Source organism: Bombina bombina, chromosome 1 (genome assembly GCF_027579735.1).
Source record: "Bombina bombina isolate aBomBom1 chromosome 1, aBomBom1.pri, whole genome shotgun sequence".
NCBI lineage: Eukaryota > Metazoa > Chordata > Amphibia > Anura > Bombinatoridae > Bombina > Bombina bombina.
In genome coordinates this window covers 1,458,752,039-1,458,824,127 of record NC_069499.1, presented here as the reverse complement: position 1 = coordinate 1,458,824,127, position 72,089 = coordinate 1,458,752,039, and the positions used below count along the sequence as shown (strand labels likewise).

Here is a 72,089-nt window from a genome sequence, read left to right as displayed (position 1 = left end):
CTACAATCACACTGTTATGATCCCAAATAATAATAATTTTTGAAGATACCTGCTGTGGCTCGCTATGAAGGCCTAGGGGCCTGATACTTGAACTTGCACTTTGATCCTGTACATTTGCTTAGGACACGCTTGTGAGCTCCATAAATTTACTGTTCAATGTTACCATGTTTCCCATTACTGTGTGCCTAGCCTTCATTAGGTGCTGTATTTTATTATTGGGTTCTCTCTACTATGAAGTTTTGCTACCATGTGTATTTTTGTAAACTGTTTGTACTATAAGATATACTGTCAGATCTGGTAAGGGTGACGATCCTGCATTCATAATAATGTATGCCCTGAAACCATGCAGTTCCCACAACTTATTCATTCCTATATAAGCTCTGCCATTTAGCTAAATACCCTAAACTACAAGCCTGTCAGAAATTTCTGTATACCTGTGCCTGCTTTTGTATTATCACTTTAGATGACCATTACCCATATTGCAGTGCCCTATTTCAAGTAATAAGATTGCATTGTCACTTTGCTATTTTGTCTGAACTAGTGTTGGATAGAATGTTTAGGTAACCACCTATTTTTGCATGTGTAGGATATCTCTCTTACAGTTGTTTTACTGACTAATGTGAATTCATGGTTATTTAATTGTATTGTAAACGCAGGAGTTTCGCTCTGTTCTGATTGCGGTGCGAGTCTCCTACAGACATATTGTATTGCCTCTGCATATCAAAACCAAGCTAAATAACTATGACTTGAAGTGTGTTAAACTAGTTAATTCCTCTGTGTGAATTGTTGTTAAATCTCCATGATAATACTCTATTTTTCTCTTGGGTGCATCTATGACTGCTTAATGTGTTGGATATACTAACTAGCAACAGGAAAATATGACATTGCTGGACTGTTCTCTGCCCCCCCCCCCCCCCCCCATTTTTGTGCGGTTAGGGTTGAGTCTTCTCTCCTCCGCATACTTTTTTGACAGAGTGTAGTAGTCTCTGTCCAACCCGTAGAGCCATGACCCTGTTTTTCCCATGCATTTATGTAAAATGGCTCTCGGGGTTCCACTACAGGAAACTTAAGCTTGTTTATGTTTCCTACTCCCCTGTAAAGTATCCATGATAATAGTCTTATTTATGTCTATACTTATGTACCCGTTCAGTGTTGATAGCTAACTAGGTTTATATTTCTCTATCTTGATATTGTGTGTTCACTCCAGAATTTGTATTAACTTTGTGAATGCTGAAACTGCAACTGTCTACTATTATCTTCATTAACATGCCCTCAATTGTTTTGTTAGCCTTTTGGTCCCTTGATTGGACCTGTTTACCTGAGGACACTGCGAACTTACAAGATTTCAAAACTGAGGTGCCTAAATTGTCATGTCATGTCAGTTCAATGTGTATTGTGAAGTGTTATCTGTTGCTGAGACTGTTGTATATTTGCTATTTCAACCTCAATAAAAAAATAAATTACAAAAAAAAAATAAAAAAAAAATGATGCAATAATAACGTTTTTTGAAGGGACTAAATGAGTCATTGTGGCTTGTGTTAGGGTTTTTTAACCCACATGGTTAATTAAGAGACACTCAGGTGTTTTTCTAATAGGCCTCAAAACATCGAGTGAGGTGCGAGGGGCCTATTTTCACGCCTCAGTTGCGCAGTTTCTTTTCCTTAAAGGCATCCAACTGCTTCTCTAGAGGTTCCTGCTGTGTTTGAGGGCTGTAAAGGAGGTTTTTCCCCCACAAATCGTTCTGAAGGGCAGGTAGGCTCCACAGCAGAGCTGTGGCAAGGTGCTGGAAGTCTTTTTTACCGGTTTTGACGTTTTTTCAATCCGGTTTTACCATTAAGGGGTTAATTGTTTATTTGCATAGCTGTGCAAAGTTACTAAGGCTATAAGATACTACTGTAAAAATGTTGTTAAGTTTACTGCTTTTTACACTGTTTTGCAGAACTTGTGCAGCTTTTTTTCTCTTAAAGGCACAGTACCGTTTTATTTCTAAGTATTATTTACTTTGATTACAGTGTTTTCCAAGCTTGCTTGTTACATTACTAGCCTGTTTAACATGTCTGACACCAAGGAAAATTCTTGTTCAATATGTTTGGAAGCCATTGTGGATCCCCCTCTTAGAATGTGTCCCAATTGTACTGATATGTCTATAAATTATAAAGAACATATATTAGCACTTAAAGATAGGGCAATAGATGATTCTCAGTCAGGAGTAAAAGAGGTTTCACCATCTAGCTCTCCCCAAGTGTCACAACCAGTAACGCCCGCACAAGTGACGCCAAGTACCTCTAGTGCGTCACATTCATTTAATTTACAAGACATGGCCACAGTTTTGAATACAACTCTCACTGAGGTTTTATCCAAACTGCCTGGTTTACAAGGAAAGTGGGACAGCTCTGGATTAAGGAAAAATGCTGAGCCGTCTCACGCTTTAGTAGCCGTATCTGATATGCCCTCACAATGCTCTGAAGGGGCGAGGGATTTGTTATCTGAGGGAGAAATTTCTGATTCAGGAAAGACGCTTCCTCAGACAGATTCTGATATGATGGCCTTTAAATTTAAGCTTGAACACCTCCGCTTATTGCTTAGGGAGGTATTAGCAACTCTAGATGATTGTGACCCTATAGTGGTCCCAGAGAAATTGTGTAAAATGGATAGATTCTTAGAGGTTCCTGTTTACACTGATGTTTTTCCAGTCCCTAAGAGGATTGTGAATATTATTGCTAAGGAGTGGGATAGACCAGGTATTCCGTTCACTCCCCCTCCTGTTTTTAAGAAAATGTTTCCCATATCTGACACCATAAGGGACTCATGGCAGACAGTTCCTAAGGTGGAGGGAGCTATTTCTACTCTGTCTAAGCGTACAACTATACCTATTGAGGACAGTTGTGCTTTCAAAGATCCTATGGATAAAAAATTAAAGGGTCTCCTGAAGAAAATTTTTGTTCATCAAGGTTTTTCTCTCCAACCTATTGCATGCATTGTTCCTGTAACAACTGCAGCTTCTTTCTGGTTTGAGGCTCTAGAAGAGGCTCTTCAAATGGAGACTCCATTAGAGGAAATTATGGACAGAATTAAGGCCCTTAAGTTGGCTAATTCTTTTATTACAGATGCCGCTTTTCAACTGGCTAAATTAGCGGCAAAGAATTCAGGTTTTGCCATTTAAGCACGCAGGGCGTTATGGCTTAAGTCCTGGTCTGCTGATGTGTCATCTAAGTCTAAACTTTTGAACATTCCTTTCAAGGGTAAGACCCTATTCGGGCCTGAACTGAAAGAGATTATTTCAGACATCACTGGAGGGAAAGGTCATGCCCTCCCTCAGGATAGATCAAATAAGATGAGGACCAAACAAAATAATTTTCATTCCTTTCGGAACTTTAAGAGTGGTCCCACTTCAGCTTCCTCTGCTACAAAGCAAGAGGGGAATTTTGCCCAATCCAAGTCAGTCTGGAGACCTAACCAGGCTTGGAACAAGGGTAAACAGGCCAAGAAGCCTGCAGCTGCCTCTAAGAGAGCATGAAGGGATAGCCCCCGATCCGGGACCGGATCTAGTAGGGGCAGACTCTCTCTCTTCGCTCAGGCTTGGGCGAGAGATGTTCAGGATCCCTGGGCTTTAGAAATTGTGTCCCAGGGATATCTTCTGGAATTCAAGTGCTCCCTTCCAAGGGGGAGATTTCACATTTCTCGATTGTCTGTAAACCAGACAAAGAGAGAGGCCTTACGCTGTGTAGAAGACCTACATACCATGGGAGTGATCCGCCCAGTCCCAAAAGAGGACCAGGGGCTAGGGTTTTGTTCAAACCTGTTTGTGGTTCCCAAGAAAAAGTGAACTTTCAGACCAATCTTGGATTTTAAAAATTCTAAACAAGTTCCTCAAAGTTCCATCATTCAAGATGGAGACTATTCGGACTATTCTACCTCTGATCCAGGAGGGTCAATATATGACTACCGTGGACTTAAAGGATGCGTATCTACACATCCCTATTCACAGAGATCATCATCAATTCCTCAGATTCGCCTTTCTAAACAGGCATTACCAGTTTGTGGCCCTTCCCTTCGGGTTGGCCACGGCTCCCAGAATTTTCACAAAAGTGCTAGGGTCCCTTCTGGCGGTTCTACGACCACGGGGCATAGCAGTGGCGCTTTATCTAGATGACATCTTAATTCAGGCATCGACTTTCCAGCTAGCCAAGTCCCACACGGACATCGTGTTGGCTTTTCTGAGATCTCACGGGTGGAAGGTGAACATAAAAAAGAGTTCTCTATTCCCTCTTACAAGAGTTTCCTTCCTAGGGACTCTGATAGACTCGGTAGAAATGAAAATATTTCTGACGGAGGTCAGAAAGATAAAACTCTTAACCACTTGCCGAGCTCTTCATTCCATTCCTCGGCCATCAGTGGCTCAGTGTATGGAGGTAATCGGTCTCATGGTAGCGGCAATGGACATAGTTCCTTTTGCCCGCCTACACCTCAGACCACTACAGCTATGCATGCTCAAACAGTGGAATGGGGATTATGCAGATTTATCTCCTCAACTGCATCTGGACCAGGAGACCAGAGATTCTCTTCTCTGGTGGTTGTCTCAGGACCACCTGTGTCAGGGAATGTGTTTCCGCAGGCCAGAGTGGCTCATTGTAACGACAGATACCAGCCTGCTAGGCTGGGGTGCAGTCTGGAATTCCCTGAAAGCACAGGGCTTATGGTCTCAGGAGGAAGCTCTCCTTCTGATAAACATTCTGGAACTGAGAGCGATATTCAATGCACTTCAGGCGTGGCCTCAGATTGCTGCGGCCAAATTCATCAGGTTTCAGTCGGACAACATCACGACTGTTGCTTATATCAATCATCAAGGAGGAACAAGGAGTTCTCTAGCGATGATGGAGGTAACCAAAATAATCCGATGGGCAGAGGATCACTCTTGCCATCTCTCAGCAATCCACATCCCAGGAGTGGAGAATTGGGAGGCGGATTTTCTAAGTCAGACTTTTCATCTGGGGGAGTGGGAACTCCATCCGGAGGTATTTGCCCAGCTGATTCAGCTATGGGGCACACCAGAATTGGATCTGATGGCGTCTCGTCAGAATGCCAAACTTCCTTGCTACGGGTCCAGGTCCCAGGATCCCAAGGCGGTACTGATAGATGCTCTAGCAGTGCCTTGGTCCTTCAAACTGGCCTATGTATTTCCACCGTTTCCTCTCCTTCCACGTCTGGTTGCCAGAATCAAGCAGGAGAGCGCTTCGATGATTCTGATAGCACCTGCGTGGCCACGCAGGACTTGGTATGCAGATCTAGTGGACATGTCCTCGGTTCCACCGTGGACTCTGCCAATGAGGCGGGACCTTCTAACCCAAGGTCCGTTAATGCATCCAAACCTAATTTCTCTGCGTCTGACTGCTTGGAGATTGAACGCCTGATTCTATCAAAGCGTGGTTTCTCTGAGTCGGTCATTGATACCCTGATTCAGGCTAGAAAGCCTGTCACCAGGAAGATCTATCATAAGATTTGGTGCAAATATCTTTATTGGTGTGAATCCAAAGGTTACTCGTGGGGTAAGATTAGGATTCCTAGAATATTGTCTTTTCTCCAAGAAGGTTTGGAGAAGGGATTATCAGCTAGTTCCCTTAAGGGACAAATATCTGCTTTGTCTATTTTACTACACAAACGTCTGGCAGATGTTCCAGACGTTCAAGCATTTAGTCAGGCTTTGGTCAGAATCAAGCCTGTATTTAAACCTGTTGCTCCGCCATGGAGCCTAAACTTAGTTCTTAAAGTTCTTCAAGGGGTTCCGTTTGAACCTATGCATTTCATAGATATTAAGCTTCTATCTTGGAAAGTTTTGTTTTTAGTAGCTATCTCTTTGGCTCGAAGAGTTTCTGAGCTATCTGCTTTACATTGTGATTCCCCTTACCTGGTTTTCCATGCAGATAAGGTGGTTTTGGTGGTTTTGCGTACTAAACCTGGGTTTCTTTCTAAAGTTGTTTCTAATAAGAATATCTTCTCTGTGTCCTAATCCTTCATCAAAGAAGGAACGTCTGTTACACAATCTTGATGTGGTTCGTGCTTTAAAGTTCTACTTACAAGCAACTAAAGATTTCCGTCAAACATCTTCATTGTTTGTTGTTTATTCTGGTAAACGGAGAGGTCAAAAGGCTACGGCTACCTCTCTTTCCTTTTGGCTGAAAAGCATCATCCGTTTGGCCTATGAGACTGCTGGACAGCAGCCTCCTGAAAGGATTACTGCTCATTCTACTAGAGCAGTGGCTTCCACATAGGTTTTTAAAAATGAGGCTTCTGTTGAACAGATTTGTAAGGCGGCGACTTGGTCTTCGCTTCATACTTTTTCCAAATTTTACAAATTCGATACTTTTGCTTCTTCGGAGGCTATTTTTGGGAGAAAGGTTCTACAAGCAGTGGTGCCTTCCATTTAAGGTCCCTGTCTTGTCCCTCCCTTCATCCGTGTCCTAAAGCTTTGGTATTGGTATCCCACAAGTAAGGATGAATCCGTGGACTCGATACATCTTACAAGAGAAAACATAATTTATACTTACCTGATAAATTTATTTCTCTTGTGATGTATCGAGTCCACGGCCCGCCCTGTTTTTTTGAATAATAATTTTTTATTGAGGTTATTGGAAAAATTAACAATAGCAACTGAACAGACATGAATGTAATAATACATGAGTGTGATTACAAGCAAAATAAAATTGACAGTACTACCGCAAATACAAAAAAATACAAAAAAATACAAAAAATGCAAACCAATTAGGTACAAATGATCTCTACAAAAAGAGTAGTTGTCATCACAATAGAAGGTGTACTGAACATAAAAAAAAAAAAGTAAAGCTTCTTTTACATTAGGCAGTGTTGCTTTATGTGTGGATGTAAGAAGTCATAAGCTATGGTAGTTATTATATAATACAAGTGTCTGAACATGAAACCTCAGTTTTTGTATAATAGTAATAAAAGATTCCCTGCTTTGCTCTGATGGTCGCTTTTGGACCTAAAAAGTCTAATGAGGAGAGGTGAGGGAAATTGGCTATTGTATGGCCACTTATGGGCCTTAGTAGCGGTTATAGGTGGGGGAGGCAGCGGGCAAGAGCCGCTCTAGATTGGTATAAGGAGGGGGATAGGGGGGTAGGGGGCGTGTCCAGTTAGCAGTATATGACTGTTTAAGTATAGGCGAAAAGATAGTGGGCCATCGTAAGATGGCTACTTGAGACTCTAAGAATATTTTCTGCAATCAATTTCTCCTGAGACAGTTAAGGCCGCTTCTGGGATTTACTTATGAACAGACTAAAGGAAGGAAAGCATTTGAAGTGGTAACTCTTGGACCAGGGAGATATTGATGGGAGGTTAATTGCAAATATGACTGAGTAAAATATATAGTATAAAGTATACATAACTCTCCAACTAGGTGTTGATAGGCATTCAGTAAATATAGATTCACATACACACATTTATATATATACAAATACATATATATAACCACATATATATTAGTAATGATACATAGATCTTATTTCCAGACAAGAATAATGAATATACCATAAAAATATATCAGCGGGCTGGATATATCCATCTAGTCTAAAGCAGTATGACAAGGAGGTCTCTCTATGGGCATACTTTCAAGAACAAGGGTAAATAATAGCTCATATAATTCTCTTGCCTAGGCAAGTTGAAAATCATACCTGCCAGAAGCTTTATGTTACTAAGAAAACCAGGCACAAAACATAGTCATTAAGTAAGTTTGTGAACTCAGCTGCCCTGTGGTAGTTGGAGATGGTGTAGTTATGCAATCTAAGGTATGTTTGTGCCGAACAGTATAGTTGTAGCCTAGGAAGCTGAGATGCAACTAAGTCCTGTCATGTCTCAAAGAGATCTATATCAAGATCTCATCTACTGACCGCCTAATCGTTGTAATGTTGTGTGTGGCAGCTCTCTAGTATTCAGAAAGCTGACTATGCACACCTGCATGAAAATATATGGCAGCTTAACTCCTTATGTGGAAAAAGAGAATTAAATTAGAGAGTAGTAAGTGCTGGTGTGATAGCATAGGCTCTCTTATGAGGACTGTATACAGCTAGTGTCACGTACTATTATTAGATTTTCTTATCTTTATGTGTAGGGATATACTATCCTAAAGCATGCCGTCCTCCAGATTAGAGCTATTATTTTGACACTATGGTGTAGTGTAAGTTTGATTAAAGTTAATGTAAAAGCAAAAGTAATGGTTCATATGGTAATTCGCTAGTAATTGGTATATTCTTAACTACATATATTGTTATATCATTAGATAAAGACTTATAAGTGTCAGACAAAGTCTTCGTGAATAGTATCCTCAGGTGATACCCAGTTGTATTAGGACTTAGGCTGAATCTCGAATTGACGAGAAAAGAGTCTTAGGGGGTCAGTGGTATAGCTCAGTGAGGGGTTAATATCATAGCAAGTGACGGTATTACAGAAATAACTAAGAGCAACATAGTCTTGCAAAAGACATATTTTTCTAAATTAGGATAAGCCTCCTAGCATATTCTGGCATGGGCAAGTTCACCATGTAAAAAGGTATTACCTGTCAATTTATCTGAATAACCGTCTAACCGTGCTACATATTTCTCCTAAGGGAGTTTAGCTGAGAAATTGTTACTAGCGATATGTGGTCAATCTTCATTAGAGTGCAAGAGTATACCATTGTTGCCCTCTGTATGTTGACGTTATCTTTGTTCCTTATCACCAAAAGCAGGGATGCTCTAGGGAAGTAAAATATAACTATGGTGTATATAATAAGCACATTACAACAGAGACTTATATAAAATAAAAAAAAATAAAAAAAAACAGGAGCTAGGCAAACAAAATAAATGTGTAACAATAAAGCTAGATCTGACTAGTGAGACTGGCATTCTGGGACCTGTTTGGGCATAGTTAATTTCTATAAAAACATATTTTACACTATTAATAAAGGTTTGTAATGCTATGCCAAACTTAGTGTGGGTATTCTGGTAAAAGGCAATGAGAAACATCATATTGAAAGGAAATAAAACTAGTATACACAAAATAATGCAGGAGAGAAGATGCAAACCTATATCAGTATATCAAAGCAAGCAAAATTCCCTCTGTGCACAGAGTCCAGTACTTATAGGCTGAGAAGCTATGAGATACAGAACGCTTAACTGTCACCAAAACTCATATTAACGCCTGAGCTTAGTTTCCAAAGACTGTTGGCTATTAATAGTTTCATCCCACGAAACAAACTGAAGTACTGCATATCTCACCATGTTAGCGAATGTTAATGGACCTTACAATACAATTTGCTTAAAAGAGAAAAACAATTCAAACAAGTTAATAAACCTATGCAGAAACTTGACACAATACACAATATGCAGGTAGTTTACTATGTCGTGTGGGGGTCTACTCTAGCCTACTCCTGACCTAGAGACAGTCTGCATGTCACCATAACCATCCAAGGTGCTGTATGAAGTAAGATCAAAGTCTCGAAACTGCACCATAAGTAAGTAGCACAGTTCAGGGGAGAACGGCCTTTTAATTACCCGGTCTCTGTTCCTTACAGTACTCCGAGGCCAAAGAACCACAGGCTCCATAGCTCTTCTGTAGGCGACAACCGCATCTCCCAAATGCAGGCTCATAGATATGGGAGCAGGACAAGGCTTAACCCTGATGTGCAGTTTAAAAGATCTTGAATACTGCAGGAGCTGTTGATTACCGGAACGGAGGCGTCTCACCTTAACTTCTGTGTTCATCTGACTCATCGCCGGCAGGTTATCTGCATCTAGAGGTAAACTGTCTGTGCAGGACCGCGATTTAGGGTCGTCTTCAGCGCCTTTTGAGGCTTTAACGGGCTCCTCTGTCGCAGGTATAAAGAGCTGATCTATATGAGGCGCCTTCTCTTCCGGCTCTGTAGCGCTGACTCCATGGCTCATAAGATGGCTGTTTTCAGCACGTGGGGGCAAATTTCTGATAATGCTTGTAAGGTCGTTAAATTGCGCTGTAGCTTTGCGCTCCAACTCCTTCAGCAAAGTGAGGATATTTAAAGGAGGCTCCTCCATCCTGGGTATTTGTAGGAGCAGCTTAACCCGGCTAGCTGGAAAGAACCGGGGGGGGGGGGGGGTTAGAGATGATAGTGAAATGTCTCAGTCCTTTAAGTTGGGCCAGAACAGATCAGTTTGAGTCTTGCAAAAGTAGGCTTATAGAAATAATGGTATCAGTCGACTCCAAATCTTCTGCACAGTTAATATTGCAAAGTAGATTGCAGAGTGGACAGTTAGTTTAGGGATAATCGAAGAATTTTTGCAATTAGCGTTGGAGCTACAAGACTGAGCTTCCGATCATGGCCATGACTTGGACACGCCCCCCCCCCCCGCCCTGTTTTTTAAGACAGGCATATATATTTTTATTTTAAAACTTTCAGTCACCACTGCACCCTATAGTTTCTCCTTTTTCTTCCTAGCCTTCGGTCGAATGACTGGGGGGTGGAGCTAAGGGGGGAGCTTTGCCACTTCCTGTAGGGGAGGAGAATATCCCACAAGTAAGGATGAATCCATGGACTCGATACATCACAAGAGAAATAAATTTATCAGGTAAGTATAAATTATGTTTTTTTATGTGTTTTCGTATGATAACAAGAACATTACAGAGATACCAGGGCCACCCTAGCAAGCACAGGTCCCTAGGCAGAATGACAGTGCGGGCTTCTACCCAGAACAAAAATACTTTAAAGAAATAGGGCAATGCACTGTACCATACAAACACACAGATATAATACACACACAGAGATACTTATATACACATACATCCACACACTGAGACACAGGTACACAGGTGTACACACACATCACACACACAGCCCCCTCCACACACACACACAGCCCCACACACACAGCTTCCACACACACACAGCCCCCCCCACACACACAGCCCCCACGCACACACACAGCCCCCACGCACACACACAGCCCCCACACACACACAGCCCCACACACACACACAGCACCACATACACACACACAGCCCCCCCACACACACAGCCCCCACACACACACACAGCCCCCCCCTAGGCAGCCGCCTCACTTGCCTTGCCCTAAGGCAGACCCTGGCTATGAGGTATGTAGGGAATCTTCCCATAGGAATTTGATCTCTGGGAAAGAAATATGAGAGTTATATTTCAGGTAATCATGTTTTTCTAGATCCAAGAGATCATTTACTCTGTCTATCCACATTGATTTAGCTGCATTGAGGCAGATTTCTTAATCTGCAGTTAATGTTAGGGAGGTCGTTGAGAAATGCAACTCTTGAAGTTAATATTATGTCTTGTGACAAGATTTTATGAAAGTGTGATGTTATTGTTTCCCAGAATGGGGTGATTTTATGGCAATGCCACCAAATATGTATCAGTGAGTCGAGATCTCCACAGTCTCTCCAGCAAAGCCGGGAAGCTTCTGGATATATAGAGTGTAGACAGGTGGGAGTTATATACCACCTCATAAGTACTTTATAGTTTAATTCTAGGATTTGTGGCGATGTTGAAGATTTGCGCGTGATGCAGAAATCCCCCCCCCCCCCCCACTCTGATTTATCAATATCTTGGTGTAAGTCATGTTGCCATTTGGCTGTATAATCTGGTAGTGAGAGGGAATCTGAAGCTTGTAGGAGTTTACAAGCTATTGAGAATTGGGTGTTGGACTGACTTACAATTTAGACACAGTGGGGCCTATCTATCAAGCTCCAAATGGAGCTTGATGCCCCGTGTTTCTGGCGAGCCCGCTGCTCCATAACCTGTCCGCCTGCTCTAAGCGGACAGACATCGCCGGAAATCAACCCGATCGAGTAAGATCGGCTTGATTGACACCCCCTGCTGGCGGCCCATTGGCCGCGAGTCTGCAGGGGGCGGCGTTGCACCAGCAGCTCTTGTGAGCTGCTGGTGCAATGCTGAATACAGCGAGTGTATTGCTCGCCGTATTCAGTGAGGTCTGGCGGACCTGATCCGCACTGTCAGATCAGGTCCACCAGACTTTCTTAAATAGGGGCCAGTGTCTCAAATGGTGTTGGGGTTCTTAGTAATTTGTCGCTATGTACACAAGACAAAATGTAATGTGAAATTTGTGCGTATTTCAGCCAATTCCCAGACCTTCCTTCACATAAAGAAATGAACTTGTCTATGTTTACTAATTTCACGCTTTCAATCAATTTGGCTAATGGTAGTGTGTGGTCCCATTCACTTGTTCTGCTAAATGTATTGTCCAGTCCTCCCACCGATTCTGCATTTAATGGGATAAGGAAGAGGGGCGATCAAGTATGGGTTATATTGTTTTTTTCCGGAAACCACAGTATCCCAAGTGTGGAAAAAGTGTCTGTGCATGTCTAAAGTTGTACATTTGGGTGGTCTCAGGTCTCTGGGAACCCAACACACTGCACCAATATTTGGGATTTGGAGTAAGTGGGAATCTAAGGATACCCATGCTTTCGTATCGATCGATCTGTGCCAGTCTAGGGTAACTACGACATAATATTCTTTTATATTTGGAATTCCCAACCCGATTCTGTATTTTTATATAGTGTGCCTTTGTTTATAAGTGGTTTGTGTTTACCCCAAATGAAAGTGTTGATGACAGATTCTAGTTGAGAGTAACTCCTGTGTTTTAATTGTGTTTTAACTCCTGTGTTTTAATTGTTAATGCATCACAAGCGCTAACTAATTATTTATTTAATGTTAAGGATTATGCTGTCTACCTAATAAGATCTAGCTTATCGTGGACATAGTACCACCCTGTTACCTGTTACAACTTTAACTTCAGCATAACAACTCAGGCTATTAGGAACATTTTTAATTGCCATTGTGACTATCTTATTTATAATTATAAGATTCCTAAGCCTGTTATCATAATTTAACATACGGCTACACAATAGTATCGGTTACAGACATCTGCTTGCAGTATCAAGCGATTATCAACTCACTAGAATTAGATACATGTGTATCAATTAGCTGGAACATTACTTTGCGTTAACCTTGCTTTAAACACACACCAACCTCAATAAAACATTTAGAGTGTACACCAAGCCAATTATTAACCATAGGCAAGATATGCTTCATATAGGATGTGAGACACTCGTATTATAATTGAGTTATATTATTCTATGCCAGCTTATCTCGTATTACTTCCAGAGTCGTATATTCACAGAACCTCTATTTGTCCACTTAGCCTAGATATCCTCACTTTGCAATATCACTTAATTTGAGCTCTGCATACAGTGCATTCAATCAGTCCCTCCTATAAGTGTTTTTAATATCTATTTCTTTCATGTAATTGGCAAGAGTCCATGAGCTAGTGACGTATGGGATATACAATCCTACCAGGAGGGGCAAAGTTTCCCAAACCTCAAAATGCCTGTAAATACACCCCTCACCACACCCACAATTCAGTTTTACAAACTTTGCCTCCTATGGAGGTGGTGAAGTAAGTTTGTGCTACGATTTCTACTTTGACATGCGATTCTCTGCATTTTGAATCCCGATTCCTCTCAGAGTACAGCGAATGTCAGAGGGACGTGGAGAGTATCACCTATTGAATGGAATGATTTTCCTAACGGGGGTCTTTTTCATAGGTTCTCTGTTATCGGTCATAGAGATACATCTCCTACCTCCCTTTTCAGATCGACGATATACTCTCATATACCATTACCTCTACTGATAACTAGTTTCAGTACTGGTTTGGCTATCTTCTATATGTGGATGGGTGTCTTTTGGGTATGTTTTTATTACTTAAGACACCTCAGCTATGGTTTGGCACTTTATGCATTTATATAAAGTTCTAAATATATGTATTGTACTTATATTTGCCATGAGTCAGGTTCATGTATTTCCTTTTGCAGATTGTCAGTTTCATATTTGGGGAAAGTTAATATGAAAAAAAAAATTTCTTACCTGGGGTTTAGTCTTTTTTTCAAATGACTATTTTGTTTCAAATTGCGGGCTGACTTAGGCTCGCAAGTGCGCCAAATGCTACACTTTATTGCGTCATTCTTGGCGCAAGGATTTTTTGGCGCAAAAGGCACGACCGTTGATGCAAGTTCATCATTTACGGCATCGTAATTGACGCAGAGGTTTCACACAGGGTTGCGTCGTTAGTGACGCGAGTGTGTCATTTCCGGACATGGTTGGTGCCAAAAAATGTTTAAGTTACGTTGTGCATCATACTTGCCGCCAAATGTTTTCATTATTTATTTGCCCCATTGCTGTTTGCATCTTGCCTTTTTCTATATCAGAGGGCTATGCTATTTGCATCTTTTCCCATTCCTGAAACTGTCAGGAATGGGAAAAAATTTTGCTTTATATGTTGTTTTTTCTTTTACATTCTGCAAGATGTCTCAATCTGATCCTGCCTCAGAAGTATCTGTTGGAACTTTGCTGCCTGACATCGGTTCTACCAAAGCTAAGTGCATTTGTTGTAAAATTGTGGAGATTATATCTCCTAATGTCATTTGTATTAGTTGCCATGATAAACTTTTACATGCAGATAGTGTGTCCATCAGTAATAGTACATTGCCTGTTGCAGTTCCTTCAACTTCTAATGTACATGATATACCTGTGTACAAGGACAGGGTAGCACCGCTAACTTTTCCTGTACCTGTAAAAATGGTGAACATTATTAAAAACGAGTGGGATAGAATTGGATCTTCCTTTTCCCCTTCATCTGCCTTTAAAAAATGATTCCTGGTCCCGAACTCTCAGCTGGAGTTGTGAGGTTCTGTCCCTAAGGTGGATGGCGCTATCTCCATGTTAGCTATGTGTACTACTATCCCTCTTGAGGATAGCTCATCTTTCAGAGATCCGATGGATAAGAAGATGGAAAATTTTCACAGGAAAACGTTTCAGCATGCAGGATATTTATTTCAACTGGCAGTGGCTGTTGCCTCAGTTGCTGGAGCTGCGGCCTACTGGTGCTACTCCTAGCGGATTTGATTGAGGTGGAGGGTCCAAGAAAGAATTCATGCTTTGAGAATTGCTAATTCTTTTATCTGTGATGCAAACTTGCAGATTATTTGCCGGAATGCTAAAATCTCTGGTTTCTCAGTACAGATGAAGTCCTGGTAAAAAGAAAAAAACAAATCTAAGGGAAAAATTTCTTATTTTCGTTCGGAAAAGTCCCAACGTCAGCAGTCCTCCTTTAAGCCCGAGCAAACCAAGAGCATTTGGAAGCAGGCTCAATCCTGGAATAAATCCAAGCAGAACAAGAAGCCCGCCGAGAAAAAGTCGGCATAAAGGGGCGGCCCCTGATCCGGCGCTGGATCGTGTAGGGGGCAGACTGTCGCTGTTTTTCCTGGAGGTTATAGCACAGGGATACAAGATAGGTTTCAAATCTCATCCACCCAAGGACAGATTTCTCTTCTCAAGTCTGTCTTCAAAACTAGAAAAGAGGAAAGCCTTTCTGGGGTGCATGCGGGATCTGTCCTCCTTAGGGGTCATTGTCCCGGTTCCTATCGCAGAAAGAGGTTTGGGATACTACTCAAACCTGTTTGTGATCCCAAAGAAGGAGGGAACTTTCCACCCGATTCTGGACCTAAAGTGCTTAAACAAATTTCTAGATGTCCACTCGTTCAAGATGGAGACAATAGGGTCCATCCTTCCTCTAGTTACCACTAGATCCTTCAGATCTAGTGACCACTATAGATCTGAAGGATGCCTACCTTCACGTTCCAATCCACAGGGACCACTTTCAGTTCCTAAGTTTTGCGTTCCTGGATCAGCACTTCCAGTTCATTGCACTTCCGTTACTGCTCCAAAAATACAAAGTTTCTAGGGGCTCTCCTGGCCGTCACCAGAACCCAAGGTATAGCAGTAGCTCCCTACTTGGACAACATTCTGGTTCAAGCACCATCTCTTCTCTCCCTTCTTTGATCACATGGATGGAAGATAAACTTAGAGAAGAGTTCTCTTATTCCAAACACCAGGGTAGAATTCCTGGGTACTATAATAGATTCAATATCCTCATTCCTAACCGACCAGAGAGGTTGCAAGCTAGCTTCGGCATGTCTTGCCCTCCGGACCTCATTAAGGCCATCTGTGGCTCAGTGTATGGAGGTAATTGGTCTCATGGTGTCCAGCATGGACATAATTCCCTTTGCCAGGTTCCGTTCGCGAATATAGTGAGGATGTCATCTTCTCCTCCATGGAGCCTCCTTATCTGGTGTTATATTCAGATTAGGCTGTCCTACATACTAAGTTAGGGTTTCTCCCTAAAGTCGTGTCAGACCGCAACATCAATCAAGAGATTGTGGTCCCTTCTTTGTGTCCTAATCCTTCTTCTTCGAAGGAATGTTTACTTCATAATTTGGACGTGGTTCGTGCCTTGAAGTTTTATTTTCAGGCTTCCAAGGATTTTAGACAAACTTCTTCCTTTGTTTGTCATATTCTGGGAAGCGTAAGGGTCACAAGGTCTCTTCGACTTCCCTATCTTTTTGGTTGAGGAGTCTTATCTGCTCAGCCTATGAGACAGCAGGACATATACCTCTTCAGAGAATTACGGCTCATTCTACTAGAGCAGTGGCTTCCTCTTGGGCCTTTAAGAACGAGGCCTCTATGGATCAGATTTGTAAGGCGGCTACCTGGTCCTGATGTTTTTGCTTCTGTTTTTGTCTCTCCCGTTATCATTCAGTGTCCTTTAGAGCTTGGGTATACGTTTCCCAACAGTAAGGAATGAAGCTGTGGACTCTCCTTATAGTAAGAATGCTTACCAGATAATTTCATTTCCTTCTGTATAAGGAGAGTCCATGGCCCCCACCCCCACCCGTGTTGCCCCCTAAATTTATATTTCTTTTCTGGCACCTTTTATACCCTGATATTTCTCCTACTGTTCCTGTGTTGCCCCATAAATTTATATTTCTTTTCTGGCACCTTTTATACCCTGATATTTCTCCTACTGTTCCTTGTTCCCTCGGCAGAATGACTGGGGGATAGGGGAAGTGGGAGAGGTATTTAAGCCTTTGGGTAGGGTGTTTTTGCAACCAGACCAAAAACGAACTCCGGATTAGGTAAAAGAACCGTTTCTTTATTCTCCACATAAAAAGTCAAACATAGGCATAAAAACAAGGGCACAGTACAAGGGTAGACTCAGACTCAGGGTGTTTTTGCCTCCTCTTGGTGGCCAGGTTCAGTATTTCCCAACAGTAAGGAATGAAGTCGTGGACTCTCCTTATACAGAAGGAAATTAAAGGGACCAATATGTAGCAGAGTTAGCCTCGAGAAGTCAGCAGAGTGTCACATTCTGAAAATAAGAAATTGCTCAATTGTCAGAGATAAATTGCATGAAAAGAGGGCAAAATAAATAATGAAAGTACATGGCAAAGTGTTTTCAATACACATAACTAAAGATTTTATATCTAAATCACAAGGTCTTTACCTTGGCTCATTTCTGAATCCTCCTGCTGGCCCTATTCTGACTAGTGCTCTAAGTATTTCTGTAACCTGCAAAAGCATTTACCTGACTAGTGGCCAGGATGGTTAGGAAGGGAGATGCTTGTTACAGGGACTTGGGTGCCTGACAGTATAAATGGGTCAAGAAACTATAGACAATGCACAGCCATTGACCTGAGCTGTTACCCACCAGAGACAGTTATTGGGTGAACATACAGCCCAGCTGAAGAATATGGATGTGAAACATCATCACAGCTCTCCTGCAGGGCCTAGAACAGAGGCCGTCAACTTCCTCTGCAGATCCAGCCCCAACAGCAGTATCAAGACCTGAATAAAAAAAAAATCCCCTGGGTAACCTCATCCACTTCCTACATTGCCCCTCCTAGAAAAGTTTGATGATAACCTAGCGGAATGCCAAGGATTCCTCAACCAATGTAGATTCCGAATGTACTCTGCGACATCATCCCATGCATCAGTCCAGAATTCCGTTTGTGACCATAATAAAATTGTATGCATGTTGTTGACTACTTTTCTACCTGCTGCTTTTGTACCTAATACCCTGATCTCGAACCTGACCTTGGCTACACGTAACTACTTTTTCTTTGGGGTGTTTTTCCTTGCTGAATCTGCTGTATCCCTTTGCTGGATATCCTCAGCCAGTTCTATTCTGACTAGTGCTCTAAGTATTTCTGTAAACTGCGAAAGCCTTCACTTGAAGCCGACTATTGGCTGGGACAGTTAGAAAGGGAGACATTTGTTACAGGGACTTAGGTGCCTGACATCATAGTCCCCTGTTTCCCCCCAAAATCAGATATGTGCCCAAAACAGACCTCAGATCAGATACTATGGGCCAATTATCTAAAGCTCTCTGAGCCAGTGAGATTCTATAAGAATGCTCGCCAGCCCTTCTATTTTGGTGGAATTATATAAAGCCACTTTTTACCCGGAAAACTGCTGCCATATAGTACTGCAGACACATGCACACTCCTGAGCTTACATCCCCGCTTTTCAACAAAGGATAACAAGAAAACGAAGAAAATTTGATAATGGAAAAAAATTGGAAAGTTGTTTAAAATTGTATATTCTATCTGAATCATGAAAGACAATTTTTGAGTTTTATGTTCCTTTAAAAGAAATTCTGAATTAAAATCCTGTAGATTTTTAATTTATAATATTAACCTATTTCTGCTAAATAGAAGGGCCCTGGGTGAGTAGCTGTGGTGTTATTTCGTTTGTGCTGGTTTATTACAGTAACTCTTCCTGATCTGTACAAGTAGTAGGACATTTAGGAACATTTTGTATGGATAACTTTTGAAATAGACAAATAACCAAATGAAAGATTTTTTTTAACAGACAAATTTAAATGTGGCCAAAAAACCCCACATACACCTTATATACTGTACACACTAGTTCTTTAGAGTTTAATAACTTTTCTTCATTGTCAGATAAACAATTATTCTTTTTTCCCATTTTGAAGCCCAACTGCTGACCTCCCAACTGTCCCTATTTTAGAGGGACAGTCCTTGATTCTGAGATCTGTCCCTCTGAAAAATAGTGGGAAAAACACCCCACTCTTACGCTAACCCAAACACATATTCTCAAGTGCGCTAACCCGACATAAAAATATGAATATTTCACATTCCAATGTTCCTCACATAGAAGAATATGTTCTATTTATTCATAAATACATATTTCTACTTATATCTGATGGTATTTTGGTACAATATATATCTATACATCTATATGATTATATATAGGTATAGATATCTACAGATATATATATATATATATACAGTATATATATATACATATGAATATCTATTCACTATCTATGCACTTATATATATATATATATATATATATATATATATATATATATATATATATATATATATATATATGTTTGTATATTTATACACATATATTTATGTGTTTACTTTATTGAAAAGCACAGTCCTTATAACCTTTATCAGTGTAATGTGTAAAGATTCAGGACTGGTTTAATATATCATGCAGTTCTTAAAGAGAGAGTCTTTCATGGATGCTAACAGTTTGGTTATTATTTGTTTGGTGTATTATAGGTATCAAGTTGGATACTGTAGCTTTTTTTTCTTTATTTGAAAGTCTCTTGTATGTCTCAAATTGTGACTATGTGGCCCATTTAACAAGCTCCATAGGGAGCTTGTGGGCCCGTGTTTCTGGCGAGTCTTCAGACTCGCCAGAAACACAAGTTATGGAGCTGCGGTCTAAAGACCGCTGCTCCATAACCCTGTCCGCCTGCTCTGAGCAGGCGGACATGAATCGCCAGAAATCAACCAGATCGAGTACGATCGGGTTGATTGACACCCCCTGCTGGTGGCCGATTGGCCACGAGTCTGCAGGGGGCGGCGTTGCACCAGCAGCTCTTGTGAGCTGCTGGTGCAATGCTGAATACGGAGAGCTTATTGCTCTCCGCATTCAGCGAGGTCTTGCGGACCTGATCCGCAGTGTCGGATCAGGTCCGCAAGACCTTTCATAAATAGGGGCCTATGTATCCTCGCTAGCATTGCGTTATAGGGCTATGTCACACCCTCCGATTGCACGATATTTATAGAGAAAATAAACTCACCGTGTCCGGTGTGTAACAATGTTGTCCGTATGCAGACCCTGGTTCAGGTATCTCAGTACTCTCTTGTGGTGATCTGCTGCTGTGTTGAAACTGGGCACCTTAATGCAATAGGTTATGGGTACCTCAAAAAGCAGTCCTACAATAGCAGGGGGAATGTACCACTCAACAACATACGGCAATCTGTGATTGTGAGTGATTATAACACTAGCTGGCAACGGATGTAGCCCCATACAATCCGCTAGAAAAATTTGAATAAACCACAGAGATCCTCACCTGTGGTGATTAAATAATCAGCTGTCCAATGGGCCGAAGTGGTGAAAATAAAAAATAACTTTTATTAGTTTATATACCCATATAAATACATAAATACATATATATATATACACATATAAATACATAAATACATATGTATATATACACATATAAATACATAAATACATATATATATATACACATATAAATACATAAATACATATATATACACATATAAATACATAAATACATATATATATATATACACATATAAATACATAAATACATATGTATATATACACATATAAATACATAAATACATATGTATATATACCCATATAAATACATAAATACATATATATATATATACACATATAAATACATAAATACATATGTATATATACACATATAAATACATAAATACATATATATATATACACATATAAATACATAAATACATATATATATATACACATATAAATACATAAATACATATATATACACATATAAATACATAAATACATATATATATATATATATACACACATATAAATACATATATATATATACACATATAAATACATAAATACATATATATATATATATATACACATATAAATACATAAATACATATATATATATATATACATATATAAATACATAAATACATATATATATATACACATATAAATACATAAATACATATATATATATATACCCATATAAATACATAAATACATATGTATATATACACATATAAATACATAAATACATATGTATATATACACATATAAATACATAAATACATATGTATATATACACATATATATAGATATTTAGACATGTGTATGTATGTATCTCTGTGTTAAAGCCCTTTGCAGACCTTTTTTTCCCTAAAACCTGAGATCTCATATCTTTGAGCATTTATAACTTTTTAGTGCAATATTTTTTTTAAATAATTTCTATTAGTGTTAGTGGAACTGTACTTTGTAATGTATTTTTTATGTGTTTTGTGACACTTTTTAACCAGATTGCGATAATCATTCTAGTGTAAATCAAGGTTGCACTCTTTACTTTCAACTTGTTATACGAGCGCAATTAAAATTGCGTGCAAAAAACAAACAAACAGGTATCGCTTGCACGCAAATGATAACGCTCCACTCGTAATTTGGCCCAAAAGTGTTTTATGTCCCTTCAAAGACACCTGGGCATACAAAATTAGTGGTACTGCTCTTTATCATAGCCTAATTACATATTTTAGGCGTTCCATCCTTTTTTTTGTTGAAGTTTTAAAAAAAGTTACAATCTCTTAATAAGTGTAATTTTATGCTAATTTAATTAAGTGAATTTGGATAGTGAAAGTGAAAGGGCTCTGAAGATCTAGCTACAAATCAGCCTTGGCTTCACAAAAATAATTATCCATATTTTTAGACAGTAGTACCTTTCTTCAGGTATATTGCTTCACTATACTTGGACAGAATTCAGCAAACCATTTATTACAATGTTCTCAGTGACTCAAAGCCTGCTAATAATTTTAGTGAAATGAAACTTTTAACTTACCCACAGAGAATGGGGCGGGCAAGAGGTTCCTACTTTGTGCCATGATTGGATGAACAAATTGAGAACTGTAGTATAAAAAGGGTATTATATGTGCAACAGTTAGTGGGCTGAGGAACAAAAGTGCCTTGTACATTAATGCATCAGTTCTCTGAACATTTTATATCTCCAGCTATTTTTTTTATATACAATATTCCGCAGTTTGATTCATCTCAAGAGGTTGCAACAGCAAGAGATGAATATGCTAAGAGGGATCTGCACACTTTTGCTGCTTTGTGGAACAGTCTCTGGTGAGTACATTTTACAGTCAACAATGGAATAGTCACTTTCTACTTCCTAGAAAAGCGATGTAAGTCCTAGGGCTAACATTATCTTTAAAAAGGACATTTACGCTAATGCTGACTAGTCTTGTATAATGTTATACTGTTGTATATTGCAATATGTTCATGTCACTGTTATCACTATGTACTTTGTAGCCTACTCAGGCATCTGTGATGGTATCTGATCATCCTTTATAAATAAAGAAATTAAATTTGTTTCAAAAAAAGGAAATTTATGCAATACAATTTTTTTATCATACATATGAAATCTCACTTTTTTAAAAACATGCTCTTGATTGATTGACTTTTGTTAACATTGACTGTTTTGCTCTTGAAACTAACAAGAAGTGTATGTATATATGAATATATATATATATATATATATATATATATATATATATATATGATAGATAGACAGATAGATAGATAGATAGATAGATAGATAGATAGATAGATAGATAGATAGATAGATAGATATACAAATATGGGATATAATCTCACTACTACAGATCTATTGGTGGACAGTGGCACACACTACATATTTGTTAGAGCATGTTATTTTTGCATTTCTGTCCCTAACTAACTAAAGGATCAGTCAAAATCCTATTAAAAAGTTTAATGATTTTTTTCTGCAGAATTTTTGTAGATAAATAATTTTATAAGCTTTTCTAAATGATTGTGACCCCCTATGTGTTTAACCACAGCAAAGGGTTGAAAAACACATAGTTCAAATGTAACAGTTAATAGGATTGCTCCCAAGCAAAAATTAGTAGTGAGACAATCACCAGAGGCTTCCTGCTAATGTAAAAGACCTTCCCTGCTTGGGAGTTGCAATGCTTGTGCACGAGTTGGAATTTACCCATCTGTGATGGTTAAACACATATGTATTTATCACAAACCTTCAGAAAAGCTTGTCAAATGATTTATCTCCAAAAATCCCCATAGACATTAATGGTAGAGATATCATTAAATAGCTATTTCAGGATAGCTATAATTAGTAATGCAAAACTACATGCTATTACTAACTAGAACACACCAGTTTTGAAATATAATTGAATCTATCCACTATAAATACAAAAAATATTTGAATGTTTAATCCAAGCAATACATGGTAAGAAGCGATCTTAAAAGCTGTGATTTGGTTTCATGTTGACTCAATCATTATTTTACTACACAATTAAAGGGACAGTCTAGGACAAAATAAACTTTCATGATTCAGATAGAGCATGTCATTTTAAACAATTTTCCAATTTACTTTTATCACCAATTTTGCTTTGTTCTCTTGGTATTCTTAGTTGAAAACTAAACCTAGGAGGTTCATATGCTAATTTCTTAGACCTTGAAGCCCACCTCTTTCAGATTGCATTTTAACAGTTTTTCACCACTAGAGGGTGTTAGTTCACATATTTCATATAGATAACACTGTGCTCGTGCACGTGAAGTAATCTGGGAGCTGGCACTGATTGGCTAGACTGCAAGTCTGTCAAAAGAACTGAAAAAAGGGGCAGTTTGCAGAAGATAATCACAGAGGTTAAAAGTATATTATTATAACTGTGTTAGTATGTGTTAGTTCACATATTTCATATAGATAACACTGTGCTCGTGCACGTGAAGTAATCTGGGAGCTGGCACTGATTGGCTAGACTGCAAGTCTGTCAAAAGAACTGAAAAAAGGGGCAGTTTGCAGAAGATAATCACAGAGGTTAAAAGTATATTATTATAACTGTGTTGGTTATGCAAAACTGGGAAATGGGTAATAAAGGGATTATCTATCTTTTAAAACAATAAAAATTCTGGTGTAGACTGTCCCTTTAATAATATGCATTCATAATCTTATCATCTCCATATAACAGTCGATTGTAATTTGTTACTTAAAGCAAGGAGTTACATTTTTTGAATGAAAAATGCTAAGTTAAATGGACAGTCTACTCCAGAATATTTATTGTTTAAAAAGATAGATAATCCCTTTTTTACCCATTCTCCAGTTTTGCATAACCAACACAGTTATATTAATATTGTTTTTACCTCTGTGAATAGCTTATATCTAAGCCTTTGCAGACTGCCCCCTTATTTCAGTTCTTTTGACAGACTTGAATTTTAGTCATTCAGTGCCCTCTCATAAGAAACTTCACGGGAATAAGCTTAATGTTATCTATATGACACACATGAACTAACTCCCTCTAGCTGTGAAAAACTGTCAAATGCATTCAGATAAGAGGTGGTCTTCAAGAGCTTAGAAATTAGCATACAAATTGCTTTTTTAATATGTATTTAAATATTAAAAGCAAGGCCACCCTTAGCATTTGTGGAGCCCCTCAGCCCATTGCCCTTATTCCCCTCCCCCTGTATGCCCAACCCCCCGTGTATGGCTGCCCATCCTTGTCCCAACATTCAGTATTACCTAAATAAATATTACACCTTCTGATTCCATAAACCCTTTTTCATAAACTAAATACAGGATCTACTTTGCACCCCAAAGGGCGGGTGCCCCTCTTGTCCTCCCAAAGGGCAGGCCCGATTAACAGTTCATTAAAGCTGCACTCTTTCTGCTCCAGATGAAGATATAGCCAGTGATTGTGGAGTATATGTGTATGCATGCTTCTCATTTACTCACCATATCTATCCTGGTTACCATTTTACCTTTTATCAGGTATGAAACACATAGTAAAATAAACTAAGTTAAAAATAAAATGTTAACAAAAACAGAGCAATTCATTTTTATGGTAGAATCACCCTTTAGTTGCACAGCAACAGCATCAGGATAAAATCGAAAGGGATGCCAGGGAAACCCCCAATATAGCATATAATACAGTAGGGAAGCAGAGGGTATATAGTCAGACAGTTCCAGTCAAACCAGCACAGAGAAATACAGTACAAAATGAATAGCAGGTGTGTAGTAACTAACAGAAATACAGTACAAAATGAATAGCAGGTGTGCAGTAGCAAACAGAAATACAGTACAAAATGAATAGCAAGTGTGCAGTAACAAACAGAAATACAGTACAAAATGAATAACAGGTGTGCAGTAACTAACAGAAATACAGTACAAAATGAATAGCAGGTTTGCAGTAACTAACAGAAATACAGTACAAAATGAATAGCAGGTGTGTAGTAACAAACAGAAAAACAGTACAAAATGAATAGCAGGTTTGCAGTAACTAACAGAAATACAGTACAAAATGAATAGCAGGTGTGTAGTAACAAACAGAAAAACAGTACAAAATGAATAGCAGGTTTGCAGTAACTAACAGAAATACAGTACAAAATGAATAGCAGGTGTGTAGTAACAAACAGAAATACAGTACAAAATGAATAGCAGGTGTGCAGTAACAAACAGAAATACAGTACAAAATTAATAGCAGGTGTGCAGTAACTAACAGAAATACAGTACAAAATGAATAGCAGGTTTGCAGTAACTAACAGAAATACAGTACAAAATGAATAGCAGGTTTGCAGTAACTAACAGAAATACAGTACAAAATGAATAGCAGGTTTGCAGTAACTAACAGAAATACAGTACAAAATGAATAGCAGGTGTGCAGTAGCAAACAGAAATACAGTACAAAATGAATAACAGGTGTGCAGTAACTAACAGAAATACAGTACAAAATGAAGAGCAGGTTTGCAGTAACTAACAGAAATACAGTACAAAATGAATAGCAGGTGTGTAGTAACAAACAGAAATACAGTACAAAATGAATAGCAGGTTTGCAGTAACTAACAGAAATACAGTACAAAATGAATAGCAGGTTTGCAGTAACTAACAGAAATACAGTACAAAATGAATAGCAGGTTTGAAGTAACTAACAGAAATACAGTACAAAATGAATAGCAGGTTTGCAGTAACTAACAGAAATACAGTACAAAATGAATAGCAGGTGTGTAGTAACAAACAGAAATACAGTACAAAATGAATAGCAGGTTTGCAGTAACTAACAGAAATACAGTACAAAATGAATAGCAGGTGTGCAGTAGCAAACAGAAATACAGTACAAAATGAATAACAGGTGTGCAGTAACTAACAGAAATACAGTACAAAATGAAGAGCAGGTTTGCAGTAACTAACAGAAATACAGTACAAAATGAATAGCAGGTGTGTAGTAACAAACAGAAATACAGTACAAAATGAATAGCAGGTTTGCAGTAACTAACAGAAATACAGTACAAAATGAATAGCAGGTTTGCAGTAACTAACAGAAATACAGTACAAAATGAATAGCAGGTTTGAAGTAACTAACAGAAATACAGTACAAAATGAATAGCAGGTTTGCAGTAACTAACAGAAATACAGTACAAAATGAATAGCAGGTGTGTAGTAACAAACAGAAATACAGTACAAAATGAATAGCAGGTTTGCAGTAACTAACAGAAATACAGTACAAAATGAATAGCAGGTTTGAAGTAACTAACAGAAATACAGTACAAAATGAATAGCAGGTTTGCAGTAACTAACAGAAATACAGTACAAAATGAATAGCAGGTGTGTAGTAACTAACAGAAATACAGTACAAAACGAATAGCAGGTTTGCAGTAACTAACAGAAATACAGTACAAAATGAATAGCAGGTTTGCAGTAACTAACAGAAATACAGTACACAATGAATAGCAGGTGTGTAGTAACTAACAGAAATACAGTACAAAACGAATAGCAGGTGTGCAGTAACAAACAGAAATACAGTACACAATGAATAGCAGGTGTGCAGTAACAAACAGAAATACAGTACAAAATGAATAGCAGGTGTGCAGTAACAAACAGAAATACAGTACAAAATGAATAGCAGGTGTGCAGTAACAAACAGAAATACAGTACACAATGAATAGCAGGTGTGCAGTAACAAACAGAAATACAGTACACAATGAATAGCAGGTGTGCAGTAACAAACAGAAATACAGTACACAATGAATAGCAGGTGTGCAGTAACAAACAGAAATACAGTACACAATGAATAGCAGGTGTGCAGTAACAAACAGAAACACAGTACAAAATGAATAGCAGGTGTGCAGTAACAAACAAGGTCAAACTGTAGAAGACAGATAGAGCCTACAGTTTCAAACAACTTTCTAATTGACTTCTATTATCAAATTTGCTTAATTCTCTTGGCATCATTTGTTGAAAAGCAGGTAGGTTAGCTCAGGAGCGTACACATGTCTGGAGCACTATATGGCAGAAGTTTTGCAAGAATGTTATCAATTTGCAAGAGCACTATATGGCAGCACTATTTCCTACCATGGTATCTCTTTAACAAAGAATACAATGGGAACAAAGCAAATTTGATAAGAGAAGTAAATTAAAAACTGTTTTTAAATTGTATGCTCTGTCTGAATCACACAAAAAAATGTTTGGGTTTCATATTCCCATACTTTATTAAAGGCACAGCATGCCCTAATCTAAGAAGTAAAGCAGGGATTTGTCTAGCACCATCTCTGTTATAACATGACATATCTGCTGAACCAATGACAAGAGGAATATGTGTATTGCCACCAATCACTAGCTAGCTCCCAGTAATGCATTGCTACCCTTGAACCTACCTATATATGCTTTTCAACAAAGGTGAACAAAAAAATGTACATGGAATACTAAAAGTAAAATGAAAAGTCTCTTACAATTGTATGTTCTCTCGAAATCATGAAAGTTTAATTTTGACTTTGATGTTTTAATTAAACACTATCCTTCCCATATACTGACCTCAGAACTTTTCTTGTCCGCTGAAGCTCTTCGTGATGGAGACGTGAGACTGGTTGATGGAAACAGCACCTTTGAAGGTCGAGTGGAAGTTTATTACAGAGGAACCTGGGGAACAATTTGCGATGATGAATGGGATATTAAGGATGCTTCTGTAGTCTGCAAATCTTTAGGGTTTTTTGGTGCCAGTGAGGCCAAAAAGGGAGGCGCGTTTCCAGCAGGTAATGATGGTCCAGTCCCACCCCCTTGTATAACTCAGAGGTCAGTATCTTGTGTCTCACTCTGTGTCATCTCTCAGGGATTGGCTCCATTCTGTTGGATGACGTTAGCTGCACTGGGAATGAGAGTTCTCTGGGAGATTGTAAGTTCAAAGGCTGGGGAACAAGTGACTGCAAACACACTGAAGATGCTGGGGTTGTTTGTGTCCCAAGTGATAATGGTAAGTGCTGAGCCCCCTCCCCCCAATCACTGGTGTTTTTATTCTCAAAGACAGGCAATGCACTCTTATATGTTCTCCCAATGATCAATTTTACCTACTGAGATGTAATTAAGAGCTAGATTACAAGTGGAGCGCTAATTTATTGTGTGCCCCGCAAATAACCAGCCATTACCGCAAGCTCGCAGTGGCAAATAGCGCTCATAAAATTAACCAGAGATCAGATCTCTGGTTAATTTTATAAGGCCTAGATTTGGAGTTCGGCGGTAAAAGGGCTGTTAACGCTCCGCGGGCTTTTTTCTGGCCGCACCATAAAATTAACTCTGGTATCGAGAGTTCAAACAAATGCTGCGTTAGGCTCCAAAAAAGGAGCGTAGAGCATTTTTACCGCAAATGCAACTCTCGATACCAGAGTTGCTTACGGACGCGGCCGGCCTCAAAAACGTGCTCGTGCACGATTCCCCCATAGGAAACAATGGGGCTGTTTGAGCTGAAAAAAAACCTAACACCTGCAAAAAAGCAGCGTTCAGCTCCTAACGCAGCCCCATTGTTTGCTATGGGGAAACACTTCCTACGTCTGCACCTAACACTCTAACATGTACCCCGAGTCTAAACACCCCTAACCTTACACTTATTAACCCCTAATCTGCCGCCCCCGCTATCGCTGACCCCTGCATATTTTTTTAAACCCCTAATCTGCCGCTCCGTAAACCGCCGCCACCTACGTTATCCCTATGTACCCCTAATCTGCTACCCCTAACACCGCCGACCCCTATATTATATTTATTAACCCCTAACCTGCCCCCCACAACGTCGCCGACACCTGCCTACACTTATTAACCCCTAATCTGCCGAGCGGACCTGAGCGCTACTATAATAAAGTTATTAACCCCTAATCCGCCTCACTAACCCTATCATAAATAGTATTAACCCCTAATCTGCCCTCCCTAACATCGCCGACACCTAACTTCAATTATTAACCCCTAATCTTCCGATCGGAGCTCACCGCTATTCTAATAAATGGATTAACCCCTAAAGCTAAGTCTAACCCTAACACTAACACCCCCCTAAGTTAAATATAATATTTATCTAACGAAATAAATTAACTCTTATTAAATAACTTATTTCTATTTAAAGCTAAATACTTACCTGTAAAATAAACCCTAATATAGCTACAATATAAATTATAATTATATTATAGCTATTTTAGGATTAATATTTATTTTACAGGCAACTTTGTAATTATTTTAACCAGGTACAATAGCTATTAAATAGTTAAGAACTATTTAATAGTTACCTAGTTAAAATAATAACAAATTTACCTGTAAAATAAATCCTAACCTAAGTTATAATTAAACCTAACACTACCCTATCAATAAAATAATTAAATAAACTACCTACAATTACCTACAATTAACCTAACACTACACTATCAATAAATTAATTTAACACAATTCCTACAAATAAATACAATTAAATAAACTAGCTAAAGTACAAAAAATAAAAAAGAACTAAGTTACAGAAAATAAAAAAATATTTACAAACATAAGAAAAATATTACAACAATTTTAAACTAATTACACCTACTCTAAGCCCCCTAATAAAATAACAAAGCCCCCCAAAATAAAAAATTCCCTACCCTATTCTAAATTAAAAAAGTTACAAGCTCTTTTACCTTACCAGCCCTGAACAGGGCCCTTTGCGGGGCATGCCCCAAGAAGTTCAGCTCTTTTGCCTGTAAAAAAAAACATACAATACCCCCCCCCCCCAACATTACAACCCACCACCCACATACCCCTAATCTAACCCAAACCCCCCTTAAATAAACCTAACACTAAGCCCCTGAAGATCTTCCTACCTTGTCTTCACCATACCAGGTTCACCGATCCGTCCTGGCTCCAACATCTTCATCCAACCCAAGCGGGGGTTGGCGATCCATAATCCGGTCCAGAAGAGGCTCCAAAGTCTTCCTCCTATCCGGCAAGAAGAGGACATCCGGACCGGCAAACATCTTCTCCAAGCGGCATCTTCGATCTTCTTCCATCCGGAGCGAAGCGGCAGGATCCTGAAGACATCCAGCGCGGAACATCCATCCGGACCGACGACTGAACGACGAATGACTGTTCCTTTAAGGGACGTCATCCAAGATGGCGTCCCTCGAATTCCGATTGGCTGATAGGATTCTATCAGCCAATCGGAATTAAGGTAGGAATTTTCTGATTGGCTGATGGAATCAGCCAATCAGAATCTAGTTCAATCCGATTGGCCGATCCAATCAGCCAATCAGATTGAGCTCGCATTCTATTGGCTGATCGGAACAGCCAATAGAATGCGAGCTCAATCTGATTGGCTGATTGGATCAGCCAATCGGATTGAACTTGATTCTGATTGGCTGATTCCATCAGCCAATCAGAAAATTCCTACCTTAATTCCGATTGGCTGATAGAATCCTATCAGCCAATCGGAATTCGAGGGACGCCATCTTGGATGACGTCCCTTAAAGGAACAGTCATTCGTCGTTCAGTCGTCGGTCCGGATGGATGTTCCGCGCTGGATGTCTTCAGGATCCTGCTGCTTCGCTCCGGATGGAAGAAGATCGAAGATGCCGCTTGGAGAAGATGTTTGCCGGTCCGGATGTCCTCTTCTTGCCGGATAGGAGGAAGACTTTGGAGCCTCTTCTGGACCGGATTATGGATCGCCAACCCCCGCTTGGGTTGGATGAAGATCTTGGAGCCAGGACGGATCGGTGAACCTGGTATGGTGAAGACAAGGTAGGAAGATCTTCAGGGGCTTAGTGTTAGGTTTATTTAAGGGGGGTTTGGGTTAGATTAGGGGTATGTGGGTGGTGGGTTGTAATGTTGGGGGGGGGGTATTGTATGTTTTTTTTTACAGGCAAAAGAGCTGAACTTCTTGGGGCATGCCCCGCAAAGGGCCCTGTTCAGGGCTGGTAAGGTAAAAGAGCTTGTAACTTTTTTAATTTAGAATAGGGTAGGGAATTTTTTATTTTGGGGGGCTTTGTTATTTTATTAGGGGGCTTAGAGTAGGTGTAATTAGTTTAAAATTGTTGTAATATTTTTCTTATGTTTGTAAATATTTTTTTATTTTCTGTAACTTAGTTCTTTTTTATTTTTTGTACTTTAGCTAGTTTATTTAATTGTATTTATTTGTAGGAATTGTGTTTAATTAATTTATTGATAGTGTAGTGTTAGGTTAATTGTAGGTAATTGTAGGTAGTTTATTTAATTATTTTATTGATAGGGTAGTGTTAGGTTTAATTATAACTTAGGTTAGGATTTATTTTACAGGTAAATTTGTTATTATTTTAACTAGGTAACTATTAAATAGTTCTTAACTATTTAATAGCTATTGTACCTGGTTAAAATAATTACAAAGTTGCCTGTAAAATAAATATTAATCCTAAAATAGCTATAATATAATTATAATTTATATTGTAGCTATATTAGGATTTATTTTACAGGTAAGTATTTAGCTTTAAATAGGAATAATTTATTTAATAAGAGTTAATTTATTTCGTTAGATTTAAATTATATTTAACTTAGGGGGGTGTTAGTGTTAGGGTTAGACTTAGCTTTAGGGGTTAATCCATTTATTAGAATAGCGGTGAGCTCCGCTCGGCAGATTAGGGGTTAATAAGTGTAGGCAGGTGTCGGCGACGTTGAGGGGGGCAGATTAGGGGTTAATAAATATAATATAGGGGTCGGCGATGTTAGGGGCAGCAGATTAGGGGTACATAAGGATAACGTAGGTGGCGGCGATTTGCGGTCGGAAGATTAGGGGTTAATTATTTTAAGTAGCTGGCGGCGACGTTGTGGGGGGCAAGTTAGGGGTTAATAAATGTAATACAGGGGTCGGCGGGGTTAGGGGCAGCAGATTAGGGGTACATAAATATAACGTAGGTGGCGGTCGGCAGATTAGGGGTTAAAAATTTTAATCGAGTGGCGGCGGTGTGGGGGGACCTCGGTTTAGGGGTACATAGGTAGTTTATGGGTGTTAGTGTACTTTAGGGTACAGTAGTTAAGAGCTTTATGAACCGGCGTTAGCCAGAAAGCTCTTAACTCCTGCTATTTTCAGGCGGCTGGAATCTTGTCGTTAGAGCTCTAACGCTCACTTCGGAAACGACTCTAAATACCGGCGTTAGAAAGATCCCATTGAAAAGATAGGCTACGCAAATGGCGTAGGGGGATCTGCGGTATGGAAAAGTCGCGGCTGAAAAGTGAGCGTTAGACCCTTTAATAACTGACTCCAAATACCAGCGGGCGGCCAAAACCAGCGTTAGGAGCCTCTAACGCTGGTTTTGACGGCTACCGCCGAACTCCAAATCTAGGCCTTAATGTTCTCCAATTGCCCCCAAACTTAAAGGGACATGAAACCCAATTTTTTTTCTTTCATGATTCAGATAGAGAATACAATTTTTTAACAACTTTCTAATTTACTTCTATTATCTAATTTGTTTCATTCTCTTGGTATCATTTGTTGGAGGAGCAGCAATGCGCTAATGGTTTCTAATTGAACTCATGGGTGAGCCAATCACAATCGATATATATGCAGCTACCAATCAACAGCTACAACCTAGGTTCTCTGCTGCTCCTGAGCTTTGCTAGATAAAGCTTTCAGCAAAGGATAACAAGAGAAAGAAGCAAATTAAATAATAGAAGTAAATTGGAAAGTTGTTTAAAATTTTATTCTCTATCTGAATCATGAAAGAAAAAAATTGGGTTTCATTTCCCTTTAAGTGTCAGTTTTCTTTTGTTTTTCTTTTTTTCTTTAAATGTAGATTTTTTTTTTTATTAGTTTTCTAACTGCACGTAGCAGTTTTTGGGGGCTTAAAATGAAGGTAAAGTTAACTATATCTCACAATATACTAACACTTGTCACCCAAATTGAATATGAGTTTCATTCATCACTTTTTGAAATTGTAATTATAAAAACAGTTATTATCGTTTTTACTCACAGTTTTTAGATAGTGAAATTCAACCCGTAATATTTTTTTTTCTTCTTCTATGGTCACGTTTTATTTTGAGCCTATTGAAATGCTGGCAGTTAGGTGGCCGTCAAACGACGTCATCCGCCTCTCATGTGATATGCGCATGCGTTAATTATTTGCCGTTGTTCAGTGCGATACAAGCGCGCTCCTACTTTGCAGAAAAAAAATTACGCCTGCGCATTGGACACCGGTAAGCATATCGCATGCGCATTGCTGAGAGTATATTACACATATGCGCACATTGCAGTCTATGGGAACTGTGTGTTCCCTGTAATGTAAATATACATCTATATTTTTATACACATATTAACACATAAATATATATTTACAAATTGCTGCCATCGCTGTGCGACTTACCCCTTTCACTGTGCGATATTCAGATGCCGTATCTCACGGCATGAGAAGGAGGCTCCCATTGTAGCCTATGGAAGTGCGCTCTCGTGAGCACAATGCTTCCCAGCAATGCGAACGAGAGTTTGCGTTCGCATTGCTCTCAACTTGTAATACCAGCATTAGTGTGTGCTGGTATTACTCAGTGGATCGCAAAATTTGCTTTCACGAGAGCGATATTTAGCGCTCCACTTGTATTCTGGCCCTAGATTGTTTGCAAATACCTCCTTCACTTTTATTTTATCATTTGAAATAGCTGATTTTGTATCCCCACCCATATTAAACATTTCTGAACTTACATTTTGGTTAGAAAATAAAACAAAAAAACATGTAAATGAGAAGGTTAAGATAAAATAATGCTCCTAGTGACAGAAAGGTACTAAAATATTAATTTTCTATTGTTCTTTCTAAGTATTGGCGAATACAGTGGTGAAAAACTGTCAAATGCAGAGGCGGCCTTCAAGGTCTAAGAAATTAGCATATGAACCTCTTAGATTTAGCTTTCAACTAAGAATACCAAGAGAACAAAGCAAAATTGGTAATAAAAGTAAATTGGAAAGTTGTTTAAAATGACATGCTCTATCTGAATCATGAAAACATTTTTTGGACTTGACTGTCCCTTTAAAGAGAAACCAGTTTTACAGTGTACTGTACCTTTATGGAGCAAATAAAGGCCTGGTAGATGTCTGGCTTAGGTAAATGGATTTTGTGTAGAAGCCACCTAACTGGGTGAAAATACGTATGAGAGATGGTCAGAATCCATAATGTGGATACATTCTGCTGTAACTGGTAACACATGAAAATACTGGCAAGATTTTGATTTGCTGCAGTAGGGACATCTTTAAAGGGCCTTAATAGTCAAAAACCATGTTCTTATTTGTTAGAGTATGTAATGTTAAAGGACCATTTAATTAGGGTGACCATATTGTCGCTTTAAAAAGGGACACTTATGACAAACACATATGTCAGGGCTCTTTTCAGGGCTGCTAAAAGAAATGTTTTGTATAAGAACCCTGACATATGTATTTTTCATATGTGTCCCTTTTTAAAGAGGCAATATGGTCAGCCTACATTTAATGCAGTAGAATTGTATAATTAACAGGTGCATAATAAAAAGACAATGATTTAATACCTACTCTGAATTTCAAATAAGCAGTAGATTTCTTTCTGACAAATTTATTTCCCCCCCCCCATTTTCCGGCCCCTGTATCATGTGACAGATATCAGCCAATCACAGACTAGTATACGTATACCCTGTGGAGCTTGTGCATATACTCAGTAGGAGCTTGTTCCCTAGAAAGTGTGAATATAAAAAGATAAAAGTGCTGCTCTATCGGAATCATAAAAGTTTATTTTGACTTTAGTGTCCTTTTAAGACTATCAACCCTACACTATGCTTGTTTCTTTTTTATGTGTATTCGTATGTGAACAGATTTAAAAAACTAAACCAAACTCTTCTAAAATATTTTTAGTTATTTGTCTTTCTTTGCCCATTTACCCCTATTGCTGCAATGTTATTATAATTTCTCTGCATCTTTACTATGTTTACCAGAATTTTGCCTTTTTTGACCTTTTTCTTAGCCCTCATATCTTTTAATATAGTCTGTTGTTGCTGTTGTAAGTAGCTACATTTCTCTTTCATTCTTGCAAGTTATATATTTGTTCCAATTAGTAAGAAAAGATTAATTAAGATATTTTTATAAGCATTTGACAATTAAGCATTTGACAATTGTTTTGTTAATTGCCCATCCCTATGCATTAATTTAATTTTTAATTGTATTAACAATGCTATGACTTTCCCCCCTCATAACTGCCTTGCACATTTCCCAATAGAATCCACCATATTACTATATTCTACATTATTTAATTCCTACTCTCTCCATTAGTTTAAAAGATGATCCTTACTTTTTTGATTGTTGATGAGGAAACTAGAAAAATAATTTGGTTGATAACTATCTATTTGCTATCTGTTTCCCAAAAATGAATGCTTCTTAACTGCTGAAGGCTCGCACGGTAACAGCTGCATTGGCGCCGATTGACCGCTTGGTAAATCAGCCCCTCAGTATCCATATGATATTTTATCTTGGCATGACGGACATACTTCTATAGGCACTTGAGTACAACAACATCTGCAAATTGTATGATTTCTCACTCGCACTGGCGTGATTGTCACAAAAAGTACAGGCATTATTAAAATCAGGTTTTTACAAGAGATTGTATAATTTCGACTTATAGTTAATTATTGTAATCTATTTCCATTTGCACCACTGCTAACCCATCTAAATGCATCTTTTAAGTTATGTGGGTGGCCAGATTGTGCACTGTTTCACTATATGGGCATTTGACAACTTTCACGAGGACATCCTTTTAAACTATATTTATTTCTAGTGTTTGTTTAAGACCCGGGTCCGTTTTGGCGTGAACTGTATGCAACATGGCATATACGAGCTTCTATGCAAAGACATATATATATATATATATATATATAAAAATATTTTTAATTTTTTTAACAGTATTTTCACTTCTTTTAAACTAATTTGTGACACTGCTTCCTTGCTGCTGAGTATCATTCTAAGATACCCTTAAATGAGTTTGTGGAATCATGAAAGGCATTTTATAGGGGTGAGCTTCTATGCACGCTTAGTCCAAACTTAATCTGGAACAAACATTCATGACCCTGAGTTCAATTATATATGCACTGAACCAATCTACATGCATCTCTTTATAACGGAAATGTCAGAGCTATTTTAATATTGTCAGCTATTATTAATTCTGAATTATCATATCTTTGTAATTTCGTCCGATCACAATCTATCAGCTATGGCACTGGTCTTGATGGAAATGGATTGCAATAGGTTCGTATGGAAGTCATGATAGAGCAATCCTGTTTTAGAACCTGGTTATTAAGATGCCAGTACTGTTAGTGGCAAACACAACAGTGCAAGTGTGACTTAGAATAAAATATTAGCTGGGATCAAGTCCTACAAAAAAAAGTATGGGAACTCACCAAGACTTCCACCACCCTTACAATTAATATTGTTTTATACACACACACACACACCATATTTATATGTATATGATATATACACTCTGATTAATGAAAGCAAATTAAAACCAATGAAGGGCTGACTGCCTTTGGGCCTGAGACTGGAAACCCATGGTTACATTTTTACATGGCAGGGGTGAAATTTGTATTTGTAATTTAGGATTCAACTGATACTGAATACTGATAAGCCAGACACACACTTTTTAGAACACAAGAATTCTCAGTAGCGGACCTACTCAACTTAGGGCCCTGGTGCACATTTTTGGGGGGCCCCAATGGTAACTCGGAAGTAAGCAATTTCAGTAATATACATGCTTCTCTGCATAATGATTTTAGGATAGATAGATGGACCTGCAGCCTGCACTAATAAAAGGCACCCATGCATTAGGATTGCACACATTCTGCACATGCCTATGTATAGACTGGCTGATAGGGGACCCCTAGCACTTGGGCCCTAGTGCCACCGCCCTTGCTGCACCAATGGTAGTTCTGCCTCTGCATGAAGGGGCATTTGTATAAAGATGATGTTGAATAATCCAAAAAACAAAGAGCCTTAGATGTGTAAGGCTCTGTAAGGTAAACATCTGATATGGTTTGTGTGTGTGCTCACTCTGCAGTAAGAAACAATGATAATGTGATTTTAAGTAAAATTATGGGGCAAGGCATCTGAGTGTCAATTTCTTTTACCATTAACACGTATACCAAGTAAATGTGAAGCAAGTAACACTGGCAGAGGAATCAGGAGGCATGAGGGCACAGTAACATTGAAAGCAAAACAGGTCACCTTGCACTTTGGGATGAAACTGGTAAGGTTGAATCTGCAGCAAATACATTTTCTTGCACTGGTCAGCATTCTGCAGAGAATCTGGCCTGCTGACTATAAATTGATAGACATACAGACACCAACATAGATAAAAAAAGACTGCACATACTATTGGTGTATAAAATAAAGTAATTGGGCTTATCCTACGATAAGATGTTTCACAAACACAATTGCAAGGACTATTTTTCCTTGTGTGTACACATTTATTTCCCTTGCAAAACTCAAGAGCAAGTCATACAGAAATGTAAGCACCATGTGTTCCACACAGTGCGGGGTGATCACACAACAGGACCGCTGACAGGCTTGCATTTAGTGTATTGTAGGAAGAGTTACTGCCCATTACCAGACTGTGCTACAGCTCCTCCCACCAGCAGCGGCAGTGTTTACTAAAGCATTTCTGTTCTCTGTCCAGGGGGAACTTAATTCCACCTGCAAAAATATTGCAGGAACTCCGTTCCTATGCGTTCCTGCTGGACTTGACCCCTGAATATTAGTATTGCTAAGGCACTCAGCATGCTAAGGCACTTTGGCTGAGCTCTGTAGCAAGCTAAGGGTTGCAGGTTTGATCCTACACCATACATACATGGCATTCATATGGTTAATTAGTGTTGGGGATGGATTCAGATTACAATAGGTTAATGTCACACATGTAAATGAGTATTTCTCTTGCATAGTGAACAAACAGGTTACCTGAGCAGAGTTTTACTATAACCTGAAGGATAGGAAAATTAAACTTGCATAATTTAGAGCAATTCATTTTAAGACACTTTTAATTTTACTTATGTTTTCAAATGTGCTTTCTTCTCTTGATATCCCTTGTTGAAAAATAATACGCACATATCCTACACTAGTGGGAGCTGCTACTGATAAGTGCCTGCACACTTTGTCTCTTGTGATTGGCTAACTAGATGTGTTCAGCTAGCTGCCAGTAGTGCAATGCCGTTCCTTCAGAAAAGGAGGACAAGAGAATGAAGCAAATATGATAATAGAAGTAAATTAGAAAGTTGATTAAAATTGTATGTTCTATCTAAATCATGAAAGAACATTTTGGGGATTCATGTTGGTGACGCACTTTTTAGACCATTTCGTGACACAGTAATTCAGTTGTACCAGCAAACAGGAGGTTAAACTAACTTGTTTTAAGAGATACGGACACAGACATGAATGATATAATAACGGAATGTATTTACAAGTATCAGTATGTAAGTATGTGCAAGAATTTAAAAAAAAGTTTAATAACACAAATAACTACTTACCATTTTAATGGGATGTATGAGGTTGAACACAGTTTCTGAATATTTGGTGGAATATTAGATAAAGACACTCGCATTTCATCATCAAGCATTTTTAAGCTTCCACTTCCTATCCATGTATCAAGAGCAGGAGCAGCAATGCACTACTGGGAGCTAGCTGCTGACTGGTAGCTGCACATGCATGCCTTTTGCCATTGGCTCACCCAGTATGTTCAGCTAGCTGCCAGTAGTGCATTACTGCCTTCAACAAAGGATACCAAAGAGAATGAAGCAAATTAATAACAGCAGTAAATTGGAAACTTGCTTTAAGGGACACTGAACCCAAATTTTTTCTTTTGTGAGTCAGATAGAGCATGCAATTTTAAGCAACTTTCTAATTTACTCCCATGATCAAATTTTCTTTGTTCTCTTGCTATCTTTATTTGAAAAAGAAGGCATCTAAGCTAAGGAGCCAGTCAATTTTTGGTTCAGACCCTAGACAGCACTTGTTTATTGGTGGGTGAATTTATCCACCAATCAGCAAGAACAACCCAGGTCGTTCACCAAAAATGGGCCGGCATCTAAACTTACTATCTTGCTTTTCAAATAAAGAAACCAAGAGAATGAAGAAAAATTGATAATAGGAGTAAATTAGAAAGTTGCTTAAAAATGCATGCTCTATCTGAAACACAAAAGAAAAAAAATGGGTTCAGTGTCCCTTTAAAAGTATGTATTCTATCTGAATCATGAAAGAAAAATATTTGGGTTCATGTCCCTTTAAAATGGAACACAGCTTTAAATAAACCATCATCTTCAAATAAGCTTTAACTGCCTTAAACTGTTAAATATGGCATTCCCTGTTAGACACAAGATACGTTTCCTCTATAACTATTGCTATTGGCAGTGTGTATGAAAGTTAAGTATTATGCCCTCTTAACAGCAGTTCTTGGGATTTATAGATGTCAGCTTCTTCTGAGCTGCGCCAAAAGGTTAAGAAGATCTGTGACCCACTAGACATTAATCACATGTCAACCAAGTGATATGTGTAGCAGGCAGACGGAAAGTCGGAAAACAAATAAAATGGAATTTTTTAAAAAAAAAGTTTGTGCTGGAGCTGGGGTCCCCGATCAATCTCTGCAACTTTGTGCGACACACCTATACACTGCCGCCGACACACTAATGGGTCGCGGCACACAGTTTGGAAAGCACTGCTTTAGGAGGTTGTGAATGGGTTATTTTATCAGTCAGATTTGGGCGACTGCCCAGTTCCTAATTTGAAAACAGGTACTTTACACATGTAAAGGCCTTTTTGGGAGTATTCTGTTGAAAAGGCTGTCACGTCTGCAGGCTTTTAACAAACAAAATTGATTTTGCATTGTGATCACCTGAGGAGCTTGATGACCAATTCAGGCAAAACGCCAAAAGCCATTTTGGGAGCAAACCGCCTATGGATTGTATTAGACCCCTGTGTTTGTAGATTGGTCTACAATTCCAAATTTTGTCAGGCCCTATATATTACAAAGGGTCAGGTTTTGACATTTTAGAGATATCTGCAATATTATGAATCTTCCTTTATCATCTATTTCTTGTGTTAATGTATTATAATCCAAATTTCTCCTGAATAATATAGGACCCCCTAGTTTTTCTGGTATAAGTGTACTGATTCTTTAACACATCCTATTTTAAAATGATTTGCATCAATGTTTCCAAAAATTGTCTTTTGTAGAAAATAAATATCTGCATTAAAGTGAAGGTAAACTTTGATGAATGAAAGCCCAGTTTTTAAAAATACTATTAAAAACATTGGCACTTTTATTCATCAAACTTTAGAAAGCAGCCGTTTTGTTGAAAAACGTACCTTTCTTCTTTTCACAGCCAGAGCAGCTTCCCCCACCCGGAGATCCTCTCTTCACACGTCAGCAATGACTAATCCGGCTTCCTCCAATCACGGTTTTCCCCCCATGATTGGAGGAATCCAGATTAGTCATTGCTGCCGTGTGAAAAAAGGATCTCCGTGTGGGGGAAGCTGCTCTGGCTGTGAAAAGAAGAAAGATGAGTTTTTAAACAAAACTGCTGCTTTTTAAACTTTGATGAATGAAAGTGCCCCTCTTTTTAATAGTATTTTTAAAAACTGGGCTCTCATTCATCAACGTTTACCTTCACTTAATCATTTTTTTTCCATCTAAAGAAGAGGAGAGTTCATTCATTACTTGTGGGAATTAAGAACCTGGCCACCAGGAGGAGGCAAAGACAGTAGAGAGAGAGTAGCCGCAGCTAAGGCGTCCTCGGCGTGAACCGGAAATAGATTCCTCAGAGGAGAGATGACGCTGAAGGACCCCAGGTAACTCACGGAGAGCCGTAGCCAAAACCGGTGGATGAGACCGGGGGAAATGGCAGCAAAAAAAGTGTAGATGGCAGGCACTACAGAACAGACCCACAAAAAATGAGGTAAAAAATATATCCTTTATTGAAGACGTGAACAATAGTAAAAAGGCGGACTGACAGACAGGGTGGACAGAGGTCTTACGCGTTTCGCGCCCCCTAGTGGCGCTTACTCATAGGGGAGGCAAAGACACCCCAGCCAAAGGCTTAAATACCTCCCCCACTCCCCTCATCCCCCAGTCATTCTTTGCCTTTCGTCACAGGAGGTTGGCAGAGAAGTGTAGGAGGATTCATAGTAGTCTTTTATGGAGGGTAGTACTCTTCCGAATGGGACTGGAGTTTTAAGTAATCCTGTCAGCCTCTCAGTGAGAGCTGGGGTGAAAGTTAGAGTCTGGAGATGCAGGGAGAGTCTTTCTGCGAAACCATCCCGACTAATTTTAACAGCTCCATAAGCAATCAGCATTGATGAGATTCGCTGCCTGCTTTCTACACTTGAGAGGCCGTGTTCCTGTTCCATGGCATAGATTCTGGTTAGATTTTTCATTTTTTTATATACATAATGATAACTCAGAAGACAGGGTCACAGTGTGATTCCTTTTATCTTTATAGAAGGGTTAATATCCCTGGTAGGAGGATTATTGAACAGCGGGGGTTTATACATAATATTGTTTATTGTGTCATTGCTGCTATATGTGTATATGAGGCTCTGGCAATGGGTGGACTTTAGTTTCATACCGGGAGTATTTGCACGGCAGATTTGGCGCCTTTTGTCTCTAGTGCAGGGGCGGTCCTACAAGGCATTCCTTCTGATCGGGTGTGGCCTAATCGACTTCCTTGCTTGACCGGCGGTGCAGGAGACATAACGGTTTCTGTGGTCTGGGTCATAGGAGGTGTTGAGTGCCCCAGCCATTGGAGGTTATAAATGTGCCATTTTTTATATTTTATAATAGTCCGTAATAAAGCCGTAAGCTATGGAGGACTCTGACGCGTTAGAGGGTACTCCCTCTTTAATCAAGTCTAGTAATTGTGTTTATTGTGAGGAGGTTCCGGTAGATCTGCCTGCTCAACTATGTTCCACATGGCTTGATAAAGTCACAACATCTAGAAAGAAAAGGATGTCTACTACTGCTGAGCCGTCCACCTCTGAGGGTTCCCCGTCCTGTGAGATACGTTCCCTACATTCATCTCCGAGTACACATGCAGCGCCCCAGGGCATGACTATTTCTCCTACGGGAGAGATCCATTGGCTGTCAGATTTTGCAGATCAACTGCAAACGGCGGTCTCTAAAGTTATTAGTGCCTTACCACGTTCTGCCAAGTGCAAGCGTAAAGTAAAATATGGCGATCTGGCCCAAGGGTCATATACTCTAATGGATATTTCAGAAAGATTATCCACTGATGAGGACGACGCTGACTCTTCCGAGGACGTTCCTTCTGGGTCAGAGTCTATGTCATCTAAAGCTCTGACTGCGGAGGAGCCTGACTTTAGGTTTAGGATGGAAAATTTACGCTTTTTGCTGAAGCAGGTGCTTGCTACCCTCAAGGTTCTGGAACCGAAACTACCGGAGGAACCTTTGATTGCTAAGCTTGATAAAGTATATGAGGACAGGGTGGTGCCTCAGACCTTCCCGGATCCTGTTAAAATGGCTAACATTATTAAGAATGAATGGGAGAGATTAGGTTCTTCCTTTTCCCCTTCTTCCATTAAGAAACTGTTCCCCGTCCCGGACTCTCAGCTATGGGGGACTGTCCCTAATTGGATGGTAATATCTCTATGCTCGCGAAGTGGACGATGATTCCTCTTGAGGATAGTTCGCTGTTTAAAGAGCCCATGGATAAAAAGTTAGAAAATATGTTAAGGAAGATGTTTCAACACACAGTGTTTGTTTTTAAGCCAGCAGCTTCGGTAGCCATGGTGGCCAAAGCTGCAACATATTTGTGCAAATCTCTGTCTGTCATGGTCGAGAGGGAGACTCCCCTCGACGAGATACAGGATAGAATTAAGTCCTTAAGGGTCGCTAATTCTTTTATTTGTGATGTCAATATGCAAATTATTCAGGATGAAACATAAACAAGGGGCGCCAACATAGTGTGAATCGTACAAAACAGGTGAGATAAAACAGAGTGCAAAATATTACTCACAAAAGAAGTGGCACCTTAAGCAAATAAGGTGCTAGCAGGCAGGCTGACGTTCAAAACCAGCAGTCAGTACGCTGGGGGTCTCAACTGTGAGACCCGTGGAATCCACATGGAATGGTGAACAGTAGCAGTGATAGTCCTTCCGAAGCCAACAACCAGATGTGTGCTCAGGAGGCAGGAGTGTTCTCCCCAAAGTCTGCTCTCGGTGTGAATCCAGGCAGGTTGTCTTTATTTCTATTTGCAACGCGTTTTTTGTAGCTGTTTTACCACACATAATTTTTTACTTTTTTATGTTGTTTATATGTATTTATATGTCTGATTCATTATAACTTCCACAAATGGATTGTTAACAAATACACTTTATTTTATTAGATATTAGATTGTAAATGTGTGCTCAGGAGGCAGGAGTGTTCTCCCCAAAGTCTGCTCTCGGTGTGAATCCAGGCAGGTTGTCTTTATTTCTATTTGTAACGCGTTTTTTGTAGCTGTTTTACCACACATAATTTTTTACTTTTTTATGTTGTTTATATGTATTTATATGTCTGATTCATTATAACTTCCACAAATGGATTGTTAACAAATACACTTTATTTTATTAGATATTAGATTGTAAATGTTATATAGAGATGACCTCTATCATTATTTCCGGGTCACTTTTAGGTTTAAATAGGACACAATACCATACCTTATTATGCCTGATGAAACGGTCCTGTGCTGACAGAGAAACGTGTTGCAAATAGAAATAAAGACAACCTGCCTTTTAAACCTCGACCCGTTTTTTTCTGGGGCACCTTTTATCTGTTTTTCCGTTCAGGACTTTGACCAAGTATCTGTGCGCTGACACAGCTAGGTTCCCGATACGGATTCACACCGAGAGCAGACTTTGGGGAGAACACTCCTGCCTCCTGAGCACACACCTGGTTGTTGGCTTTGGAAGGACTATCACTGCTACTGTTCACCATTCCATCTGGATTCCATGGGTCTCACGGTTGAGACACCCACCATACTGACTGCTGGTTTTGAACGTCAGCCTGCCTGCTAGCACCTTATTCGCTTAAGGTGCCACTTCTTTTGTGAGTAGTATTTTGCACTCTGTTTTATCTCACCTGTTTTGTACGATTCACACTATGTTGGCGCCCCTTGTTTATGTTTCATCCTAGACACCTGACCCATCACACCGTGGACACAAGCGGAGCTTGCCGAGTTTTCAAGTATCATCAACATTTATTTGTCCTTAACTTTGGACATTTTTGTTTGGACACTATTTGTTTGGACACTGTCACAGACAGAATTTTGTGTCATTTACCCTTTTTTGTATTCCTTCATTGCGAATATAACTCACATTTATTATTTTTCAATTACACATTTGTATGCAAATTTTAACACAATCACTTGGCACATTTTACAAGACTATTTTAACATTTGATCTTTAGATCCTCCTATTATTCTTAATTACACATATTTTCATTTACTCTTGTGTTTCACTATATATACATCTCTCCACAATAGTTGTACAAGATATCTCGGTTATTTTACCATTTAGTGCCCTTTTTAATCCTAGATTTTATTATTAATCATTTATTAATATTTTGTGTCTCAAATAGCGCATCCTCACAGTTTTTCCTTGGGGAATTACTTTTTATCATGCAAATTATTCACCTGAATGCTAAGGTATCAGGTTTTTCAGTACTAGCCCGCAGGGCTCTGTGGCTAAAGTCATGGTCTGCTGGCATGACCTTTAAGTCCAGACTGCTATCCCTTCCCTTTCAGGGAAAGATCGTGTTCGGTCCATATCCATGGTTACGGCAGGCAAGGGTGCTTTCCTACCGCAGGATTAGAAGGTTAAGCCCAAGGGAGCTACTTTTTGTCCCTTTCGTGCAGACAAGGCCCAACGCCTGCAGCCCGCCATGAAAGCGGATAAGTCTAAGGGTACTTGGAAGCCAGCTCAGTCTTGGAATAAGTCCAAGCAGAACAATAAGCCCCCCGAAACAAAGTTGGCATTAAGGGTCGGCCCCCGACCGCTCTCTGGACCAAGTAGGTGGCAGATTATCTCTCTTCTCAGAGGCCTGCTTGCAGGATGTTCAGGACCCTTGGGGTCTGCAGGTTGTCGCCCAAGGATACAGGATAGGGTTCAGATCTCATCGCATCCGCCCAGGGGCAGATTCCTCCTGTCAAATATGTCTTCCAGACCGGAAAAGAGAGAAGCCTTTCTAGAATGTGTGAGGGATCTTTCTTCTCTCAGAGTTATTGTACCACTACCCCCAGCAAAAAGGGGTCTATGGTACTATTCAAACCTTTTCGTGGTCCCAAAGAAGGAGGGCACGTTCCGCCCGATTCTAGACCTAAAATGTTTAAACAAATTTCTGGCTGCTCCATCATTCAAAATGGAAACAATCAGATCTATTATGCCTCTAGTTCAAGAGGGTCAGTTCATGACGACAATAGACTTGAAGGATGCCTACCTTCATGTGCCGATTCACAAGGATCATTTAAGGTTCCTGAGATTTGCATTTCAGGACCAATATTTCCAGTTTGTGGCCCTTCCCTTCGGTCTGGCGACGGCCCGAGAGTCTTTTTAAAGGTTCTGGGGGCGCTACTTGCAGTAGCCAGATCCAGAGGAATTGCTGTGGCGCCCTATCTGGACGACATCTTGGTCCAGGCGCCGTCATTCAGTATCGCAAGGGATCACTCGAGGGCCCTTCTTTTGCTCCAATCTCACGGTTGGAATATAAACTCAGTAAAGAGCTCCCTGATTCCCAGCAACAGGGTGGAGTTCCTGGGGACGATAATAGATTCTATATCCATGAAGATATTTCTTACAAATCAGCGACACAGGAAGATTGTGTCCACCTGTCTTACCCTTCACTCCTCCTCCAGTCCCTCTGTGGCTCAGAGTATGGAGGTCATCAGGCTCATGGTCACAATGGTTAGACTCGATCTTACAGCCATTGGTGTCCAATTTGTCTAGTTATTTGAGAGACACGAAGCAACTCTTGATTGAGCTCGAATCCATCTCTTGGCAAGACAGTTTTGGTTGGCTTTCTATAGATGTAACTTCTTTATATTCATCCATACCTCACAACAAAGGTCTAGAAGCAATATCATTTTTTCTGAAAAGGATGACTGAGTATAGTCTCCAGTTTTGCTGTTATATCCTAAGAGTTACAGAGTTTCTACTAACTCATAATTTTTTCATGTTTGAGGGAAACCACTACCTCCAGAGATGTGGGACAGCTATGGGGGCTAAATTTGCCCCCTCCTATGCCAACCTGTTCATGGGTTGGTGGGAGCTGTCCCACATCTATGGAGGTGGTGGACCCTGGAAAGCGAAGATTAAATACTATAGAAGATACATAGATGATCTTCTGATCATCTGGGAAGGCAGCGAATCAGAAGCCAAAGACTTCTTAATGTATCTTAACGATAATCCGGCAGGGATTAAATTAACTCATGAGTTTAATGTCACCCAACTCAACTACTTGGATGTAACACTTATGAGTAAAGAAAGAAAAGTGTTCACAAAGGTGTATAGGAAACCTATTTCTGGAAACACACTGCTCCACGCGAAAAAGTAATCACCCAAAAAGGGTTTTTCGCTCTGTAACGAAAGGGCAGTTTATACGTTTAAGACGTAATTGCACCACACAATTGCACCACACAAGAGGAATATGATAAACAAGCTTTAGATTTAGAGGACCGCTTATGTCAAATAGGTTATAAAAGAAAAGAAGTGTCTATTGCCAGATTGGATATAGCTAAAAGAAGCAGGTCTCAATTTCTAAAGTCAGATAAACCTGCAAAACAGGATGTATTTGAAGGTGTTTCCTAAATTACAAGATACAGTAACCAGTACCATCAGGTCTGTAATATTATACGGAAACATTTCCGTATGTTATCAGCTGATGATGATCTTAGTGACATTGTTTCCAAGGGATGTAGGTATGCTTTTAAAAAAGGAAAAACATTGGCTAACATCTTAGCTCCCACACAGTTAAGCTCCATAAAACCTGACAAATCATCATGGCTAAAATTCAAAGGAGTTTTTAAATGTAGCTACACGTCATGTATAGCATGTGGGTATCTCCAGTGTGGAGAAGGTTTTTCAAGCTTAGTAACCGGTGAACAATTAAGATATTATTCATGCCTGAACTGTAGAGCCACTTATGTGGTTTATTTGCTGACCTGTGCACAATGTGGAGTTCAATACACAGGACTTACATCTAGAGAAACACAAGACAGAATTCGTGAACATATAAATAATATCAAAGCAGGAAAATTGACAACACCATTAGTGCAGCATTTTGAAGTGAAACATAATAAAAATGCAGAAACACTGAGGTGGACTATCATTGAACAGGTGACATGTAAGGCAAGAGGTGGAGATAGGGATAAACTTCTAGCTAAAAGGGAGGCCTTCTGGATACACAGACTGAAGACAAGAATCCCCATGGGATTAAATTCAGAATTTGATATAATCAATTTTTGGGAGTAAAAAGCGTTTGTCAGTGTGTCCAGAGGTAACTCCATAGCTGGGCTTGAAGCCCAGTTCATTTTTCAGTCGTTTTTAATTGATAATATCATTCAATATTATAGTAAGGGACATATTATCATCACAATAAAAGCAACTATTTACCTAATTAGAGTAGGTTAAACTTTAGTTACCAAGTTAGAGCATCATAGATAAATTGGCAGACTCTGTTATTATGCTCAATAAGTTTATAAGTTTAGAAACACTCTCCTTAGGTTTACTGCCTTTTTGTTTGTCCTTACTAATAGTTCATATGTAAATATGCAATTGTATATTTTCTGAAATACAGGGAGTGCAGAATTATTAGGCAAATTAGTATTTTGACCACATCATCCTCTTTATGCATGTTGTCTTACTCCAAGCTGTATAGGCTCGAAAGCCTACTACCAATTAAGCATATTAGGTGATGTGCATCTTTGTAATGAGAAGGGGTGTGGTCTAATGACATCAACACCCTATATCAGGTGTGCATAATTATTAGGCAACTTCCTTTCCTTTGGCAAAATGGGTCAAAAGAAGGACTTGACAGGCTCAGAAAAGTCAAAATAGTGAGATATCTTGCAGAGGGATGCAGCACTCTTAAAATTGCAAAGCTTCTGAAGCGTGATCATCGAACAATCAAGCGTTTCATTCAAAATAGTCAACAGGGTCGCAAGAAGCGTGTGGAAAAACCAAGGCGCAAAATAACTGCCCATGAACTGAGAAAAGTCAAGCGTGCAGCTGCCAAGATGCCACTTGCCACCAGTTTGGCCATATTTCAGAGCTGCAACATCACTGGAGTGCCCAAAAGCACAAGGTGTGCAATACTCAGAGACATGGCCAAGGTAAGAAAGGCTGAAAGACGACCACCACTGAACAAGACACACAAGCTGAAACGTCAAGACTGGGCCAAGAAATATCTCAAGACTGATTTTTCTAAGGTTTTATGGACTGATGAAATGAGAGTGAGTCTTGATGGGCCAGATGGATGGGCCCGTGGCTGGATTGGTAAAGGGCAGAGAGCTCCAGTCCGACTCAGACGCCAGCAAGGTGTAGGTGGAGTACTGGTTTGGGCTGGTATCATCAAAGATGAGCTTGTGGGGCCTTTTCGGGTTGAGGATGGAGTCAAGCTCAACTCCTAGTCCTACTGCCAGTTTCTGGAAGACACCTTCTTCAAGCAGTGGTACAGGAAGAAGTCTGCATCCTTCAAGAAAAACATGATTTTCATGCAGGACAATGCTCCATCACATGCGTCCAAGTACTCCACAGCGTGGCTGCCAAGAAAGTGTATAAAAGAAGAAAATCTAATGACATGGCCTCCTTGTTCACCTGATCTGAACCCCATTGAGAACCTGTGGTCCATCATCAAATGTGAGGTTTACAAGGAGGGAAAACAGTACACCTCTCTGAACAGTGTCTGGGAGGCTGTGGTTGCTGCACGCAATGTTGATGGTGAACAGATCAAAACACTGACAGAATCCATGGATGGCAGGCTTTTGAGTGTCCTTGCAAAGAAAGGTGGCTATATTGGTCACTGATTTGTTTTTGTTTTGTTTTTGAATGTCAGAAATGTATATTTGTGAATGTTGAGATGTTATATTGGTTTCACTGGTAAAAATAAATAATTGAAATGGGTATATATTTGTTTTTTGTTAAGTTGCCTAATAATTATGCACAGTAATAGTCACCTGCACACACAGATATCCCCCTAAAATAGCTATAACTAAAAACAAACTTAAAAACTACTTCCAAAACTATTCAGCTTTGATATTAATGAGTTTTTTGGGTTCATTGAGAACATGGTTGTTGTTCAATAATAAAATTAATCCTCAAAAATACAACTTGCCTAATAATTCTGCACTCCGTGTACTTATTAAATATTCAGTAAATGATATCTGTTTCTATCAAAGTTTGTAATAGCTGAATATAAAGGTGTGTCTTGAGAATACGCCCAGGATAATTATTTTATCCAATCACAATTTAGCACAGTGTATTGGGATTATGAGCCCAAGGTAGATTGGGATTATGAGCATTATGCTACGATTACGGCCAGTTAGGCTCTTTGGGTGTATTCCTCACACACCACAATGTCCTTTTTGTTGTGAACTTTGCTTCCCAAGGGAAGTTTCTGTGACTAGCAATAAAAGTTTTAACAAGTACCCTGGTGCAGCTCATCACATTATTTCTTGTAGTTAACTGAAACGGAGCGTGTACATTGGTAGCTTGTAACCGCTATATCTAACAAGCCAGCACTCGCCGGATGGATCGGACAGCTGATTGAACAGCTGAGAAAAACAGAAGCCGCAAGCAGAGATCCCGGTGACGTCAGACGCCAAGTTACCGCGATTTGAGTAGGACCCAGGAGGAGAGCGGAGGAAAAGCCGGAGGCACAAAGAGGGGCTCTGATCGAAATTATCCCATTGCCTTCAGGTGTACAAGTATGCTCTCTGTGGACGGGCCTGTCTCTGTGAGCAGTGGTAAGCGGCAGCAACCCGGGAATATCCTCCAGCTTGGGTGAGTCTTTTACAGGATATCTCTACCTTGGTGTTTATACAAGACTGGGATTGTTATATCATTACATCAAGTATTAAGACTGGGCAGTTAAATTAGGTGCTCACACAGCCTATGACTATCAGGCTCATGGTGTCCAGCATCAATGTCATTCCATTCTCCAGGTTCCATCTCAGACCTCTTCAGCTGTGCATGTTGAGTCAGTGGAACGGCGATCATTCAGATCTATCCCAACAGATTTCTCTGGACGTTTAAACAAGGGATCCCTTTCTTGGTCGATCCGTCCACAACAACTGTCCCAGGGGATATCCTTCCTGAGACTGTCCTGGGAGATTGTGACCACGGACAAGAGTCTAGCAGAGTGTGGTGCTGTTTGGGGTGCCAGGATGGCAAAGGGAAGGTGGTCTCGAGAGGTGTCTCTCCTTCCGATCAATATTCTGGAACTTCAAGCGATCTACAATGCTCTTAAGGCGTGGCCTCTCCTGGGGTCGTTCAACTTCATCAGGTTCCAGACAGACAACATTACCTCGGTGGCTTACATCAACCACCAGGGGGGGTGAGAAGCTCTCTGGCAATGAGGGAGGTTTCTCGGATACTGGAATGGGCAGAGGCCCACAGTTGCTCACTCTCAGCAATCCACATTCCGGGTGTGGACAACTGGGAAGCAGATTTTCTCAGCAGGCAATCCTTCCATCCGGGGGAATGGTCTCCGTCTCTTCATCCCGAGATGTTTGCGGAGATCTGTCTCAGATGGGGGACACCGGAGATAGATCTCATGGCGTCCAGACTCAATTGCAAGCTACCCAGATAAGGGTCGCGGTTCAGGGGTCCCCAGGCAGAGCTGATAGATGCTTTAGCGGGGCCATGGGGCTTCAACCTAGTTTACATTTTTCCACCAGTGCCACTTCTACCTTGTGTAGTGGCCCGCATCAAGCAGGAGCAAGCTTCTGCAATTCTGATTGCTCCGTCGTGGCCGCGGAGGACATGGTTTGTGGATCTGGTGGGTATGTCATCTTCTCCTCCATGGAGGCCACCCTGTCACAAAGATCTGTTGGTACAGGGTCATTTTCAACATCACAATCTAGATTCTCTGAAGCTGACTGCGTGGAGATTGAACGCTTAGTCTTGGCCAAGAGAGGGTTTTCTGAGAGAGTAATTGATACTCTTGTTCAGGGTAGGAAGCCGGTCACTCGTCGCATCTATCATAAGGTGTGGATAACTTACTTGTCCTGATGTGAGAAGCATGGATATCCTTGACACAAGGTTAAGGTATCTAGGATTCTGTCCTTTCTCCAGGATGGTCTGGAGAAGGGGTTAGCTGCCAGTTCCTTGCAGGGACAGATTTCGGCTTTATCTGTTTTGTTGCACAAGAGGCTCGCTGAGCTTCCTGATATTCAGTCTTTTGTTCAGGCTCTGACTAGAATCAGGCCTGTTTTTAGACAGTTTGCATCTCCTTGAAGCTTGAACTTGGTTCTGAAGGTGTTGCAGAGGGTTCCATTTGAACCTATGCACTTTATTGATATTAAGATTCTTTCCTGGAAGGTTCTTTTTCTGTTGGCTATTGCATTGGCTCACAGAATCTCTGAGTTGGCGGCCTTGCAATATGAGCCTCCTTATTTGTTTTTTCACGCCGATAAGGCTGTTCTTCACACTGGTTTGGGATTTCTTCCAAAAGTTGTGTGTAACCGTAACATCAATCAGGAAATAGTTGTTACTTCTTTGTGTCCTATCCCCTCTTCTCCTAAGGGGAGGTTACTTCATAATTTGGATGTGGTTTGAGCCTTAAAGTTTATCTTCAGGCTACGAAGGATTTCAGACAATCTTCATCTCTTTTTGTGCTGTATGCAGGGAAGTGCAAGGGGCAGAAGGCCTCTTCAACTTCTTTGTCCTTTTTGTTGAGGAGCATGATTCATTTAGGCTATGAGACAGCGGGACAAAAGCCTCCTCAGAGAATAATGACTCATTCGACTAGATATGGCTGCTCCTTACGTTGTTCTACAGAAAGCTAATAGTGTGGTGTTGCCATGTCGGAGGAAGTTTGCATTTTAAGGGGTCCAGACTAATTTACTAAGGTAATGTTCTCTTCTGCATAAGGTTCATCTTGGACTAGAATAGGTTTCTCCTCTGATGGAGAAACACCAATGTATTTTAGCTCTGTTGGTTGCTTGGTTGACAGTGTATCTTTGTTAATTCTTAATTATAAATGTATTTTAGTACATTCCCCATAAAATTATATAATTCTGTTATTTAAAATGAACATTCCTTCATTTCTGCTCTGCAAGCTCCTGAAATTTTTTTTGTTTTCTTTCAGATGGAAATTTCACAGTTTATACCTTGGATAACTCCTGTGAGCTCGGAACCTCTCTCAGTGCTCTCTTTGACAGCCAGAAGAATTGTGATCTCTTCATCACAGTGAAAAGTAAATCGAGACAGTCGCAGCTCTGTGCTCATAAGCTCATCTTAATGTTGAACCCTGAAGCAAACTTTCTGCTCAAAGACAATGAAAAGCAAGTCTCCCTCAATATGCAGGACCACTGTGTGCCACAGGTTAACAAATTTATCAGGTGAGAGAAGGGGGGGCAGGTAGATCAAGGCATCATGCTTTAAACTGGAGGGGAACTAAAACACAAAAAGGAAGTACTAAATAGAGGGGGTTGTGTATTCTTGGAATATGTTTACTTTATGCATGGAGGAGACAAATACAATAAATAATAACAGAAGCCACAATCTGAGGTTTTATAATACGGTGGAAAATATCAATCTGAAATTGGATATTTTTGATTATCCTAACCTTGTGATGGGATAATCTAGATATTATTAAAGACACTTAGCCTCATAGTTGGTTCATCTTTCTTTTACTACTCAATGCAGCCTTGAAATAAAAACAGTCAATAACAGTAAAAAATTAAAACAGCAGTGAAAATATTGACCATAAATAACTAGTCAATGAAAAAGATAGGTTAGAGAAAAAGGTATACAAGACCAATCGGGATAACCATAGTGACCATAAACTAACCACTGAGCGCCTCAACCTCCTCTTTCTTGTTTGATGCTCATGAGGAAAAAATTACAAGCGAAACAAGACAGTCCAAAAAGTCCCAAAAGTAGTAAACAAAAGCTCAGAAACCATAAAATGTAAAGTCTTGGAAAAAAAACTTGACATACAGAACCTTGAGTAGGGTAGAAAGAGTATGAGATTATTTTGATCTAACTTTGGCTCCAAGAAGCATGTGATGAGTTGAATGATAGAACAAATCCAGATTGACTCAGTACATTTTTATTAACTGGTAAAATAATGTGGGGGAGGGAAAAAGAAGAAGTAGAGGTGGGAGAATAGTCTCTGAGTCTTTAATAAAATATAGATTAATCCTTCTAGATTATTAGTATAATCAGAAGACCAAAGAATTATATTTTGGTAGTTTAAAGCAAAGTAACAAAATAAATTGAGAGGCATGTTTAATGGGGTTAAAATAGAATTGTTTAAATTCAGAGGACCAATATGCTGCCTTTAAAGGGACACTGAACCCAGATTTTTTTCTTTTGTGATTCAGATAGAGCATACAATTTTAGGCAACTTTCTAATTTACTCCTATTATCAAATTTTCTTCATTCTCTTTGTATGTTTAATTGAAAAGCAAGAATGTAAGTTTAGATGCCGGCCCATTTTGGGTGAACAAACTGGGTTGTCCTTGCTGATTGGACAACACCAATAAACAAGTGCTGTCCATGGTTCTGAATCAATAATTTGCTGGCTCCTTAGCTTAGATTCCTTCTTTTTCAAATAAAGATAGCAAGAGAGCGAAGAAAAATTGATAATAGTAGTAAATTAGAAAGTTGCTTAAAATTACAGGCTCTATCTAAATCATTAAAGAAAAAATTTGGGTTCAGTATCCCTTTAAGAATTCTATAAGTGGAGCAGATTTCAAAAATGCTTTGGAAGCCGCAGATACTTTAAGAGTGAGCTGTGAATGATAAATCTATTCCAGCTTCAGCTATTACACATTTAACCCTCCTCGCTATACTTGTAGGTGTTATATATGTGTGAGGAGGAACAATAGAGAGTGAGAGTTAATTATTAGAAGGAAGTCTGAAATGTAAAGTTCTAAATTCATATTCCTTGAGACATTGAACTACGCAGAGAGTGTGTTCAGACGGTAAGTAAAGATAGAATAATGAAGAAGATACAGTTTTAGTTCTATGAGACAGGAAAAAGGTGACACTGTCAGGAGAAAAAAGATTTAGAATAAGAAGCTAGGACCCAAACAAAAGAAAATCTGCAGAAGGAAATGAGACAGAGAAGAGTAGATAATTTGGCAGAAAGTTGTCTTAAAGATAACATATCATTAGAAGGCCAATATTTGAAAAGAGAAAAAAATAATAATTCATATATACCTGTACATTCCAAAAGGAGTTATGTTTTGGAACTAAGGGGTGTTTACCAACAGGAGTATTGTTGATAAAATCATGTGTAGCCTGAATAGTTGAAGTCCCTTTGCATGCAGCAGCTAGCCCATCTGGTCCATGCAAAAAAATAGCATTTGTGGGTACCGGAGATTCTTGCATAAGGATTTTAGCTCCTTTCCGAAAGGTCATTGAGAGTTTGGATTTCCTTGAAATCATCCAAGCTATCAATCTGAGTGTTTGATTGATAATTAAATTGTGGGAGTTCCCGTCGGGAAGGGGAGGAAGAAGAAGTGGGTAGTTATAACACATTTTCAGTAGAGAGGGATACCAAGCTTAGGTTGGCCAAAGTGTTATGATTGGGTCGGTTGCTATGACGCGGTTGCTATGCCACATAGCATTTATTAAGCGCTGCCTCGTATTTTGTATGTACCACCTCATATTTTGTATGTGCTGCCTCATATTTTGTACGCAATGCATCATATTTTTGACACATTGTGTCATTTTAGTGCCTTTTTGCCTTAAAAACTTGCTGCTTTCCTCCATTGCTACCTAAGTATTGAGTTCTTCTCATGGGTGTGATTTTTGCTGTTGTTTGCCTTAAAAGTTTTTACCTTTTTGCCTGTTTGTGACCATCTTCTGCCTTTCGATTCTGCTCCTGTTTGACCAGTTGGCTTCTAACTTCTGCTTTCCTCGGAATTCCCTACTGGATCCTGACTTGGTACTGTTTTTGTTTGTCTTGCTTTTAATCTGCTTGTCAACCCTGCTTTGACCTTTCTGGTCACTACTGGCTTTGGTTTGATAGAGGAATTCCCTTTAGGCCTAACACAAAGTGGGTTTATTATCATCATAGAAAGAAAATCCATGTGTACAATCAATATTGTTCAAGATTTCATAGAAAACAAGGGAACTCATAAGCTCCTAGAGGCAGACAAAATTGAAGGAAAACATCTATAGCTGCTGCGTTTGGATATGGATGCCAACTGAAATATAGGTGTAACTGAAAGTTTAGACGAGAGGCAAAAACCTTCAATGAAAAGCAACCTCGAAGATGATAGAGGAAAATAAAAACATCTCTGTTCAACATACAGTCGCTGGAGTCTTTCAGAAAAGAGCCCCAATCTGCAACAAAGTTGTAAAGACCTGAAATATTCTCCACTTTGATGGAGATATTCCTGTCTAAACAAAGATGAATTACATCTTTCATAATATTGGAAAGATTTCTAGACTTTGTACTACCTAAACGATTTAAGTAATAATCCGCCAAAATGTCCATGCAGAGAAGAATTGAAACCAGAGAAGAGAATTTGACAAAATGTTTAACTGCAAACGAACCGACCAAAAGTTCCAAACAACTGATGTGAAATTTTTTCTTGACTAATGACCATTAGTCTCCTGTTATGGAAGGACTGCAACAAGCTCCCCAACTGGAACGACTGGCATCTGACTCTATAATTAAATCTGGAGCTTTGCCAAAAATAGCTCTTCCATTCCAGGCTTCCATATTGGTAAACCACCATGACAGCTACTCTCCGGTCTCTAAGGATAATGGAATACAATGAGAATCCAAAAGACCTGTCTGAAGATACAACATTTTGAGACGTTGTAATTCGCCACAATGCGAGGAGGCTGGAAAGAACCTGAATAGAGGATGAGGGTAACCCCACTATTCTGGCTATCTGTCTGATAGGAACAGATTGGTTGGACAAAGTTCTTGTAATTTCCTCTTGTTGTTTTTTATTTTCACTAGAAGAAGAATTAGGGTGGATCTTTTGGCATCCATCAGAAAACCCAGAAAAGTTAAGGATTTTACTGGAGTAAGAACTATCTTTTCTTTGTTTATAAGGAAACCTAGATTTTCTAATAAATTTATTGTGATTTTTTTAATTGTTGTCGAAAAGAGAGAGAATTCTGATTCATTAAGAGAATGTCATCTAAGTAGCTAAACGCTTCACTCCAAAAGGAAAGCGCAATCTGTGAAGAAAAAGGACTCCAAATAGTGCAATATTGTATGTAATATGCAATATTTGTTGACACAACAATATACCAAATACTCACAATATCTGGCAAGTGAAGATTCACATAAAGGTATCTTTTAAAATTTCAGATAAAAACGAGTCCACAGGCAGCCAGCACACGCTTACAGGAAACAGACCAACAATGTACCCGGTTGGCGTGTGAAGTCAACACCCGACAACAGCTGATTCTGTTCCAGCTAGGCTTGCACACACGGGCTCACAAGATCACTAAGTAGCTAAATAGACAAATTCTTTGAAGTGTTAACCAAGACACAGCTGGTTTCTGGATTTTGGGGAAAAGCCAAGGGGCAAAGGAAATTCAATACTTGATACTCCCATGAGAAAGTTGGACATTTCCAATGCTCCTGAGTGATGAGGACTTTGAGATAAGCATTGGAAATATCTAACCAGACCAGCCAATTGTTGTCTAAGAGACATTCTCTGAGAAGATGAACGCCTTCCATTTTGAAATGGTTATAAACATCATAGGCATTTAGGGATCTTAGGTAGGCAACGGGTCTGAATTGAACGTTTTTTTTTTTCTGAAAAAGGTTTGTTGTAGATAGACACTGGGATGGATAGCTTCTTTTTGTTGTCTTTGCTTCCAAGAAGTGGATAGGGTTTGGTTTTAAAATTTGCATACGAAAAGAGAAACAACTTATTTTATGTTTGCAGTTCTGATATTGAACTGAGAAGAAGAAAAAAAAGAGGAAGTTAGGGGAGCTCAGTGGTCCATTTATGGTCACTATGGCTATTCTGATTGGTCATTATATACCTTTTTCTCTTACCTAGCCTTTTCATTGGCTAGTTATGTATGGTCAATATTTCCACCGTTGTTTTAAATGTTTGCTATTGTCTGTTTTTTTCACATTCCAATGTTCTTCACATAGGGGACTATGTTCTAAGTATTTTTAAATAGATATTCCTATATATATCTGTATATATCTATATTTAATCATCTATCTATCTATATTATATAGGTATAGATATAATAGGTATCGATATATAGTTTACCAAAAAAAATCATATATATATATATATATATAGAAATATAAATTTAAGAATAAATAGTACATATTCTTCTATGTGAAGAACATTGGAATGTGAAATATTATAATTTCATGTCGGGCAAGCACACTTGATAAAATGCAATTGGGTTTCTACGCTAGTAAGAGTGTTAGTTTTTCCCCCACTTTTCACGATCCATTAAAGTCTATGGGGAAATATGTTTACACATTTGTTTGGCTTATTGCGTGTGTCGGATTATTGCTTGTGCGAAAACCTTTTATTTTCAACTTGTAATATGTGCACTACCCGACAGGCGCAAAAAGCTTACTTCTAGCGGAGTTAATGAACGAGCGATAAATAGAGCTCCACTTGTAATCTAGCACATGATGGGGGATTTACAGGGTATTTTTTTTATTTAGATATCCCTTGTGAAAAAATAGATGTTTAGAAGATAAAAAAAAATGTTCCCCAAGTGTAAAATAGTAGCCACTCTTGGAGCACCTAATAAGCTGGTACCGAATAAAGTGGGAAAATAAAAACAAAAACATAAAAAAGGGCCACTCATGGACCCAGACTATATGCAAAAATGGCACCAAATAAATAAGAAAATACACTATTAGTTGTAAGATCAAACTGTATACACAAGCAATATGTTATTTACTAGGAAGGTGACTATGGCTATATCCTAGTTACTTCCAGTACAAAACTCCTTGAAAAACTAGTTTACAATTGCCTAACCCACTTCCTGTCCACCAACTCCTTGCTTGACCCCCCTGCAATCTGGATTCCGCCCCAAACACTCAACTGAGACTGCCCTTACTAAGGTTACTAACGATCTTCTCTCTGCTAAAAATATTGGATACTACTCTTTACTCATCTTACTTGACCTCTCAGCTGCCTTTGACACAGTTGACCACCCCCTCCTCCTACAGACCCTTAGCTCTTTTGGCCTCTGTAACACTGCTCCTTCCTGGGTTCACTGCTATCTTTCTCACAGGTCTTTTTCTGTGTCATTTGCTGGCGACTCCTCCTCTCCAATGCCTCTGTCTGTTGGAGTACCTCAAGGATCTGGGTCCTCTACTCTTCTCCATTTATACTTCTTTGCTGGGTAAACTTATTAACAGTTATGGCTTCAAATATCACCTCTATGCTGATGACACCTTGATCTACCTCTCCACCCCTGCTCTCTCTCCCTCTGACCTTTCTCATGTCAGCGACTGCTTATCTGGTATTTCTTCCTGGATGGCCTCTCACCACCTAAAGATAAACATGTCCAAGACTGAGCTCCTTCTTACCCCCCCCCCCCCCCTCAAGCTCTATGCCGACTTCTGATTTCTCTATCCCTGTTGATGGCATCACAATTTCCCCATCGCCCCAAGTCCAAGTCCGCTGCCTCGGAGTCACACTTGACTCAAATCTATCCTTTGTCCCCATATCCAATCACTTTCTACATCCTGCCGCAATCATCTACGCAATATTTCCAAGATTCACCCTTTTCTGAGCGCTTACACCACAAAGCAAATAATCCACTCCCTTGCTATTTTCTGAATTGACTACTGCCATAACCTACTTACTGGCCTTCCTCTTTCCCCCCTTTCCCCAATTCAATCCATCCTAAATGCCTCTGCCAGGCTGATCCACCTTTCCCGTCGCTCTGTATCTGCTGCACCTCTCTGCAAGTCCCTTCATTGGCTCCCCATTCACAGCAGAATTAAATTCAAAATTCTCACCCTTACATACAAAGCTCTCACCAACGCCGCTCCCCTCTACCTAGCCTCTTTAATAAACAAGTATACTCCAGCCTGCCCATTAAGATCCAACAATAACCTGCTCCTTGCATTCGTGACTATCATCTCCTCTCATGCTAGACTGCAGGACTTCTCTCGTGCAGCACCTACCCTCTGGAACACTCTCCCTCGTGCTGTCAGGCTTTGCCCTAATCTTTCTTCCTTTAAATGTTCCCTGAAGACTTTTCTGTTTAGTGAAGCTTACCACCCAACTCAATAATAAATTAATTTCACTTACCTAACAACATTTCCCTCATCTAACTCTGCATTAACATCTTTCTCAATCTTGTAGTCCTCACCTCCTGTTTCTCAACCTCCTACCCGTCTAGATTGTAAGTTCCCACGGGAATAGGGCCCTCAATTCCTTCTGTATGTGTTTGTAAATTTTGTCCTGTCTCTTACAAGTTTTATATCATTGTTTTATTCAAATGAATTGTATCCATGGATAGCGATGAGGAATATGTTGGCACTTCATAAATAAAGTATAATAATAATAATAATAATAATAAATACAGTGAGGGGCCAATCAAGATAAATAACAATGGGCTAGATAAAAAATGCGGGGCAAACGGTTTTGTGCTAGTGCAATCGCGATTTCACGAGCCATTTTCCTTCCGCTTATATTGAAGGTAAGTTTTTTTTTTATTTTAAGGTAGTTAGGATTTTTTTTTAGTATATTTATGGGTATTTTAATTTGGGTTAAGTTAGGGGGTGCTAGGTTAGTGGCTTTATAACTTTGCGTTGTGGGGAGATGGTGGTTTAGGGGTTAATAGTTTATTTAGATACTTTGCGTTGTTGGGGGGTGGCGGTTTAGGGGTAAATAGTTTATTTAGATATTTTGGGTTGTGGGGGGTGGCAGTTTAGGGGTTAATAGTATTATTTATTTATTTCAATGTGGGGGGATGGCAGATTAGGGGTTATTAGGCTAGAGGCTTATGGTAGGGTGTGAAGGTATTTATTTAAAAAAATATTTTTCGCGAGTAGGGTGTTTTAGCTTTTTTCTCTCCATTTATTTCTATGGGGGAACACATGCACGCGCACACGAAAACTCGACTTCAAATTTTTGCACTTTTCGGGCTACTACTAGTGCAAAATAATGATTTTTTCAACTTGTAATACCAGCGGAACCCGAGAATCACAAAAAGCCTTAAACTAGCGATGTATTCGCTAGCAAAACAATTCTATTTACCGCGGCACTACTAATCTAGCCCAATATAGATAGCAAACTAATAAGTATCTGTCTTTCCAAATCCAGGATTATATCCGTGGGTTACCACTAAAAGTTCCAGCCAAAAAGAATGTTCCATAATTAGGTACTACAGTATATAAAATCCAGAACTCTTATGATCCTTTTTTTTTCCAAATCGTTGGTTAAACTATTTAAAGCTCCTCTCACAATTTTGGCTGCAGGATATGAGATAAATCACATTGACTGAAAAATATTAAGGAGCCGGGCTAGGGGTATTAAATAACATCTTAATAAGTCCTCATAGATAGAGCATAGTGCAATTTGTCAAATAGATTACATTTGATCATATTGACCCGAGTATTATAAATGTAAACCCTCAGTTGGACCTTACACAAAAGCTTATAAACCTAAATAGGTAAATTATGGGTTCTTCCATATTGATAAAGCGACAATATAGACTAGGGCAGTGATTTGCAACATTTTTTTTGCTGTGGCACACTTTTTTACATTAAAAAATCCTGTGGCACACCACCATCCCAAAATTTTACAAAATCACACATTGTAGCCTAATACAGGATATATATACAGTATATATATACTGTACTGTGCTGTCATGCCATGCCTCCTACAAACTATACATGACATATTGACATTCATTCACAAACAATCATAATGATTGTCTGTGAATGAATGTCATTGTCATGGTTGTAAATGATGCCTGATGAGCCGGTCACATACCTCTCAATATTTCAAAATTTGAAAGAGGGACACCCCCACAATGTTGTCAGTCTGCCGCGGCACACCTGAGGATCTCTGACGGCACACTGGTTGAAAAACAGACACTTGCATAAAATCAACTTACTTAACCAGTAAATCTTCTTAATTAGGGTTCCAACTATTAGTATTCTAAGGAACTAAATACCAAGAAACCCCTTTCAAATATTTAAAGCCTCATGGGGTTAACTATATTGATCAAGAAAAACAGATAAAGTAAGGATGTAATAATTATGCAATTTTGGGTTCTGAAATGACATTGGTATTACATATATGAAAATAGAACATAATATACAGTGGGGCAAAAAAGTATTTAGTCAGCCACCAATTGTGCAAGTTCTCCCACTTAAGAAGAGGAGAGAGGCCTATCATTTTCATCATAGGTATACCTCAACTATGAGAGACAAAATGTGGAAACAAATCCAGACAATCACATTGTCTGATTTGAAAAGAATTTATTTGCATATTATGGTGGAAAATAAGTATTTGGTCACCTACAAACAAGCAAGATTTCTGGCTCTCACAGACCTGTATCTTCTTCTTTAAGAGGCTCCTCTGTCCTCCACTCATTACCTGTATTAATGGCACCTGTTTGAACTTGTTATCAGTATAAAAGACACCTGTCCACAACCTCAAACAGTCATACTCCAAACTCCACTATGGTGAAGACCAAAGAGCTGTCGAAGGACACCAGAAACAAAATTGTAGACCTGCACCAGGCTGGAAAGACTGAATCTGCAATAGGCAAGCAGCTTAGTGTGAAGAAATCAACTGTGGGAGCAATAATTAGAAAATAGAAGACATACAAGACCACTGATAATCTCCCTCAATCTGGGGCTCCACGCAAGATTTCACCCCGTGGGGTCAAAATGATCACAAGAACGGTGAGCAAACATCCCAGAACCACACGGGGGGACCTAGTGAATGACCTGCAGAGAGCTGGGACCAACATAACAAAGGCTACCATCAGTAACACACTACGCCGCCAGGGACTCAGATCCGGCAGTGCCAGATGTGTCCCCCTGCTTAAGCCAGTACATGTCTAGGCCCGTCTGAAGTATGCCAGAGAGCATTTGGATGATCCAGAAGCAGATTGGGAGAATGTCATATGGTCAGATGAAACCAAAGTAGAACTGTTTGGTAGAAACACAACTCGTTGTGTTTGGAGGAGAGAGAATGCTGAGTTGCAACCAAAGAACACCATACCTACTGTGAAGCATGGGGGTGGCAACATCATGCTTTGGGGCTGTTTCTCTGCAAAGGGAACAGGACGACTGATCCGTGTACATGAAAGAATGAATGGGGCCATGTATCGTGCGATTTTGAGTGCAAACCTCCTTCCATCAGCAAGGGCATTGAAGATGAAACGTGGCTGGGTCTTTCAGCATGACAATGATCCCAAACACACTGCCCGGGCAATGAAGGAGTGGCTTTGTAAGAGGCATTTCAAGGTCCTGGAGTGACCTAGCCAGTCTCCAGATCTCAACCCCATAGAAAACCTTTGGAGGGAGTTGAAAGTCCGTGTTGCCCAGCGACAGACCCAAAATATCACTGCTCTAGAGGAGATCTGCATGCAGGAATGGGCCAACATACCAGCAACAGTGTGTGACAACCTTGTGAAGACTTACAGAAAACGTTTGACCTCTGTCATTGCCAACAAAGGATATATAACAAAGTATTGAGATTAACTTTTGATATTGACCAAATACTTATTTTCCACCATAATATGCAAATAAATTCTTTCCAAATCAGACAATGTGATTGTCTGGATTTGTTTCCACATTTTGTCTCTCATAGTTGAGGTATACCTATGATGAAAATTACAGGCCTCTCTCATCTTCTTAAGTGGGAGAACTTGCACAATTGGTGGCTGACTAAATACTTTTTTGCCCCACTGTATAGATCTATTAGGTGAAAATTTAAGGACCCTAATAATATCAAGTAATAAATGCAAAAATTAGGATATACTTGTAGTATAGAAGATATAGGGCCTTATAAATGCACCTCTACTTACTTCTAGGGCAGGGTTAGAACAAAGACATATATTGCACCATTCTCAAATGATTATATAATATAACTAATATCTACTGCAGTACATGGTAACACTACTTTAGTGGAAAAGAAAAAGATAATATATACGTTGTGCCATATTGTAATGGGGCAAAATACAAAAATTCAGGGGAATATCATCATACAGAAGTTTTTCTAAATCTCACATACCCAGAAATAAAATAGCAGAGACAGACAAAATTTGATATCCATCATGCTATCCCTGTTTTATTTGCCAAACAATAGTGTCCCCCAAAATCACTTAGGTAGTCTCAAAACTCTGCAAGCAAATCCTAGACATCACTTGATACTCTGCATGAACTCCAAATACATCTGGCTATTCAGCACCATCCCCAAGAATCATACTCTTTCCAAGAGATCTCCGATGGAGTGGTGCACAGGTAATGACAGCAACAGGACCTCGAGCCCACATAGATATGCCTAAGGGATGTGAAGTAGCTATCGACATTGCTGCTTTGAAGTCCACATTAAGCCCCCCACACCTGTGCTCATGGGGCATGACTGCTCATGCTCGTCAACTCCCATCCACCATTACTTGAGGGCATCTTTGAAAGCCTTCTGTGTTCACATAGGGCTGAGCCTTGCTTATCTCTCAGTGCCGGGGTTTCAAAACACCACCACTTGCATTCGAGCGCATCTGTAAAATCAATCCGTTCATCAAAAATTGGAGGAGCCAAAGCCTACATTCAAAGCCTCCTCGAATGCCGCATGATATTGATCAAGTGCTTTACCAATCTCGGTCGTCTCTATAAGCAAGTTCAATGTACAGAAACAAGTGTTATTCTATATAATTAATAAAGATTTTGTAGTGCACCCCAGGCACTATATAACGACAGAGTTGTGAAGGAACTCTGCCAGGGGGTTGAATAGGAGGCCACAACCTCTAACAGTCTCTGTTATATTGTAGCTGATAGGAATCTTAAAAAAGTAGCTTAATTCAAAAGAGCATCTTCAACTTGAGATTATGGGGCCTATTTATCAAGCTCCGTATGGAGCTTGATGCCCCGTGTTTCTGGCGAGCCTTCAGGCTCACCAGAAACACAAGTTTTGAAGCAGTGGTCTAAAGACCGCTTCTCTATAACCTGTCCGCCTGCTCTGAGGCGGCGGACAGACATCACCGAAAATCTGGGGGGTGGCATTGCTCCAGCATTTCACAAGAACTGCTGGTGCAATGATAAATGCTGACAGCGTATTCTGTCGGCATTTATCGATGTGCAGCGGACATGATCCGCAATATCGGATCATGTCCATAGGCCCCTATGTTTAATGACTTAATGACAGACTTATAAGATGATTTTGTAAAGATTAGTCTTGAAGGGTTGAGCAGCAAACAATACTGCAATCTATCATGGCCACCACCCGAAGTTCTCCCATATCATCCTTTTTTAAATAGAGATGTTCGTGTGATAATTTTTGTCAGCTTTTTACAGTTATCCTACAAGTGATTTAGCATGTAAGTATTATGTCACTTTAAACAGAGGCCACCCAGAATACATTTGTCTGGTCCATGTGACCCATCATTGATAAGAAAAAGGCATCAATAATTTGTTATTGAAAAAGAAATTGCATAATTTTTATTAGGGTCCTGATGATCTCAAGCTCTCTGCTCTGGTGAGAGTATGTAAGAAGTCTCCTCAGTAATGTGAAGTCCCTTAAAGTGAATGTAAAGTCAATGAAATTGCTTAACGTCAACATAAAGATTACCAAAAATAATGTTAAGTTTCATTCATCAAATCTGATAGAAACGCTTAGTTTTTATTTCTACTATCGACAATGCCCCCCTTCCCCGCCGAGGCGTCCAGCCCCCTGTCCAAATACGCCCAATATATTTTGAGCGCATGCGCCATATATTTAGCACATGGCAATATATTTAGTGCATGCGGCATTGAATTTTTCTTATATCCAGTGGATATGCGCTTCAAGAGCCGCACATGCTCTATGTCACTTATCTGGATCGATCGCATAATGCAAGCTTAAAGACAGCTGCTTTGCTTGCACTGTCGGATATAATGCGTGCATATCTTAAAAAAGAAAGATAAAAATTGTATATTTTGTATATATTGATATATTGCATATTGATTTCCTATCGGGAGCGCGCTTCTGAGCTACGTATAGAGTGGGTGGGACTGCTTTATACGTCACACAATGAAAACCCAGGAAGTCTCACTTGGGAGGAGTTGGCGAAGAAACAATACTGATTTTAAAAGATATATACAATAGAATTTGATTGTTTTTAACACAAAAAAACTTAGCAACTAGATTTATAAGCACAGTATAAGCATAGCAGTGCTCAAGATTGTTTAACTTTACATTCACTTTAAAGAATTTTGGAAAGGCACATTTTAGCTTGAGAGCTATTTATTTCACTACACAGGTTCCTGGATGTGAATCAGATGCACTTGTGTTGCAAAATAATGCAAAAAAATAAAGCCCCAAAAGATTTCTCTTCATGCCAGTGTTTTTTTTTTTATAATCAGGCCTATTATGGTGCATTTGTACCAAATATTGTACATTTTGGTATTATATTCAGTTAAAGAGACATAGGCCCCTATTTATCAAAGTCTGGCAGACCTGATCCGACAGTGCGGATCAGGTCCGCCAGACTTCGCTGAATACGGAGAGCAATACGCTCTCCGTATTCAGCATTGCACCAGCAGCTCACAAGAGCTGCTGGTGCAACGCCGCCCCCTGCAGACTCGCGGCCAATCGGCCACCAGCAGGGGGGTGTCAATCAACCCGATCGTACTCGATCGGGTTGATTTACGGCGATGTCTGTCCGCCTGCTCAGAGCAGGCGGACAGGTTATGGAGCAGCGGTCTTTGTGACCGCTGCTTCATAACTGCTGTTTCTGGCGAGTCTGAAGACTCGCCAGAAACACGGGGCATCAAGCTCCGTTCAGAGCTTGATAGATAGGCCCCATAGAACCAACATTTTTTTTCATTATTCAGATAGAGGATACCATCTAAAAAAAACAAAAAAACTTTCAATATATTTATTTTAGGAAATTTACTTAATTCTCATCTTATACTTTCAGGTTGTTACAGCGGCTTATTCTCATGGTACTGGCACACTATTTGGCAGCAGTTTTCCAAGAAAGTTTTTGTATTCTTGCAAAACTGCTGCCATAAAGTGCTTAAGATGTGCACACTTCTGAGCTTACCTACCCGCTTTTAAACAAAGGTACCAAGAGAATAATGTAAATTGCAATTGGATTTTTTTTTTTTTTAATTACACACTCTGGGGTACATTTAAGAAGCTGCAAAAGCAGTTTTAGAGCACCTTTGGCTGCAGACTTGCAAGAGTGAACTTGCAGCCGATAGTTAACCTGCTGCAATCCCTTCAGGGTGATAGACTTGTGCGCAAGCAGTGGGTGGCATTGCACAAGCAGCAGCCTTGTCTGTCTGGCCATTAATAAATATAAACAGACAGTTCAGGAGATGTGATAGTTATCAGAGTACAAATTTGGTAATAGGGTATATTGTGCCTCATAAACATACACGTCATATAGGAAAGCAAGTCCCCTTGATTAGCTCAAATGTAAATATATGTTTATAAGATGTGAGTGACGCCTGTCAGCGTGTATATTCCGTAGCTTCGCTCTTACCCTCTATAGGTACCTTGACAGTATAACAGAGTAATGTCTCCTCTGGAACACGTTGCTCACGCTCTCTATCCCTTTTAGTGCTTGGCGTCCTCACTACTATGTTTTGGCGCAACCCTCTGTTTTTGCCGGCAGCGTTCATGATATCACAAGGTCGTTCCAGACCTGTGTTTTTTACTGTGCATGGATAGGAGCGAGATCCAGCTGGTCAAATGCATCAGATTCTGGGTTTCTCCTGGATTTTTAACTCTGGACGAATAAAAGTTATATTTTAAAAAAAGAAAGGGACATGAAACCCAAAACATTTATTTCATGATTCAGAAAGAGCATGCAATATTAAAACAACTTTCCTTTTCTTCGTTTATCTAATTTTCTTTGTTTTCTTTTGGAATCCTTTGTTGGAAAGCATACGTAGGTAGGCAATACACTACTGAGAGCTAGCTGATTGGTGGCTGTACATATATGCCTCTTGTCATTGGCACACCAAATATGTTCAGCTAGCTCCTAATAGTGCATAACTGCTTCTTCAATAAAGGATACAAGGAGAATAAAGCAAATTTGATACTTGAACTAAACTGGAAAGTTTTTTAAAAATATTTGCTCTGTCTGAATCATGAAAGAAATGTTTTGGGTTTCTTGTCCCTTTAATAGTAACTAATTACCTTTCACCTAGATTATGAGTTTTGTGTTACGATTTTAACGTTGAAAAAATGGCAATTTCAACGTAAAAGCAAGAACGCACTATTGGGAGTCGTGTCGGTATTACAGGTTGTGCGATGAGGCTAAAATGCTTGCGTTCCAGCCTATACCGACACGATCCATTCCGCTATCTGAGAGCAGTAGTTATGAGTTTTGCGCCACAAAAATGTTTCACAAAACTCATAACTAAAATGTTACAAAGTACACTAATACCCATAAACTACCTATTAACCCCTATTCCGCCGCCCTCCTGCATCACAAACACTATTTAAAACTTATTAACCCCTAATCTGCCACTCCCAACATCACCGCCACTAATAAAAGCTATTAACTCCTATTCCGCCACTCCCCGACATCGCGACCACTATAATAAAGTTATTAACCCTATTCCCCCACACCCCAACATCGCTGACACTATAATAAAGCTATTAACCCCTAAACTTCTGGCCTCCCAAATCATCGCCACTAAATAAACCTATTAACCTATTAACACTACTAAAAAATGTAAATCTAAAATGCCAAAAAATAAAAAATACTAAATTACAAAAAATAACAAACTAAATTATCAAAAATAAAAACAATTACACTTAATCTAATAGTCCTATAAAAATAAAAAAGCCCCCAAAATAAAAAAAACCTAGCCTACAATAAACTACCAATAGCCCTTAAAAGGGCCTTTTGTAGGTCATTGCCCTAAAGCAGTGTTTTTCAACCAGTGTGCCGTGGCACACTAGTGTGCCGTGAGAGATCCTCAGGTGTGCCGCGGCAGACTGACAACAGTGCAGGGGTGTCCCTCTTCCAAATTTTGAAATATTGGGAGGTATGTGACAGGCTCATCAGGCATCATTTACAACCATGACATTGACATTCATTCACAGACAATCATTATGATTGTTTGTAAAAGAATGTCAATATGTCATGTATAGTTTGTAGGAGGCATGGCATGACAGCACAGTACAGTGTATATCTATATATATATATATATATATATATATACTATATATATATATATATCCTGTATTAGGCTACAATGTGTGATTTTGTAAAATTTTGGGATGGTGGTGTGCCACAGGATTTTTTAATGTAAAAAAGTGTGCCACAGCAAAAACAAGGTTGCAAATCACTGCCCTAAAGAAATCAGTTCTTTTACCTGTAAAAAAATACCCCCCAGCAGTAAAAAAAAGGGCATTCAGCTATTTTACATTGTCCTGAAAAGGGCATTCAGCTCTTTTAACAAAGCCCAAACCCTAATCTAAAAAAAAAAAACACACCGACGATTTACTTTAATAACCGACGATTTACTTACAGTTTCTGAAGTCTGAGAAGTCTTCATCCAGGCGGCAAGGTTTTCATCCATCAAGGCGACGTCTTCTATCTTCATCCAGGTGGCATCTTCTATCTTCAACCCGGCGGCGTCTTCTATCTTTATCCCGGTGGCACGGAGCGGGTCCATCCTTGAAGACATCCGGCGCGGAGCGTCCTCTTCATACGGTCACCGCCGTACACTGAATCTTCAATGCAAGGGAGCCTTTTCAAAATGGCGTCCCTTTCCTTCCTATTGGCTGATTTGATTTTTTAAATTCAAATCAGCCAATAGGATGAGAGCTACTGAAATTCTATTGGCTATTCAAATCATCTAACACTCTCGCCCCATTGATGTCTATGGGGGAAAGCGTGTACGAGCACGTATTCTCAGCCATTGGATTTTGTGCGGTATGGAGCTTATCGCCACCATATCGCAAGTCAGAAACTTGTAATGGCAGCGCTATGGAGGGTGAAATAACGCAACTTTTGTGATCTAGGCGTTTGTAATTTAATGAAAAATGTGATTATAGTTTTAGCTTTAGCATAAGTGTTAGTATAATGTAATGTCATTTATTGTCGCCAGACACAACATTAGTAACTGGCCCTCTATACAAACATTTTGGGCAACCATTCTTTATACTGTTAACATAGATGCTCATTTATGTCAATAAATTGTAAGCTCCTTGTATCCAGTCAGACATGTGTAATATAAAACTGAAAACTTTTTTTTGTTTCAGGTATTTATACAGTAATAAGATAAAAGTGACGTTGGCATCTGTGAAGTGCATCCACCAGTTGGCCTCAGATTACAAAGTTTCCAGTCTGCAGGAGTATACAGCCCAGTTCTTTGCTATCCTGATCCCACAAGATCCGTCCTTCAGGAAGCAGCTAGAACTTCTTGTTTATGCAGAATCAAGCAATGACCCTAAACTCAGACAACTCTGTCTCCAGTACCTGGCTTGGAATTTTGAGACCTTCTCTCAGACCAGTGCCTGGTATACACTATCTGTTCAACAGCTGTCCTCACTGCTCGACAGGAGTGATCTTGTTGTCAAAAGTGAGCTGGATCTACTCCGGGCTCTGCAGAATTGGATCAGTACCAATGGTGTGCAAGGGGAGAGTCATAAGCAGCTTATTGAGAAAATACGGTTAACAATATTAACACCTGAAGAACTTTTCAATATCCAGTTTAATTTAACACTATACCAAGAGCATAAACACACTTTTCAACATAAGATGCTACAAGCTCTGACATACCACACAGTGTCTTTCCAAGTACTAAAGAAACATATAAACCTGACAGATGATTTATACACACCCAGAATTTATACCTCACCCACATGGGGTGTAAAAATAAATTATTATAGTCAAATGAACTTCAATACTCCAAGGCACACCAGCTTTATGTATGGTTCCCATTTGATCCAATGGAATGCAATTTATATAAAAAATACACAGCAATGCAGGAACTATGGTTTCACTTGTACAACTGATATTTTGCCTGGTCTAAGGCTCTCTACCAGTTTCTCTGACCCAAACATCCAATACCGTAATCTTGCACTGCAGATATGTGATGGAACCCATGTTATAGGGTTACTGGAGTTGACCAAAAACAAGCTAGTTCGGCTTCCGGATATTAAAAATGGCACCCAGTTTCCCTGCCCCTCACAGTCTGTCACTTCAAGGGTGGTGGTTCGTCCTACTTACATCACTAGTTGAACTTTTGCCCAGGAAGTCATCTTTTCAGTCCTGGAGACATGGAAGAAGCATTAGTAAGTCCTCCTGTGCTTTTTCAAGTGTACAAAGACCCTTTTAGTTCCAAAGATTCAAAAGCTCCCAAATCAAAACTAATTGTCTAAATGATCAATCTCTCTAACAAAAGGAAGTCTTTTAACACTTTGAGTGTCAAAGGCCTCAAACATTTGATTCACATCTGTTTAACCCTAGTTCCTGTAACCATATTTTAAAGCAATACAAGTAAAAAAAAATGCATTTCTTACATTGTGTACCTGGCATTTTTGACTAAATTAATTCTGTAATTGGAAAGTAAACACCAAAAATGTTATTGTTTGTAAAGAAAGATAATCCCTTTATTTACCATTCCCCATAACCAACACTGTTAGAAATATACTTTTTAACTATGTAATTACCTTGTATCTAAGCTTCTGCTGACTGCCTCCTTTTCTCAGATCATTTGACAGACTTGCATTTTAGGCAATTAGTGCTGACTCTTAAATAACTTCACGTGCATGAGCACAGTGTTATCTACATGAAACACATGAACTAACGCTGTCTTGCTGTGAAAAACTGTCAAATGCTTTTAGATGAGAGACGGCCTTCAAGGGCTTAGATCTCTGACTGGATGCAATTCCTAGAAGTATGGGACAGCATTATGAAACAAGGGAGAAATAAAGAAATGATAGTTGCCACTTCCTTCATAATAAGGAATGATTTTAGCTACACTGAAAGGCTTCTTTACCTGCTTTATTTTGAAGGCCATAACTTACTGAACGTCTTAAAGGAAACAAAGTTTCATAGGTATGAGGGAAGATTTAAATCTTTGAATTAGGAAAGTTGAGAGACTGCTGCAGAGGCATGAGTCTCTGAGTACTAGAGAAGAACAGGCATTAGATTGAGGTATTTGAATTGTAAGAGATGTACATGAATAAACCGTTTTTGTTTCACTAAATCTTTCTTTTAAAGTATCCTGCCTCTTTGATGTTGAACCATATGATACATCTGTACATACAAACAATAGTGTTCCATACATGGTTGAGCAACCTGCACCAGTCTGGCACAGAAATGGTTAACCAACCCTTTCCACCTTAACCAGTTTCTCACAGCCTAGCCACTCCAGGCAAGCCTGTGACTTAGTTCAGTGGGTGCAAGGGTTAACAAACACCCTCTAGTCTGTACTAGACCTTAGA

At 39.4% G+C, this 72,089-nt stretch overlaps 1 protein-coding gene across 2 annotated transcripts; it reads left to right on the top strand.

The window, feature by feature from the left end:
• Positions 1-21,957: 21,957 nt before the first annotated feature.
• On the top strand, positions 21,958-71,851 carry LOC128653179 (galectin-3-binding protein). Of its 2 annotated transcripts, none has more exons than XM_053706322.1 (5): positions 21,958-22,126; positions 27,869-28,060; positions 28,138-28,278; positions 52,622-52,874; positions 69,900-71,851. In XM_053706322.1, exons 1-5 carry the CDS (start codon positions 22,072-22,074, stop codon positions 70,879-70,881), a joined length of 1,623 nt encoding a protein of 540 aa, XP_053562297.1. In that variant the 5' UTR covers positions 21,958-22,071; the 3' UTR covers positions 70,882-71,851. The 2 variants fall into 2 exon arrangements, with proteins under 2 accessions (XP_053562297.1, XP_053562290.1); XM_053706315.1 differs by having other exon boundaries at positions 27,848-28,060.
• Positions 71,852-72,089: the final 238 nt, after the last annotated feature.

What these genes read in the sequence shown, in the direction of transcription:
- LOC128653179 (XM_053706315.1), top strand. Translation starts at nt 22,072, where the DNA reads ATGAATATGCTAAGAGGGATCTGCACACTTTTGCTGCTTTGTGGAACA. An exon ending in GCTTTGTGGAACAGTCTCTG is followed by an intron (nt 22,127 to 27,847) that starts GTGAGTACATTT and finishes TACTGACCTCAG; the next exon opens with AACTTTTCTTGTCCGCTGAA. An exon ending in TTGTGTCCCAAGTGATAATG is followed by an intron (nt 28,279 to 52,621) that starts GTAAGTGCTGAG and finishes GTTTTCTTTCAG; the next exon opens with ATGGAAATTTCACAGTTTAT.